This window comes from Talpa europaea (assembly GCF_964194135.1).
Source record: "Talpa europaea genome assembly, chromosome: 1".
In the NCBI taxonomy this organism is placed as follows: domain Eukaryota; kingdom Metazoa; phylum Chordata; class Mammalia; order Eulipotyphla; family Talpidae; genus Talpa; species Talpa europaea.
The window spans coordinates 10843109-10904056 of record NC_140073.1 but is presented as its reverse complement, the minus strand read 5'-3'; the positions used below and the strand labels follow the sequence as shown (position 1 = coordinate 10904056).

Here is a 60948-nt window from a genome sequence, read left to right as displayed (position 1 = left end):
CAATATACTATAAGAATCATTTCATATTTTCGTATTTCAAAAACATAAATCACTTTTCAACAGATATCTTTAAAATACTAGGCTACTGATAAAAAAAATCTGACTCTCTTACATATTCTTTCAATGATTTTTAACATGCCATCCCTTTCACATATTATTAGTATGAACATAAGTATGTTGTGGGAATTAAGCTAGATCTCTAAGGGTGATTCTGTCCACGATTCTGACATGAATTAGGAGGTGTCAGCACATGGGTATTGATGGCTGGTTACCTTTCTTCCAAACATATCAGAAAACATTTATAACTGTAAGTACAGGTGGTTGTCACTCCTATCTAGTTAAGATCAGCAGACCTGATTGTACAATCACTGTTAAGTGTCTGTTCTCCCAAATATAAGCATACCCTCCAGACCCCTTCCTTTCTACGCATCCTTCCTAACCTACTACTTTACATTTCCTTAGCTCTTTATGAAGTCCAGGTATATAGAACTCTTCATGGTTCATAGTTTAAACTTAAGCATTTTCCCAGGAATTCCTAATAACTCTGCAGCAATGAAACATGACTTTGATTTTTCATCCCCCTCAAGCCTTGTTCAATTCCATCAGAGTCAATTCAATGTCTACTGTTTCTAGATAGATTTTTCTGAATACTCAGTCCACCACACAATGTTCACAGAAATATTGCCTTTTGGTGTTTGGAACTGTCTAGTTTGTTTCATATTGCTTAAGTCTGTCGATTGTTAAAGCTGTAGCTTCTCTCTGAAGGAATATCAACTTGCTGAGAGTTAGAGTCCATGTTCATCTTTTCCTTTCAGGCTTGCCTTGAATGGGAAGTGTCTGATTTTTGGTGAAATTACATAAGCTTTTTAAGACTCAGTTTATCATAGATTGAGTAAAGAAAATACAACTTGCCCCCTCTTGATTTAAGGAATATTGTTTATAATTGATTGATTATGGCCTATTATGTACCAGGTTCTGTGCCATCTGAGAAAATTTCTGAAATAACTTAGACTGAAATTCATATTTGGTAAGATAATTATCTGGGTCTCCCATAGTAGCAACCACATCAAGATGATGAGTGGATAATTACTTCAGGAATTGTGAAGGATTTGAAGAATTAGATTGATAAATGCACAATTTAGTCAATTAGAAAGCATTTGGCCTCATAATATATTAAAATAATCATACTCCTTTCTTTTTTATAACATCACATTATATTTTAATTGTTTACACAATAACTCATGATTTGCCAAATTAATGAATAAGTGCATTTTAAGTGCTTGAAAGAAAAAATAGAAGTTCATTTTTAATGTGTAGAATTATCATTTAACTGTTTTGTAGAGTATTGTTTAAAGAGAGATGAAAATATAGAATGCATATTATCAATGTTAATTCAAAATAATACAGATACAGTGAGATTTTCATTTAGAATAGTCTTCTTAATGTCTAACTGTATTGTATTTGTTAGCAAAAATTATTTGGTGGCTACATACATCCCATCCCTGAATCTGCCCCCGAACCCTGGCCCAAATTCTTGGTCCATTGCCTTACCATAGAGACTATACTATCAGTGTAGTCTTATATGTTAAAATCTAGGTGACTTTCCCTAAAACACCTTCCTTGCTGGTCCCCAAAATAGGCAGATCTAAATCTCACAATGCTTTATCCTTCATAGTTTCACCTCTCCTGGAGTCATATACAGATCATCAAATTAGTTCCTGAATTTTGCTGATAACCCAGTTTTGACTGAATTCTAATAGAAAAGGGAATGCTTAAATACAGATATAAGAAATATAAACTACAAATATGACTGTTCAGAAAATTAACAGGAAGTAGGAACATAGTTATCTGACATATTCTGGACTTAATGAGTTTTCCTTTTCAGGAAAAGTTTTCCTTTCCTTTTCTCTGTATTCATTGCTGAAATAAATCACTGACTTTAAGTTTTCTTTCCCTTTAAATTTGCCCAGGTCAGGGAAAAAAGTTATCACTGTCATGTTTTGAATTCCTTTATACAGTCGACACAATTATCCTATATGATTTGTATAAAAAGTATGTAACTATAGGAGGTGCTCTATTTTACCAAGTAGATGAGGCAATAGTTTTAACAGTTTATTGTGTGTAAATTATGGTGGAAGTTTTCTGATAAACATCAGTCAAGACACAAATAATGTTAAAATTGTTATTCTAATTATAAATTCTGAAGTTACATTATTGATTCCATGACAGTGTTTAGTTGTAGGTAGTTTTAATAAAACTTAAGAGATGCCCAACTTACCAGTTGTTTACTTTAAACTCAAGATGCAGGCAATGATTCACAACTACCATCGACTTAGAATCATCACCCAACAAATTCAATGAATAGGCATTAATATGTCTCACTATCAAATAATCTGAAGAACTCTTACCTGCTCTCTAAGATAAGGTGTCTAGTGGTTTCTACAGAAAATTCAAGAGTCTTTTCCCAGCTTATTGTTAATATTCAAGAGAAGAAGAAACCAGTATCTTCAACATTTAAATTGGTAACTGTTTTTCATCTCTTTCTAAATAATGCATTTATCACAATCTCTAGGGATAATGAAAACAAAGATAGTCTACAGTGCTTGTCTGATTTCCAAAATGCTTTACTGGGAAATATTTATCTTGCAGAAATTTATTGCAGTATCGTTGTGAGTTTGGAAATCCCCACTGGGATAATTTGAGGTGAAGCTGAACTTTGTTTTTTAACTATTCAAATATCTTAAGATAATTACATCAGTCAATTCATATTTAGCCTGGGCATATCTTCAGTCTAAGACCAGGTCATCTTCCATTTGGGTTTGGAAAAAAACATGATCTGGAAAGAAAACTCACAGTTCCCACCCCTCACAAAGAATTAGAAAGAGAAGGAAACTGAGTTTCAGGCATAAGGCAAATATTGTTTTTACTCTGATTTCCATTGAGTTAAGGATGCTCTGCCTCTCCTATTATCTGGTACAAACTCTTTTAAAACTTTAAACAATTTTTCATCTTTCCTTCTCAATGTCCTTGGCTGTTGATTTTTCTGTCAACAAGTCATCCAAGCAATTGCCTTATACAAACTCATCCCTGGGATGGAAGATATTCTCTAGTCTTTTTTTTTTTAAGATTTATTTATTTATTAAATAAGCACTGGGTACAGTAAGAAGCATGGGAGGGTGAGAGAATTCACCAGAGCCAGAGTGGGGAACAGAACAGGCAGACTGACTGAAATACACTGCTGAAGGGAGCAGCGGGCACAGCAGGATAGGTCTGTGCGCCATGTGGGACCCTCGCCAGGGGCCTGGGATCGAACCTACGCTGCAAAGTTTGCGGGCAGCTTCCCAGCCCAGTGCTCAACTGCTGCACCACTGGGGAGGCCCGATAGTCTCTAGTCTTTTTAATGAGTATGTATGTATTTTATAATTTATTTCCCTGTAACCTTATATTCCCTGACAAAATTTTCTTCAAGCTTCATGGATCAATTTCTCAAATTTATTTTGAGAAGCCACCAAACATTTTCTAATCCATTTTCATCAGTTTACATTCCCTCAGAACTGCATAAGGTTTTAGATTCTAGAAATACTGCCCAACTTTTGTTACTTTATATTATTGCTGTATTTTTATTATTGCCATTCTTGTGAGCATGAAGAACAATGAACAATGTTATTTTTTAAAGATTTATTTGTTTATGTATATAATAATGGGTACAGGCCAGAGGTGTGGAGGGTAAGATGATTCACCAGAGACAGAGTGGGGAGCAGAATAGGAAGATCTACTGAAATACACTGCTGAGGAGAGTAGCGGGCACAAGACAGCAGCGGTCTGCTGCGCCATGTGAGTTAGTTCCCTGGCTGCCCAGTGATCGCTCTTGTGCCATGCTGCGTTGGCTGTGGATAACTTCATAGTGCTGTGACTTAACCCCTTGGGCACCAGGGAGGCCCTCCCCTGTGGTTTTGATCTGCATTTCCTTAATGAATAATGATGATAAACTTCAATTGATGTGGTTATTGAACATTTGTTTATATTCTTTGGAGAAAATATCTGTTCAACTCTTTATCCATTTTGTTAATATATGATGCATTATTTAAAATGAGGTAACATTGTTTTATACCAATGTATATAATTTACAAATATAGGATTACACCCTTCAGGTGTATGTTACCACATCAAACCCACCAAGGTAACCATAGTCCTCCACCATAGTCCATCATGGACCACCCCCATTTTGCTCTGTTCCCTGTATTCCCCCCCTGAAGGGATACATGCACTCCTATGTTCATTGTGGGAGATATTTATAATAGCCAGACTATGGAAACCACCTAAGTGCCCAAAGACAGATGAGTGGATTACGAAGGTATGGTATATACACACAATGGAATACTACTCAGATATCAAAAAAATAGATAAAATTAAACTCCTGACTTTTGTGACAATGAATAGAACTGGAGAAGATTGTATGCTAAGTGAAATAAGGAAGAAGGAGAAAGACAAATGCATGTGGAATATAGAGAAATAAAGGATCAGATAAAGGCAAACAAATAGCAAACTCTTTGTCCATTTTTAATTGAATTTTGAGCTATTGAATTATAGTCTTTATACAGTCTATGGATTGTCTTTTCACTTTTTTGTGTCCTTTGACAAACAGAAGTTTTTAATTTTGGTAGAGCCCAAATACCCATTACTACTTTTGCTGCCAATGTTCTAACTCTTTTTAGGTAAGAATACATTGCCAAAGCCTAAATTAAGACTAACCTATATAACTCCAAGACTTTTACTTTTAGTATGGATATACATTCTTACACATATATATGCAATAATATCTAAAGAATCCAATACACAACTTTCAATATGGATAGGACATATACATAGAAGCTATATAATGCAGTGGAGTCTTTAAACAACACACACAAAAAAACAAAACTATATATATAACTTATATATCATGCATATTTGATATTCACATGTACATAACATATACTAGCTACATGTTATATAACATATGCATTCTATATAAACCAAATATATAAAATTTCTAAGACCTATATTTAACATACAAATCTGATATATCATATATAAATAATATATATTGTATATGTGAACCACACGTATATATAGCCTATATGTAACATATTTTATATTGTATATATGTGTGTGTGTGTCCTTCATGTGACTTCCAAACATTTTAAAACAGATACACATGATAAATTGAAAATGTGACTCCTTGCTTCTTCCATGTTATAGTTTTCTTGTGTAAGGATTACCTTAGTAGCTATAAAAGTAATTTTTGGGAGTAAAAACTAATTCTAATGGTATCTGCTACTATAGTGATTATTCTGTGGGATGCAAGAGAGCTTGGTATGTTAATTCTGTCATTTTGATATGTGCATGGAAGAACAATAAGAAATAGAAAACTTTAATATTTTTTCATATGACTGCTATAATATGTATGTCTTCTTTAGAAAAGTCTCTATTTAGTTTGTTAGTTTCTATTTAGCATTTCTGCCCAATTTTGATTGGATTATTTGTTTTCGTTTTGCTTATTTGTATGAGTTCTTTGTAGATCATGGATATTTGCCTCTTTTGGGATGTATGAAGTACAAATATTTTCTTCAATCAGTAGGTGTCGTTTTGTTTTAATTATAACACTTTTGTTGTGCAGAAGTTTTAGTTTGATTTAGTACCATTTGTTTATTTTTGTTTTTGTTTTCCTTTCCATTGTAGCTGAGTCTGCAAAGACATGCCTGAAGCTAATATGGTGGAATGTTTTGCACAACAAAGCAAAAATGGACAATTATAAATCAGAGACATACTGCAGGGGAGGATGAGGGAGAGAAATGGGATCAGAGGGAGGAAGGGAGGGAGGAGCACAGGGAACTGAGGTGATGGTGCACAGATGCATTGGTGAAGGAAACTCTATGGGGACTACACCTGAGGGGGTGGGGGGAAGCAAATATTGTTTAAAAATGAACAATGATATAAAAAATTAAAAAAAATAATCACATAAACCTGACTAAATAAATAGATTAATTATTTTGTTTCTTTTTGAAAAAAATAGAGTGGAATATTTTGTCTATGTTCAAGTCTTACATTCAGGTCTTTAATTCACTTTGAGATAATTTTTGAGTATGGTGTGAGATAGTGGGATAGTTTCATTATTTTGCATGTTCCTGTCAAATTTCCCCACATCATGTATTGTAGACACTTTACTTTTTCTGTTGCATTCTCTTGGATCCTTTCTCATACATTAACTTACTGTATATGTATGAATTTATTTCTGGGATTCATTTAGATTCCATAGGTCTATGTATCAAGTTTTATTCCAATGCCATATTTTTCAATCACAATAGCTTTGTCATATAGTTTGAGTGTGAGAGTATGAAAGTTCTGTTGTTCTTTTTTGTCAGTTTTTTTTTTTTTTCTCACTATATAGGGTCTTTGGTTCATCACAAATTTAATCAATGATTGCTCTATCTCTTTGAAGAATACCATTGAAAGTTTGATAAGGAGTGCATAATTGTATCTATATATTGCTTTGGGTAAACACTATTTTGACAGTGCTAATTCTTCCAATCCATGGGCAGGGAATATTTTTCCCTTTCTTTCTTTCTTTCTTTCTTTCTTTCTTTCTTTCTTTCTTTCTTTCTTTCTTTCTTTCTTTCTTTCTTTCTTTCATTTTTAAAAATAATTTGGCATAATTTTCATTATATAAATCTTTTTCTTCCTTTGTTAAATTTATTCTAATCATTTGACTATGCCTGATGAAATTGGTTTTTATTTATTTCTCTTCCAATTTGTTCTTTGCATATAAAAATATAACATATTTTTAATTTTGATTTTGCTGTCTGCTACATCACTGCACTGATTTATTCTTTGTAATAGTTTTGAAGTGGAACCATTAGATTTTCTATGTATATTATCATGTATTCTGCAAATAGTGAGTCTTTCCTTTATAGTTTGTATTCCTTTTACAACTTTCTTTTTTTTTTTTTTAATAGAGGCATGCTTTATTTATTTGTTTGCTGGTTTGTTTGTTTGTTTTGTTTATACATGCACTGGGTACAGTCAGAAGTGCGGGAGGGAGGGTGAGAGAATTCACCAGAGCCAGAGCGGGGAGCAGAGCAGGCAGAAGGACCGAAGTACACTGCTGAGGGGAGCAGCGGGCGGCAGGAGAGGTCTGCGCGCCATGTGGGACCCTCCTCCGGTGGCCGGGGAGCAGCCGGGGATCAAACCGGCGCCGCAGAGGCCGCGCGCAGTTTCGCAACCCAGCGCTCAACCGCTGCGCCACCGGGGAGGCCCTACAACTTTCTTTTGAATAACAGCTCTAGCTAGAATTTTCCACATTATGTTGAATAGTAAAAAGTAGACATTGCTGTTATATACAGCATTTTAGAGGAAAAAACAGTTTTTCACCATTGAGAATAATGTTAGGTGAGAATTTGTCATATATGTCCTTTATTATGCTGAGATATGTTTCTCCTATGCCCCATTTTTATAGAATTTTTGTCATAAATGGTAGAGAAGACCCAACGGCTTATGTTAGAGAATTATGTTTGCCATAGTGGTTTTGTTATAGGACAGGGAGAGGGGCAGCCCAAACCCCGCAAACCTGCCTATTCTAAATGGGTTCTTCCATCCGCCGCATCAACACAAAACACATGAGACTAATGGGAAGGATCTTTAATAAAACTAGGAAACAATACAGGTAAGGCAAAGAGTCTAGTTTCTAAATGAAGCACCCAAAGTTACCCGTCCCCTCGTGGGTAAAAGTCCATCCATATGGGATCGGTCCAGAACAAGGCCCCAAAGCCTGCTACAAGTCTAAAGCATCTTCCAGTGGGGACCCACAGAAAAGGGTCACAAACAACTGGACAAGCCCAGAAGGAAAAGAGCAAAATCAACATCAAGATAAAAGCTGCCATTGTCACCTCCCCACAGGTCTCACCCACAACTGTGTCACCCAGTCCACGACCAAAAGACAAGCGCAGTTTCTTTACATGTCTCTAGGCTCCATGCGCCTCCTCCAGGTCTCCTGGCTCCATCCTGCTTCCTTCCTTAGTCTCTTCTTCAGCTTTTCCTCTTCCTGCTCAGCTCCACCCTCCCTTGGGAGGGGCAGGGAAACTCCCCCTTTCCTGGGCACCACCCTGTTACAGTTTGTATTATGTGATAACATTTATCTGAAAGGGTATGAATCTATACATATACAATGTTGTAAACTAATGTTACCTCAATAAAAAAATAGCATAATAAATATATGGAAAACTTTATTTAAGACTCCCCCCATTTTTATTAATAAAAATGACAGTCGAGGGCCTCCCCTGGTGGTGCAGCTGTTGAGTGCTGGGCTGCGAGGCTGCCTGTAGCCTCTGCAGCGCTGTTTAGTTCCCCGGCCGCCGGCGAGGGTCCCACAAAAAAAAAAAAATAAATAAAAATGACCATTGATTTCTCTTTATATTTTACCTTATAACTGTGAAAAGAGAATCTGAAAAGTGCTAGGGTATAATTGTGCTAAAAATGATTTCTCTAAAAGTGTTTACTTTTCTAGAAAGTAAAAAAGTAATGAAACTTACATGTGTCTTAATATCAAATTTAAAATAAATGATGAAAACCAAAAAATTGAATGTCTTACCTCGTGAGGGAACAAGCAAAAAAACTGTTATAGCAGTTTCCTTCTGCTTTTTTTTTTGTGTGTGTGTGTGTTAGAGTATTTGGGGGACATTTTCATTATTTGGTAGATTATGACTCCTATTTAACACCTTTTGTACCTCCACACCATTAATAGTAGCACTGTATAGATCCAGATTTTTTAAATAAATTTATACATGAATTTGAGTGTTTTTTGTGTGACTTCTAGCTTAAGATGCTTTCTTCCATAAGTATAGAGAAATGAAGTGTTTGTGTTTATTCACACATACCTGTATATGTATTATCAGTATAAACTGCTCTCTATATAAATTCTGTCCAGTTGGGAGGTTTTGATATGAAATGCGAGTGTGCATGTACCTTTCTTCTATCTTGTTCTTAGATGATCCTTGACTTTCTCATATACTTCTTTTAATTTGTAACTGTAGGGTACTATCCTCTTTCTCTTCTCTTTTCATTTAGAAAGTATTTTCCTTTAATTAATCACCACAAATTCCATTCAACTGTTAGGCTGCTGCTGCTGCTTTTATTTTTTTTTTTCCCCCCTGTAGTGCTGATTCCTATCAGGTTCTGATTCTCTTTTCTTCTTTTGTTATGTAAGTAAAACATTATTATTGATTTTACCTGTTTTAGACCATTAAGATAATCAGTTTCTTTTTTCTCTTTGCCAAACCATTTTTTTTCAAATATCTTCATTATATACCTATAGAATTATGGCAATTTTAAGTCTAGAGATTGATTTTATTTTTTGCTTTTGATAAATATTTTCTAGTTTAGTGGGATACTTGTCGTTCTTAAGGTATCTCCCTCATAGTAATGTAAAAAAGCATGGGTTATTTCTTTGCTTTCTTTGTTCTGAATTGTGATAGAAAAAAAATGGTTGCAAATTAAAGCTGTTGTTATTATTGCAAGACCTTTCTTAGGCTTTAGAGTAGAATGTTTTATATATTTTCATTTTATTAATATCAATAAGTGATATCATAGATTGCAAATATCTCTGAATGAAAGGGAGGTAGAATGAATGAGCTTCAAGTTATATTCAAACTAAGAACATATTGTTTTCTATTTGCTCCTCTGTTACTTTTTTGTTTTCATTATATAGACCAGAGGCTTTTATTTTTATTTTTCACACATATGAATGAATTCCTATCAAATTCATAGGGAACTGTTTCCAGCAGCTCACAAGGTAAGCTTCTCCAGTGGAGCGGGCTGGAGCTTCAGCTGAACCCAATTACCTTTCTTTCTCGCTTTTTTTCTGGTCATTTTCTTTCGCACGTTTCAGGACGCTGTCTCGGCTCTGACAGCGCATAATGTGCTCATTAAGGGCATTAACTCTCCTTGAAGAATCTTCCTCTTTACTTGTTTGTTTACAACGATGCCAGCTGCATGCTGGGTAACCCCTTTCTCTTAATTTTTTAAAGAAATATACGGAGGCTTCAGTCTCTTTTAAAATACGGTATCGCCCTGCCATCTAGTGGTCATGTTTTGGTGTCACTTATAATGAAAAGAGAAATATTCTGCTACATTTTGCAGAGGAATTTTGTACTATTGGAACGTATGAGAAAAAATAACATGACCAATTTCTACATAATTTGGTTGTGATGAGACAGAAAATAGCAATGTTGTAGAAAGTAAAACCAACATTTTTTTTCTTGTTCTTGTTTATGTTATGTTATGTTAAATGTAGAGTACATTTAAATCAAATAGAAACAAGCAAAGTATTTCCTCTGTGTAATAAGAAATAACTGCACCGGAACTTAATAAAACCGTATTAGATTTATATTACCCCTTCAGTATTTTATGAAGTATGTGTCAGTCTGGAGACCTATATCAGGGAAAGAAGAAGAAAATTTTCTGAAATCACATTTTGAGACTTATTTTAGATACAGAGCACTAGTCTTGGCATTACGCTGTATTTTAATTAATATTTTCTGTCTATATATATCTCTATCTACATCTATAAATAAATATCTACATATCTTTATATCATTACTGGTTTGGGGAGTATTTTGATTTAAATTTCCTATTTCTTATAGTATGAGTTCTTATACTCATATAATTATATATGCTTACATGAAAGATTTCCTCATTGTAGTTATAAATTTACAAAACTCTCATTGAACCAAATCCTTGTTGGCTAGGAAGTTTATAGAGTATACCAGTTTAATTACTATAATTAGCTAATCTTATTTGGCAGACAGTAAAGCCAGTCTGGTAAATATATATAAATTCTGGGTTTTGAGACAATAAAGATAAATTAAAAACAACAGAATATTCCTAGAACACCAAAAATGAATTGATCTTATAAGAACTCTATACCAAAATGAGGATTAGTCACAGAACAAGGGTATCTGCATTCTTCCTCAAGAACCACTCACTTCCTTTCACTTCAAATTTCTGTCTTTCAGTCCCTTCTTATGTCCTGGCCCTGAAACTGATTACTACAGGGACTCTCAGAGTGACTCCTCTGACCCTGTTTTGATTTTCCTGTGGCAATTATTGGAATAATTCTCTCTCCTGAAGACACAAAAAACAAAGGGGAGCCTTAGTGCACCTTATAGCCTTGAAATATTTGAGGATGTTGGCCGAACTCCCTTATGGTTTTCTTCTCTATTACAGAAATCTTCAGACCCTTGATTGGTTTATCCAATCAAACTATCCTCTAGTTTCTCATTGTTAATTATATGACATTGTAGGTACCTGCACAATTGTTAATAGCTATTAGGGGCCATTAGCATACCCACAATAAGACATTGTAGAAAAATACTCTCTTCCAAATGAATATGAGAGTGGGAGCTATCATTTTCTGTCTACATAATCTTTTAAAGCAGCCAAATTGAGTTGCAACTTAATATTAGAACTGAATCAATTATATTCAGAATACCTACACATTTTTACAGGCATAGCCTCTTGGTTATTGCATACTTGTCCATTGACATGGAACCTAGTATAAGTTTCAACAGCTCACACTGATCCCAGTCACATTTCCTTATTGATTTGATACCTCTGATTCTCCTTTATTTAATATGACTGCCTACATAAATGCTACTATTTAATGATAGAATCATGCACAAATTCTTAACTTGGCTCAAATTATCTTCAATGCTTAAAGAAACTTTTGTGTTTCTTTCCTTGTCCTGCAATCCCATCTTGAGATTACTGTCTAGAAAAAGATCAAAAATCTTACAATGATTTTACTAATCATTTTACTAATCATTAAAATCTTAGCTGTTATTTGTTTCAACTTCTGAGAAGTACCCCTAATGCACTCAATGTCAGAAACTTAACATAAGACACAAAACAAAAACTTTATGTAAACTGACGATGCAGAAGAATATACAACATCCTTGAAAACAAATATGTTTCTAACACTATATTGTAATACATGATAATTATTAGCATTTTTATACGCCACAATTTGGCATAAACTGATGTTCCTGTATTACTCTAAGGGAATGTCTGTCTAATATTGTTACAGGGCAGGGAGGGGGCAGCCCAGACCCCACAAACCTGCCTGCTTTAAATAGGTTCTGCCATCTGCCACATTAACACAAAACATATGAGACTTAAATGGGAAGGGACTTTAATACAATTAGGAAACAATACAGGAAAGGCAAAGAATATAGTTTCTAAATCAAGCACCCAAAGTTACCCATCCCCTCGTGGGTAAAAGTCCACCCAAGCAGCATTGGCCCAGAACAAGGCCCCAAAGCCTGTCACAAATCTAAAGCATCTTCCAGTGGGGACCCAAAGAAAAGGATCAGAAACAACCAGCCAAGTTTGGAAGGAAAACAGCACAATCAAAATCAAGACAAAAACCGCCATTGTCACCTCCCCACAGGCCTCTCACCCACATGTTTCACCTATTCCATGACCAAAAAGCAAGTGTACTTTCTTCACCTGTTTCTCAGCTCCATTTGCTTCACCAGGTCTCCTTCTGGCTCTCCATTTTGCTTCCTTCCTTCCTCAGTCTCCTCTGTAACTTCTTCTCCTCCCTGCTCAGCTCCACCCCCCCTTTTGCATGGAGCAGGAAACCTGGAACCTCCCCCTTTTCTGGGGACCACCCTGTTACAATATCTGGAAATAACTTTGGACTATGAGCAATCAAAAAAATGAATTTCTATTTCATGTGTTGACCAAGTATAAACCACAATCCAAATTTGGTGTGTTGTCTTTTTTTTTTTTAAGATTTATTTATTTATGCATGCAAGAGCTGGGTGCAGGCTAGAGGTGCAGGAAGGTGAGAGGATTCACCAGAGACAGAGTGGGGATCAGAACAGGCAGATCTACTGAAATACACTGCTGAGGGGTGCAGCGGGTGAGACAGGAGAGGTCTGCTGTGCCATGTGCATCAGTTCCCTGGCTGGGGACTAACACTGCAGTGGCTGCTGAGAACTTCATAGTGCTGAGACTTAACACCTTGTGCTACCAGGGAGGTCTTGGTGTGTTGTCTTTTTACAAATAAAATTTTATTGGAGCAGAGTCATGCATATTGGTTTATATACTGCTTATAGCTGCTCTCATGCTACAATTGCAGAATTAAATAGTTGGGATTCAGACTATCTGGCCATGAAGCCTGAATTATCTACTGTATCACTCTTCACAGAAAAGTTTACTGATACTTGTTCTATGAAATCACATCATAGAGGTAGACTATGTTCATATATTAAAATATGGCAGCTTCAAAAATAATAAATATTTTATCTTTTCAATAAACCTAGATGAAAGGGTTTGGCATGGTAAAGAAAAGGAAAGTCAGGCTAAGTTTCTTACAGGCAAGAAATTTATTGTGCTCATGGGTGAGGTTCACCAACCCCTGCGGGGGTCAGAGAAGTTGCACCCATTGGGGGATAAGGGCAACCTTTTATAGGCCAAGGTCTGGCCTTGAAGAGAGGTGAAGAATGCTGAGTCGAAGTTACTTTTCAAAGAACTTTTTCTCTCAGAACCGGTTGTTCTTTCAACACTGCTTATCAGGACCCATGCAAACCAAGCAGAGCCGGCTCCTGGGATGCAGGTGGCAGCAGTTTCAAGATCCCCCTCCTCTATCCCATCTCTGCCCTGGCCTCGGCCTTACACTAGATTATAAACTATAAATTGAGTACCTCATGGTTTTCAGTTTTAATGATAAATACAAGCATTGAATAGTACTGTGCTCTTTATTGGAAGTGAAATGCAAATTGTATTATTTTAAGAAAATAATTTTTCATAGCAAATGAAGTTCACAATACAATGTTAAAATAAAGAAAGAATACCATACAACATAACCATGATGGAATATTTATTGTATAAATTTTATGTACAGATGCACACTGATATATTTAAAGAGGGAAAACCAGAAGTACCACAAAGATTAAAAAAAAAAAATTCTGGATAGTGCTCAGTAGCTGATTTGCCCTTTTTTTTTCCTTATCTGTCTAACAGTTATTTAAATACAAAATATATTATCTGGCTCAACATTTTTAAATGAAGAATAATGGATTGCATTTGATGATGAATTCATTCACCAATTTTAGAAGAAATTATATGCCACTGAAAATCAGATGGGACATGGCTTCATCTAATTGCTATATTTGGGCCTCCAGGGCACACTTCCATGCTATTCTCTAGGGTAACATCCCTAGAGTCTTGGGGACATATATGCCTGACATTTTCTAGTTAAGGTTCAGCTATTGGGTTTCTCTTTCTCTTTGCCTTCTCTGCATACATTTTTTAAAACATTGAGAAAATAGTTATTTCCTTTTAATATGTATTAAAATACACTTCAAATTCATTTCACTATTTTTTCAGAACTGTTATTAAGAAAAAAAGTTGAATTCTCTGTGGGAACTTTCCAGGAGTTCATTAATCTTAGCAAGGAAGCGCCCATAAATAAGTACATCAAATTCTTCTGACCGCAGGTGAGTAGATTCTATTCTGTTATATTTAATTTAGATGGAAAAATATGTGTTCCAATAATCTTTATAGGAAGCAAAGGCATGTTTGCTTCTAACTGTTAGGGTACTTAGTCCAGCAAACTGGTAGTGTTTGATTCCTTATCTTTTACTGAACTTTCTCTCTCAGTCTCTCAGAAATATTTTCTTTTTTTTTTTTCATTTTTTTCTTGATCACAATATTCTTATCCCTCTATCTGTAGAATCTTGAATTTTAATAACAAACAAGGGACATGTGCAGTAATACATGATTTGTAATTCAATGTATTATTCCTCAGAATAAAAAGAAAGAAAGAAAAGAAAAAAAAAAAACTAAGGATGAGTTCTATATTGTATAAGTTTACAGTTTCTAGAATGCCTCTTATGGTGCTGAGTGCATAGTGGAGATGCAGTGAGAAGGCCATGCTGGATCCATTGGGAAGGAGGGAAAGGTGTGCAGCATGCCCCTGAATGTGGCTGACACTTCTGGGCCTCTAAGGGGGATCTGTGCACTTGAACAAAGCCTGATGGTATAAATACACAATACAACAGGTGAAGTGAAAAGCTACCTTTGTGGAAAAGTTGTACAGGTAGGAATAAGCTGAATAGCCATCCCAAAGTATAGTTATCCTTGAAGCAACCACTTCACTTTCAATCCTGAGCTGCACAGACATAGCTATAATTCCTTTGGGATCTATACCACTTTCAGTGTGTTGAGGGAGGTTTCCCCATATCAACAAGTAATTCTTAGACACCAATAAGTTTCCTTCGATTCAATTCATTTCTGACACCATTCACTGGGAGTAGCTTCAGATTCCACAGGCTGAAGGTCAGTTTGAACCTTCCTCCTACCCACTTCAGATGTCAGTCACAAGCTCAGGTTGGTACCAACCCTGGCTATGGATCAGAGGGTCCCAGGATCCTCTTGTTGTGTTTAATTAATTAATTTATTTATTTTTTGTGCTAGCTTGGCTCATAGACCTCAAGAAACATTTATACATATTTGATTACCAGCTTATCATAAATAATAACAATGTAATCTGGTGGAGCTGAGAGAGGAGAAGATTTGGACAAAGCACAGGGAGCAGATAGACATGTGAAGAAGAAGCTATGTTTGCTTCTCAGCCATGGATTTGCACCAGACACTTGGGGACATGGAAGGGGACATTTGAAAGATATGAAAGAGATGTGGTTAAGAGACAAATGGGGAGGCTGATAATGGCATCCTTTATTTTGACTTATATTTTGATTTTGCTCCTTCCCTTCTAGATTTGTCTGGCTCCTTCCCCTTTCATATGGTTCCCCTCCAGGAGACTTACAGTGTGGCCAGCTTTGGGGCCTCAGTAGTCTGGCTTTGGACCAACCCTGTTTGGTTGGTCATTTACACACAAGGGGATGGGTAACTCTAGGTGTTTCATTGGGAAACTTTGTCTTTCTCTTCTTTCTACTGCACACTAATTCTATTAAAGTTCTTTGCTATTGAAGGTCTTATGCAGCAAGAGTATATTTTATCTTTATGTGGAGGATGGCAGAACCTATTTAGAGCATTCAAGGTTTGGGAGTCCTGGGGTGCCCCTCAGTTTGCCCTCTAGCAAAATGATGTAACAACTCAAGAAGGGAAAATGGGAGAGATTATAGGCCAAGGTATGGGAAGGACTGAGTCTCTGTGTCTCTCCAGACGTGCTGCTCTCCCAGCACCCACATTTTTATCAACACTGAAGCTCTCTGAACCTCATGCTTCCTGGATGGTCTCACTCATAGCAGGAATCTAGAAAACTTAAATAAGGGACCAGGAAAATGAATATAAGAAAGTGAAAATCAAAATCAACAAAAAACTATGAACCAGAGACACTTTTTGGGGGGTGGGGGGCGGGAGGGGAAGGATTGGGGTCAGAATGGGGCATTTGCAATTGTATGGGGGAATATAAAAATAAAATTTATTAAAAAAAATAAAATGTTATTAAAAATTCAATATAAGTAATCTCAAATATATATAATCAAAATTAAACCTAGTGCTTATGTTTATGTTTATCAAATCGCTGATGATAAACAATTTATTTTTTAAAGCTTAAAAAAAAAATACTGACTTTTGGTCATCAATTTTCAGCCACTCTCCCCTCTCAGGAGGTCTGGGTGTGGAACTGACAGTTTCTGCTCTTTAATCTTTAGGTAGGTTCCCCTGGCAAGAAGACCCCTCCTTAGGGAGGATCCAAAAGTCAAGTAATTACCATAACAAATGACTTTTATTTTTTTTATCACTTAAGAAATACCAAGGGTTTTAAGAATTCTGCCAGAAACAGGATAAGACCAATTAAGTGTTTATTATTAATCATAGTATCAAGCTCATATATTTATTTGTCCAATAAAGGTCATTGAATATATTCTCTTACTGTCCCAGTATAACAAAAATAATCTGAGCATTTTATAATTAAGATTTTTGCTAGTACAAATTTCTTTAATGATATTGTTGCAGAAATAAATTCTAACCTTTTACCCAGGCAGGGGAAGAACAAGCGGTACTTCAGGAATGGTGAGGACAGGAGAAGCTTTATTACTCATGGGGGATCCAGAGCTGGGATGCAGTTGCAGAATAGTTTCTAAAACTATTATAAAAACCCAGGCTATATGGGGCATCCCTGGTAGCGCAGTGGGTTGAGTGCAGCACTGTGAAGCTGTCCTCAGCCTCTGCAGCGTGGGTTCGATTCCCGGCTGGCCTAGGAGATTCCCATGTGGCTTGGCAGACCTCTTCTGTGCCGCCCGCTGCTCCCCTCAGCAGTGCTTTCGGTATTTCTGCTCCCCACTCTGTCTCTGGTGAATCCTCTCACCCTCCCATGCCTCTGACCTGTACCCCAGCTATTGTATAAATAAAAAATAAATCTTAAAAAAAAAAAAATAAAACAGGCTATGGATTTTCAATTTGATTCATTTATTATAATATACCTCCCAAATCCAGATTTAATGAGATTCAACAAAAGTGAATCTTACAGATTAGATTGTAGCTTGATAGACTGTGGTTTTATATCCATGAGAATGTTCAAATTCCTCTTTGTTTACAAATTTTCTATATTTTTGAATTTTAATTTTTTTTCATTCCTCATTGGCCACCCCATCAGAAAAAGGGTTTCGGCAGTTATTCTAAGAGATGTTTTTGTGTTGTATAATTTTCATTGATAATTAGCATGTTTTTCTTTCCTTTTCAAACACAGATTGTATAACCATGAATCTTGTAAGACTCTCTCCAAAACATTTCCGCGGAAGACAGTGTTAAGCCACTGAGTTTTCTGAATTTTGTAAAAGATCCTGTGGTAGGTGTCTATTTGAGAGAACATAGTTACCAGTGGAATTTTTGATCAAGCTTCCTAAAGATCCTATTAGGCAGTTATATCGATGTATCAGTACAGAATTGTCTGATGACAAGTTTTTTCCCCCAAAGAAATTTACTATTATCTTTCTATTTACACATAGGAAGTAAGTAATCAATCTTCCCAGAATGACCACATATAACTGCCACATTTCACTGGTCTTCTAATTTTGTTCTATGCCTCCTTGGTTCTCATGCAATCATATTTTTTTCATGAGGTATTTAATGCTCTAAGTATCACATGTGTTTATACAGAGTAATATTTTTTAAATATTTATTTATTTATGCATACAAGAACTGGGGTACAGGCCTCAGGTGTGGAGGTAGCGGTGAGAGGATTCACCAGAGACAGAGTGGGGAACAGACAGGCAGATGGACTGAAGTACACTGCTGAGGGTTGCAGCAGGCGAGACTGGAGAGGTCTGCTGCGCCATGTGGGTAGCTCCCTGGCTGGGGATCAAACTCGTGCTACAGTGGCTGGGATTGCTTCATAGGTTGCATTTTAACACCTTGTGCCACCAGGGAGGCCCCAAAGTAATATTATTGATAAGAACAATGTTTTTCTTGTTTTCTAGATGAGGACACTAAAGTTCTGAAGAATAATTAACTGCCAACATCATAAAGTCACAATTGTTGGTGAGACTCTAAAGTAAAGCAGAATATTCAGGAGTGCATTTACTACTTTACTACTTTTGCCTTTACTACTTTACATTCAGTGGTTCTGAGTGCCTCTAAGCTCACACTCCCCATTCTTCTGTTCAGTTCTCATGTATTTTCCTTTATTTACTTTTGTACATCAAGAGTTATGGTATTGGATGAGGGAAATCAGAGCTCAGTGACCAGTTTCATTCTCCTGGGTTTCTCAGAATATCCACACTTGCAGGCACCCCTCTTCCTGGTCTTCTTGGCCATCTACACAGTCACTGTGGTAGGGAACTTAGGCATAATTCTGGTTGTTAGGATCAACCCCAAGCTCCAAACACCTATGTACTTCTTCCTCAGCCATCTTTCCTTTTTGGACATCTGTTATTCCAGTGTATTTACACCCAAACTGCTAGAAATCTTGGTTGTAGAAGATAGATCCATCTCCTTCAAGGGTTGCATGATACAATTTTTCTTTATCTGTGCATTTGTGATTACAGAAATGTTCATGCTGGCAGTGATGGCTTATGACCGATTTGTGGCCGTCTGTAACCCCCTGCTCTATACAATAGCTATGTCCCGTAGGCTCTGTGCCCTCTTGGTAGCTGGGACCTACACGTGGGGTGGATTGTGTTCCTTAACAATCACATACTCTCTTTTGGTGCAATCCTACTGTGGTCCAAACCTCATAAATCACTTTGGCTGTGAGTATTCAGCCATCCTTTCTCTCTCCTGTTCTGACCCCTCCTTCAGTCAGGTAACATGCCTTATCATATCTACATTCAATGAGACCAGTAGCCTCCTGATTATCCTCGCCTCCTATGTTTTCATCGTCATTACAATCATCAAGATGCCTTCCACGGGTGGACTCCGAAAAGCCTTCTCTACCTGTGCCTCCCATCTGACAGCCATCACCATTTTCCATGGGATCATCCTTCTTCTGTACTGTGTACCCAATTCTAAAAGCTCATGGCTCTTCATCAAAGTGGCCACTGTGTTTTTTACTGTCATGATCCCCATGCTCAACCCCCTTATATACAGCCTGAGAAACAAAGATGTGAAAGATACAGTCAGGGGTTTCATCAATTCCAAACTGCTAGCTAAGTCAAGATGATTCAAGTGAACAAGAACTGGAGTATAGGCCAGAAGTGTGGGGGCAGTGAGAGGATTCACCAGAGACAGAGCGGGGAACAGAACAGGCAGACTGACCAGAATACACTGCTGAGGGGAGCAGCGGGTGAGTCAGGAGAGGTCTGCTGTGCCATGTATGTAGCTCCCTGGCCTGGGATCCAACTCGTGCTATAGTGGCTGCAGATAGCTTCATAGGTTGTGTCTTAACACCTTGTACCACCAGGGAGGCCCAATTTTCATGTATCTTGCTGATATTGGTTCCCCTTCTTTTAAGTAAACATATGGTTATACTTTAAGTCATTTACATTTTGCACATTCTGTGTTTTATGATTTTCTGTGGATTAATAGAGAAATAATACATTCTGAATTACTTCATCTTAACTGACTTTGGAAAGAAATGCATATCAAAATCTCCCAGTTATACATTAAGGAAAAAGGAATATATATTTAAAAACTCATTATTAATCTTGAAGTATGTTGCAAAAACAAATGACAATTGCCTTTACTGCCTTTACAAATGAAAATTGTACCCATGTTCTCTAACTACACTTCTAAGACGGTTCTAGAAAATAATAACTCTGTGTTCCCCTTAAAGCTTTATTTCATTTCCAGTAAAATGAAAACCTTACAATTTGCATCATGAAAAATATTACTAGACTTTAGGGAGCCAGAGGCTGAAAATATTGGCTGGGATTTTATGCATTGCTTATTTTTTGAGTATTAATGTAATATATCTTAGTTCCATAAAAGGTATAGAAAATAATACTGTGTACAAAGGAACAGATACATTTATTTCTACCAAAACCTGTATCTATTACTCAAACAAGCACCAGATCCATAAGATGTCCTTCTTTCAAAGTAAAAGTGAGCTTTTAATTGACATTCAAATAGAACAGTTATTCTACTTAATTGCTCAGGATCCAATTAAATGAAAATAAAGTAATGCAAGCAATTACATTAAATGAATCCATATTAGAAAACTAGGCCAAAAAAAGTCATGCAACTTAAATCTAAGGAATTGTGGCATCAATGAAATTGAGTCAGGCTGGAAAGCAAGAAATCAAATGTTCTTTTACTGAGAGGAGAGCGAGAAAAAGTTCGTTTTCCCAGGTCGCACGTGCTCAGAGCCCGCCCTTGTAACGGTGAACGGAACCTGCCAGTGACCCGCCATCTTCGGGGTCTCCCGGAGGGATATTCCTCTTTCTCCGGGGACCTGCTGTCCCGGGACACCCCTGCTACCTCCCCGCCTCTGTGAGCTCTGCGTGGAGAAGCAGCAGCAAAAGTTGCCCGTCGGGGAGCCTGGAAGGTGAACGGGACGTTAGCCAGTGTTCGTCTGATGGGGTTATTTTCCTTCCTGCGCTGGGGGCGCATTCCCTCACCCCGATGGACACCGTCCGACCTTCTTCCTGAGCTTGCTTTTCATAGAAGACAATCCCTTTTTTTTTTTTTTTTTTTGATAGAAGAAGGTGTTTCTCTCCAATTCTTTCTCCATGCTATTGGCCATCTCCTTGTAGAGGGCGAGGCCATCAAGGCCTGTGCGGCCTCCTGTGCGGCTCCCGAGTCCTTCCAACGTGGGACTTTGCTCTCCACGCCTGGTAACGGCTCCTCCCCGGCCATGTTCTAAGCAGCCACCTGAACAGACTCCTGCTGTGACACCTTCACCAGCTGGGGTGCTGCAGAAACTTCTGAATCTCACTTCTGAGCTGAGAATTTTCAGACTCCAGAGATGCCTACCTCGTTTTGAGACTTTTTATTTGTCTGGTTGACCTCATTTGATTTTCCTCACCCAGATTTCTGGATAGTTCTTTCTTTTTCTCCTGCTTGTCTCTTAAAAGACACTTGTAAATTCTTACAAATGAGAAGCTTCAGCTCCTCCACAGACAGAGTGCCCAGGTTTTGTGCTCCTCCTGCTTCTCTCTTTTCCTCTCCTTCCAAGGAGCCGGACCTCGGTGGTGACAGCCTGATGGGCTTCGGGACGACAAGGGCCAGACACTGTCAGTGGCTCACTTTGTCTTTCAGCATCTGCTCCATCCCTGCGTGGGGGCACTCCCATAGATCTGCTTGTTCCTGCAGTTCCCTCACTGTCTTCTTTCCCCCTCCTTTCTTGACACAGCCACTCACACCTTGGCGAAGATGATCGTTTGCGTTCACACCAGCCATTGATTTCTTCTGAAGTTGTCGTCCTTGGTCCTGAGCTGTGTCCAGCGTGTTTTCGCAGCGGTCACTCGACATGGGTGGGCTTCTCCTGCACCTTCAAGGGGCTGCATCTGCACACAGGCCTGCAACCCCTGGTGAATGAAAACCAGGGGACTCGCTTTTCTGTCCTTTGTCAAGGACGTCTTCCATGTGCACAAGTGACAACCTGTTAAGATTTTGATTTAGTGCTACTGAGCGCATGGACTTGCAAGCTGGGTCACGGTGCTTCTATGCCAGGCCTCGCAGGCTCGTGTTCCTTGGTCCACTCTCCTCCTGGACTTGCTGGGCAGACTTCAACTGGGCCGGACAGCTTTTGGCCTGCCTTTCTCCTCTTCATTTCATCAAGCTGCTCTTCACTGCAAAAGCCACCAGCACTGCACAGAACAGTAACTCCCAGAGAAACCCTAGACTTGTCTCAAGGCTTCGACTCCGCCCACGGAGCTCTCCACAGCTGCTCCAGGATCTGCCAGGAGGACCCCAGGGTCAGGCATTAGGCCCTTCCTTGCTCCACAGGGCCCAGCAATTCTGCCTCAGGAACCAGTGTCCTGGAGAACTACTCCCGACTGCCGGGAAAACTGTAGAGCTCTTGGTCTCAAAAATAATGGAGTGCCAGGCCGCAGGGTAAACCATCATTTCGATGGGGGTGGGGAAGATTCTAGAATACAATACTCTGATCACTCTGCTCACTGCACACATGCAGGTGATATTACCTGTACAGCACAGGTACAGGTAGGGACAGGGAGAAGGCCGAGTGCAGCCTGAAGCTCTGGCCTCTCCTGGATCCACCTGGCCATGCCTCAAAGGCAGAGGTTCACCACTGCTCCTGCACGGTGGTCTCGGATGTTGGGGAGGGGAGGTGCAGAAGCTTACACTCACGGGGAGGCTCAGTCTCCTCATTGCAAGTTTCCTTCAGCCAGGGGAAGCCTGGGTCAGCTTACAAATGTCCCAGGGTGCTCTCTTTCCAGAGACTCCTTCTGTTCTGGTGTTTGGCCAATGCCAGTGGGCAGGGTGGTGCCCACTGACCAAGAGGGTCTCCCCAACTGACTAAGAGAAACTGGATTCTAAATGTGTGTACTAGGGGACATCAGTCACAAGCAGCAAGGGAGCCAGGAGCTGATTTAAGGACTAAGGGAAGCAAATGTGATGGCAGTGGGTGTTGACAAAGGTATCCTGAGGGTCAGGCTCTGCGGTCCCCTGAATATGAGGTTGGTAGCATCTGAACTGTCTCTGCCTCTTTAACCAGTTCTCCAGAAAGGATCCCCCGGCTGTGAATGCATTTCTTCACAGCATTCAGTCCTCCATTTACTCCTGAAAGTCCTGAGAGGGCCTAAGAAGGAGGAGAGGAGGAGGGGGCATTGTTCCAGGACTAACTCCTGGGTCTGTGTTCCCATAGAAAATTCAGTGGACCAGTGGCAAGTTCTCAAATTTTTAAGTCTGCTGGGTGAATTCTTTACTTGAATTGGTTACATATGTCTATGTTACAAATTTAAAAAATGCAAAATGTTAGCTTAGGAAATACATAGTTCTTTCCCATTTACACCCCACCAGTGCTCAGTTCTAAATCAGTTTATCATTTTCTGGTGTATCCTTCCAGAATAATCATTTTCATGCATAAGGAAAATGCATACATGAAACCTTAAAAATGATAACTACCTTGGCATCACTTAGTGACTTGCTATTTTTTACTCACCTGCATAGGACAGATCAGCTTACTGATAAATGCTTCTGCTTTCTTTTTTAAAATTTGCTAATTTTGGTGGCTACATTTTTGTTCTTCCGCATGTGCACATGTTACACTCACTCTCCACCAAATCACCCTTGCAATATCCCATCAGTCTCCTTTCCCTACTCATCCTCCCTCCCTCCCCTTTATTTTATCTGGGGAGGAGAAAATGAACTTTGGCCGAGTTCAGTTATTCTTACTGCATTTTACCTATTTGTTATTTATATTCTATAGATGAGTGAAACCAACCAATGTCTTTCACTCATTTTACTTGAAGTTTATCGATTTTGTTCCAAATGCCACTATTTCAGTTTTATCATAACTGTGTAATATTCCATTGAGTATATATTCTACACTTTCTCTATCCATTTATTTTTTTTTAAGATTTATTTTTTTTTATACAAGAGCTGGGGTACAGGCCAGAGGTGTGGGAGGGTGAACGGATTCACCAGAGACAGAGCGGGGAGCAGAACAGGCAGACAGACCGAAAACACTGTAGAGGGAAGCAGCAGGCAAGACAAGAGAGGTCTGCCGTGCCATATGAGTATCTCCCTGGCCAGCCAAGAATCGAACCCACGCTGCTGTGGACATCTTCACAGAGCTGAGCTTAACCTGCTGCGCCACTGGGGAGGCTCTACCCATTTATTTGTTGAAGGGCACTTTCATTGTTTCCATGATTTGTTAATTGTGGACAGTGCTGATATGAATATAGACTTTTTTTTTTGTATTAGAGTTTTTATATTCTTTGGATAAATACCTAATAGAGGTGTTATCAGATCCTACCGAATTTCCATTTTTATTTTCTTAAAAATTTCCCTAACATTTCCCACAGGGCCAGCACCAAGTTGCATTTCCACCAACAATCACCACACCCTTGGTGGGATTTGTTGATTTCATTCTTTTTTATATGGGCCATGGGTTTTATATGTTCATGGATTTTTGTTTTCTTTTTCAGAGTGTATACATATGGCATTTTATCAATATTCTTTCAAATTATTTGTCTCTTCTTTGAAAATTTGTTTTATGTTATGAATATAGTCATTTTGTCAGTCATATATCTTGAGACTGTTTTTGCATTTTGGCTTTACATTTTACCCATTTAATGTACTTTGATAAAGCACAGATTAAACTTTAACTTAGTCAAATGTATGAATTTTGTAAATTTTAAGATAATAATTACCTACTTTTGAGGCCAGAAAGAGATTTGTCTATGCTATATTCAACAACAAAATAATGTTTTTTGATGGAAGTAGAAGATGCTAAATAACATGATCTAATCATTAATCTACCTCAGTTTCTTAAAATTATTTATTGTATTCTATTTAATATTTGTTATTGCCACATATTCTCAATTATTATAGCTTTGAAATAAATCCTGATGTTCATTAAACAACTTCTGTTATCTCTTCCTTCACCTTGTGTGGATGTGTTTATTCTTACCTTATTACGTGTTGCTACAAAATTCAGGATTTATTTTGTTCATTTACTGAAGATTTTGAAACCTGTTTCCTGGGCTCTAGAAATTAGATGTAAGAAATTAATTTATAATCTACTCTTTCTCTCTTCATTTCTATATATTGATAGATGGATGATGGTGGATAAGTAATCACAAGCATTTTAATGATAGACTTATATAAAGAATCGGTAAACAATATATTAATATTCTTGAATGGAGTTAGATATTTTTTTTTCTTTTTCACTATATTCTCAGTATTGGCTTTATAATAAATACACCTTTGTTATAAGAAATATATAATATACCTTTGTTATAAGAAATACCTTGCTATAAGAAATATACTATATGCTTGAAAGACATGAAAATAACAAAAACTAATAACCAAAACAATATGATACTGGAACAAAAACAGTCACTCAGCCAAATGGAATAAAATAGAGAGCCCAGAAATAAAACCACCTTATGTGAACAGTTAGCCTATGACAAAGGAGTCAAAAATATACCCTTGGAGAAAGGGAAATTTCTTCAATAATGGTGCTGGGAAAACTGGACAACCATATGAAAAAGAATGAAACTAGACCACTCTCACACCATACACAAAAATTAACTTAAAATTGGTTAAAGATTTGGATATACGAACCCAAACATTAAAATAATAAAGGAAAACATAGCAGATATACTACAGGAGACCTCCTGCAAATATGTATTTGTGAATACCACTCTAATGGCAATGGGAACAAAAGCAAAAAAGGGTGCATAAAACTAAAAACTTTTGTACCTCAAAAGTAACCACCACTAAAACAAAAAAGCAAGCTGTAGACTGGGAGAAGATATTTGCATACCACACATCTGACAAGAAGCTGATTTCCATAATATAAAAAGTACATATACACTTAACAGGAACAAAAAAACAGACAACTCAGATAATGGGCAAAAAATATTAGAGATACTTTTCTAGATGAGACATTTAGATGGCTATAGCACATGAAAGATTGCTCAGCAACACTTAATATAAGGGAAATGCAAACCAAAACTACAATGAGATACTGTCTTAGCCTTGTAAGAATCATCCATATCAAGAAGAATGGAAACAATAAATGTCAGTGAGGATGGAGAGAAAAAGGAACACCTATCCACTGTTGGGGGGATTGCAATTGGCTGCAGCCTTTGTGGAAACTAATACTGAGATTTCTTTAAAAAATGAAAATGGAGAACCCATATGATCTAGTAATACCTCTATTAGGTGTTTACCCGAATGTGTAAACTCTAAAACAAAACTAAAGAAAAAAACTCATGTACTCTTATGTTCATAACAGCACTTTTTTACAATAGCTAAATCATGAAAGCAACCTACATGCCCAGTGACAGATGACTAGGTCAAGAAATTGTGGAATATATACTCAGTGGACTACAACTCAGTTGTGAAAAGAGGAAATAGAACTGGCATGTTCCTAATGCTACTCCAGGTTTTCCAGTACACAAGAATTACACCAGAAATAGGTGATTACATTTAATTGTTTATTTCATGACCTCAAGAGAATGAAGCAATTGTTTGTCTCAAGGGTGCATGTACTTAAGGCTGTGACTATTGATACAAGAATTTATATATTAGTCCCCACCAGGAGAGGACTTACATTTGTCATCAGCAGGTTTGTTTTAAGATTCTAAAGATTCATGTTAATTTCAATGTATGTGATCTAGAATATCACGTGGGAGGGGAAAGTTGCCCTTTAGATTTAGACACTTCTTGAGAACATTAAGTAGTTGCAAAAGTTACTTATCTGAACAAACAAGGAAGAGGGAGTATATTTACTCAATAGAGCCTTATGAGGTGACTGGCTTTAGGCCATGGAGGACAGTTAACTGCCTGTGAGGAAGAAAGTTCTGTCAATTAGCAGTGTGATCATTAATAAAGGAACTGTGTTAGTCTCTAGACCTAGAATATAGTTCAGAATATGGTGTACAGGAATGGATAGTAGGCTGGGAATCCCAGGCTCAGGGCTATAGTTAGAGATGTGTAGATTAGTCCTTATTTGCATGTCGTTGAGAAAGTCAAATTTCTCCAGCTTCTGTCTTCTTATCTCTAGTATGAAAAAATAGACTAGAAAATGTTTGCCATTTAAATCAAATTTTAGTATTCCTCAACAATGAGGGAAGATAAATAATTAGGACTTCCTGAGTTAAGGAGCTTACCCTGAAAAAATTAAGATTTCTTTGGAGAACAGACTTACTGGGTCAGAAAGAAGCACAAAGATTATTTTAGGCATACATTTAAATTGTTAGGGTGAAATCATAGTGTGAACAAATGATGCAAAAATTGATTTTTTCAGTTTTTGTAATTATATTCCTGATTATAGGGCTGAAAATTAGTCACTGCACTATTCTAGGCTTATCACTTATAAACTTATAATGTCCAAGGGGTGATGAGGGTGGGTTGGGAGGATTTAATTTAGAACAACTATAAGCCTTTGATCTCATGTTCTTATTTGTAAATATTAAAAATTGCAATTGAAAACCAGGAAGAAATTAATGATTGTATTGTTTTTACTTAATTTTTTCCCTTTTTTTATTATTGTGGCGACTTTAGTATACAATGTTTTCTGTTGCAACTATAGGATTTCCCCTTTCAGGTATTGTTACCATGTACACAACCACCTCCAAAGTATTTATAATCCATCACCATAGTCCACTCTGCTTTCTCCCTATTTTGTTCTTGCAGCTTCCCCACCCACTCCCGCTCTGGTAGCCTCAGTTCTATAGTCATATATTTAGGGTTTGCTGTTAGTTTGGTTTGCTGTTAGTTTGGTGTGACAATGAACATTACAAGTACATATATCCCTTCAAATTAGTGGTTTTGCATTATTTGGGTAAATACCTAGGAGTAAAATTGCTGGGAATATTTTAAATGGCTTTCATTTTTAAAAATTCTAGCTATTTAACATAACTTGCATAAAAATACATAGATCGGTTCAAGAGAGACATTTGGTTTCCTCTCTCAGTCTTGGTAAAGGGTACTTAAACAAGAATCTTGTATCCTCACCCACCTTAATATTTTTGATTTCAGATTGATTCAAATTCTGGCACACAGAAACCATGTTATTGTCAGAGAGAAATAAAAGTGCCACCTTCATTCTCATGGGCTTCTCAGAGTACCCAAAACTGCAAGTTCCTCTCTTCTTGATTTTTCTGGTCATCTACACTGTCACTGTTGTAGGGAATATTGGGATGATTGTAATAATCAGAATTAACCCCAAATTGCACACCCCCATGTACTTTTTCCTCAGTCACCTGTCATTTGTGGATTTCTGCTATTCCACCATCACTGCTCCTGAGATGCTGGTGAACCTAATCATAGAAGACAGAACAATTTCATTAACAGGATGTTTAGTACAATTCTTCCTTTTCTGTATCTTTGTGGTAACTGAGTCCTTTTTATTGGCTGTGATGGCCTATGACCGTTTTGTGGCCATCTGCAAACCTCTGCTCTACACAGTTGCTATGTCCCACAAACTTTGTGTCTTGCTAGTGATGGGGTCGTATGCATGGGGGATAGCATGTTCCTTGACACTTACATGTTCTGCTATCAACTTATCATTTAGGGGTATCAACATAATCGATCACTTCTTCTGTGAGTTCGTCTCACTGATCTCCTTGTCCTACTCTGATGCTTATGTCAACCAGATGTTGTTTTTTGTTTTGGCCACATTTAATGAGGTCAGTACGGTGATCATCATTCTCATGTCTTATGCATTTATTGTTGTCACCATCCTCAAGATGCATTCCATCAGCGGGTGCCGAAAAGCCTTCTCCACCTGTGCCTCACACCTGATGGCCATCACTATCTTCCATGGGACCATCCTCTACCTCTACTGTGTGCCTAACTCCAAGAACTCCAGGTTCACAGTCAAAGTGGCTTCTGTGTTTTACTCAGTGGTGATCTCCATGTTGAATCCTCTGATCTACAGCCTGAGAAATAAGGATGTCAAGGAGACGGTTAGCAAGATATTGGTCACTAAAATCTTTTCTTGTTGAACATATCATTTTAGTAGAGTTTCCTGTTGACATGTACATGAAGTATGTCCATAAAAATTGACTTAAAAGAAAAATCAATGTTGTACAATACCAGAACATAGATTTTGTTTCAAAGAAACTAAACTCGGATTTATCTCTAACTAGACAAAAATTAGCACTCTTTCCCATCTTTAATTTTTCATCTGTAAAATTGAGATACTATAAACTAGCTTCTAATATGATTGTGAAGATTTAAAGATAATAAAGATATCATGTGAGATACCATGTATAATATTAATAAAAATTTTTTCTCTTATACACATCTAGAGTAGACGAGGCTGTCAATAAACACATGAATTTCTCTTGTAAAAGTACAAAAACAGATAAAAATAAAATATAGTCTTCCTCCTTTAAGATCTGCAAAATCTAATGTCGACAAGTAGTCAAGTAAAGAAAGTGCCTATTGTAAAATATAGTAAGTATTTCAAAGGGCATGATAGAAAGTTCAAATCCATTTAGGGACTTTACAGAGATGTTTTAATAAAATAGGTATTGTTTCAACTTTATCTTTGATAACAAAATGGCATAGCATTTTGAGAAGGCATCTCAATAAATAGTTTTATTCAGCAAACAGAATCATACCAGAATCAAGGAGGTCAGAATGCAGTACTAAGTTAAAGGTCCAACAACTTTTTAATTAAGCAAATATTGTATGATGTATGTGGTGTGTGTGTATGCATGCACATGTGTGCTAAATTGTGTACATAGGTTACTTGGCATGAATGTAAAGTTGCTAAAATATGGTCTATTTCCTGAGTGTGCTTTCAAAGGAACAATAATGTAATGGCATGATAAGTTATGATAGGCTCCACCAGAGTCTTCTCAGAAAATCCTGTAGGCATGAAGTAAACATGAGGCATGACTGCCCAATTTGCATTTCATACTATTATTCTGTCTATAAAAACATTAAAAATCATAAATCTCTTATGACTTGCTTTTTTCTAGTATCCTTTTCACTCAACTTTCATCTTTAAAAAATTGCTTAGAGTTGCTTGAGTGTTGAAAATGAATAGCCTATATAACGTTATTCAAAATAAAATGAAAATCAGGCTATCTCTTGCACCAAAAACTATCTAATCCTGCACATTGAAAATATCAAAACTCTCTAATATTAATAACTCATTTTTCTGATCATTATTAAAAGATTTCATTCATATGCATTATATAAGCTTGGACTAAATAATCATTTTGTATGGAAAAGTAAAATATGGAGCTCTACCGCCCGCCTGTGATCATGCAGGTGCCTTTCTTTCTCACCTGTGCTTCTAAAACGTGGAAAAAAAATAGTAAGGTAAAATATATAACAAAGGGTGTTTTAGATACTGGATGCTTAAATATGGAAATGCTTTCCTCTTCTATTAAGTTCTATTTTTTCTGGGTATTCAGAAATTATTTACCATACAACTAACACACAATTTTGAATTTTCATTAATATTAAGAAAATATTTATATTACCTCAGGAAATCAAAGTCCACATATGGAAGGGATCTGACTAAGGTTGTAAATGCAATTGTGGGCAGAATTCAAGTCATTGTTTAAGACTCCAGACATGTCTCCTAAACCTTGGCATACAATCCTCCTAAACCTTGGCATACAATCTTATATATTTTTTCACTTTCAAATTGTGACATTTCAGATACTTTTTTAAAAAATTGCTTACATTTTTATTTTTTGGTGAATTCAATATTCTCATGCTTGTTGGACATCTGTGGAACTTTATTTTTATGATAATAATGAGAGTATACTTGTCTTATTTTTTTTTCAAATTGTATTATTTTTATTGTGGTGATGTTGGCATAAAATATCACATAAAATTCAAAGGCATAGGTTCTTTCCTATCAGATGTATGTTGCCACACCACAATCCCCACCAGGCACTGTAAGTCCTCCACTATAGTCCATCTTATCCCCTCCCCACTTTTCACAAAAAGTGGCACCTGTGTTTTACACCTGGTGAACCCCATGTTGAATCTTCTGATCTACTCTCTGAGAAATGAGGATGTCGAGGAGACGGTCAGCAAGAAAACAGAAACAGTTGTTCTCACATTGAATGACTGTACTGGTAAGTATTTACTTAAATTCTTGTTTCATGCAGTTCTTTTCAATAAAAAGGAATATATAAGAATATGTCAGGGAGAAACAAGAAGTTATAACACACATTTGAATAGTCTTGATAAAGAAAAATTTCAGGCTTCATAAAAATCATTATTTCAACTTTTTTATGTTTTAGGTTTTGGAAATTTGCTAGTGTTCTAGTTGAAGTTACTCATGTAATATGTGAACAGTTAACAGGAATCCTTGTTCTTGAAAAATAAAAGGAATTGTGAGATTGAAAGTGAGACCCAGAAATACTTCTTCACTTTAGGAAGTCATCCAATGGATTGATTTTAAGAAATCATATACAGGCTTTAGAGAATTACAATAGACAATAACTAATCACATATGTCCATGGAATAGTTGAAATGTTAATATCTAAGGGCACAAACCACAGAAAATACCTTGATCTCTGGAGGGCAACATTATAAATTTAGAAAAGGTGCAGCCCTGGAAGAGGTCCTAACCCCACAGTCCTAATCAATGACCTGTGGCAGTGAGTAGCAGTAAGACATCCCAACACCATTCACATAGTCATAAGGGTAGCACATGGCCTCATTCTCCCAGTGATTCTGTGTGTGGCTGTGGGCAAGTTACATCTGTATGTGCTTCAGTTACTTCATTTGAAAGTGCATAACCATCAATTTCATGTCTTTTCATGAAGATCAAACATGTTAATAATTGTATTCAGGACCACATGTAGATCATAGGAAGTGGTTAGGAAATATGAACATTTATTATTTTTCTCAGTAAAGGAGGTTCATCATTTCACCCCTTTGTATGATCTCAGACCCTAGTTCTCCAGTAAGAGTGTTTGAACATAAAGCAGGCAAAATTTACATGACCCATTCAAATATTTTAGAATGATAATATAACCCCTGATTCATAGAGCAATGCTGGGAGCAGCATACAATGCTCTCCAATTCATGGTCTCTGGAAGGAATTGTGCTGAATTATAATAACATGCACCAAGTTGGGTTAGTTTTTCCCTATAGAAGTCATTAATGACGGGGATCCCAAGATGGTGATGTTTTCTTGGTACTTTACTAATTGATGCTCCACAGAGATCAATTACTGCTTTGGGAAGCTTCAGGAATATGGGCCCTGCGGATACACACTGACAAAAACAGAAAGTTTCTAACATTTTCCATCACAGCATCTTTAGAGGTAGGGGAAGCAATGATTGTCCCAAAACTTGGTTGCACTCTGGATTTTTGGAATGGATATGATTGATACTTTCAGATATCTGGAAGCTTATTCATTAATTTTCTTATAAAGGTAATTTCTAATAGTTATATAGGAGCAGGAGGAAATTGATTGGAGGGCAATTGAACTAAACATTTAAAAAAATCTATGTAGTCATCTATTAACTGGATAGTGCTTTAAGACATGTCATGTTTTGAACATTCTTTAATGAAAATATTTGCCCTTCGTGTATTGAGAAATAATCTCAGTGGGAAACAGGAAAAATTTAATCCTCCTAATCAAATATCTAGTAGCAGCTATTAGTATAAGAGTGAAAAGAGGGCCTCCCCTGGTGGCGCAGCAGTTGAGCACCGCACTGTGAAGCTGTCCGCAGCCTCTGCAGTGTGGGTTCGATTCCCGGCCACTGAGGGAGAGTCCCACATGGTGTCTCTCCTGTCTTGCCTGCTGCTCCCCTCAGCAGTGTTTTCGATCTGTCTACCTGTTCTGCTCCCCGCTATCTCTGGTGAACCCTTTTACCCTCCTACGCCTCTGGTCTGTACCCCAGCTCTTGTATAAAAATAAATCTTTAAGAAAAATAAAAAAGAGTGCAAAGAATGTAGACATGCAGCAAAATGCTTGATTTCTCTTTCCTTCCTTCTCCCCCCATACTTCCACTCACTCCATCCATGAACCATGAACCTGGTGAAGACTTCGTGGAGATTCTGCTGAAGGTCACACTGATGCTGACAGAGGCAGTTGGAAGTCTTCAGGAGAGTACATGGAGGAACACAGACCTGTGAACCAGAGCTGAAGCAGATAAAATAATTATTTTGGAATTGTGGAAAAAAAATTTTAACTGTCTCAAACAGGTACTACTAACATTTTGGGCCAAATAATATTCTGGTGTTTGCCTGTGATGGTATGTGTGGGCATGAGACGCTGTCTTGTGGCTTTTTTATCCTGAGTCTTTACCCAACTGATATCAGTCATACCCCTCTCTTTTTGGTTAACTACCAGAACAACATTCTGTGACAATCAAAAATGCCTTCAGACATTGCCAAATGTTCCAAAGGAGTCAGAATAACTGCTGGTTAAAAAATTCTGCTGTATAAGTAATTGGTAGTCTGCTTTTTCATCTTTAGATTTGGAAACAGGAGCATTTTTAAAATTATGTTCTACTTCAAACTCAGAAAAGACAAATAATTTATTTTTACTATACATTGAAAAGGAATGCCATTATTAGAGTAGTTATTTTCTAGTCATTTTCCAGTTGTTTTCTTTTGACTCAAAGAATGTTTTCAAGTTGGGTTTTCTTTTTTTTTTTTTAAGAGCTGGGGTACAGCCCAGATATGCGGGTGGCTGGTGGGGGGGAGGTGAGAGGATTCACCAGAGACAGAGTGGGGAGCAGAACAGGCAGACTGGCTGAAATACACTGCCGAGGGGAGCAGCGGGCGAGACAGGAGAGATTTGCTGCGCCATGTGGGTTGCTCCCTGGCCAGCTGGGGTTGAACTCATGCTGCAGAGGCTGCAGATTGCTTCCTAGTGTGGTGCTTAAACCCTTGAGCCACCAGGGAGGCCCTCAAGCTGGGTTTTCTTAGTGCATGTCTTCTTCACCTCTTTATGTCATTTGAAGAATGACTCCACTATGTTTTAGCCTAGATTCACATTTCTCTGAGAATAACCACACAGTGCCTTTGCAGTCAGGTATACTAAGGGTCAAGAGGGAGAGAATAAATAAGAGTTTTCTCACTCCCATCATTATTTTCTCAATGTCAAAAACTTCAAAAAAATCCATCCTTATTTAAAAAGACAGTCATCTTCCTGACCCCACCCAGTAATATTTCTGTTTTGTGAAAATTTTGGCATGTTTCTACATAGCATTTAAAAAGACTGGAATCATTATTGTTTCATGGATGTTATGAGAGTACAATGAAATTTACACAGATATCATTCTATCTGTGCAATCTGGCTAACTATTTTTTAATTAGTTATTTTATCATAGCAATGTTTCGGATAAGTTCTTAAAAATAAATTTAATAGCTGCATGGTGTGCCATAATATACTTATACCTTATCTTTGATCATTTTCCTCATCTGACACTGTATTTCTAAGTTTTACTCACACGAATAATTGTGCAGTGCATCAGCAAGCATTTTTGTTAATAGTTTCATGTACACATCTTTGATTAATTTTTCAAATATATTAAAAGCAGTGAATTTATTTGTCAAATATATCATTATAAGTCTTACTGTCACAGTTACAGGAAGTTTGAATCCTTATGCTAGCTGCTTGAATAATGAATGGTTGACATTCAAGAACGTAATTAACAAAATCACTATGCTAATCTTACTTTCAAAATGATAATATAGATTATAAAAGACATTCTTTCCATTTAAACTTTATTGGCAAAAATGAACACTGGTGTGTTAAACATCTTAAATAAGCATATTTCTTATCTCTTCAGCGGAAAACAGAGAAAAGTGCTAATTTATTTATTTATTTGTCGGCAAATATTTATTTTGAAGAATCACCCTTGTACCAAGAACAGTATAAACATGGAAACTGCAACAATAATTATGTTACCACCCATGAAAAAAAAGATACAATTAATTATAATATAGCATGACCTACAGGAACAGAGACAAATTAAGTACTAAGTATTAAAAAAAAAATTCCTAGGATCCCAATTCTTTCTAGTATTGACTTGAGTCCACCAAAAGAAGGGGTTTGGATTTCATAAAACAAATCTCTAATTAAATCATTTATGATTTACTTATAATGATTCAGCACCAAACCCTAAATTGTGTGGGACTAGTGTTAGGGGTCATGAAGTTTCTTTTTTTTTTTTTTTTTTTTTTAATAAATTTTATTGTTATATTCCCCATACAATTGCAGCCCCCCATTCTGACCCCAATCCCTCCCCTCCCGCCCCCGCCCCCCTAAAAGTGTCTCTGGTTCATAGTTTTTTGTTGATTTTGATTTTCACTTTCTTATAGTTATTCATTTTCCTGGTCCCTTATTTAAGTTTTCTAGATTCCTGCTATGAGTGAGACCATCCGGTATTTTTCTTTTTCTTTTTGGCTTATTTCGCTGAGCATGATCCCTTCCAGCGCCATCCATGTTGCAGCAAATTGCATGTGTTTATCTTTTTTGAATGCTGAGTAATATTCCATGGTATATATGTACCACATCTTCTTGATCCAGTCATCTATTTTTGGGCATTTGGGTTGTTTCCAAAGCTTAGCTATTGTAAACAGTGCTGCTATAAACATAGGGATGCAGGTGTTCTTTGGAATTGATGTTTCTGTGTCCTTTGGGTAAATACCTAGGAGTGGAATTGCTGGGTCATATGGAAGCTCTATGTTTAGTAGGTCCAGAAATCTCCACACAGCTTTCCACAGTGGTTGGACCAGTTTGCACTCCCACCAACAGTGCAGAAGAGTTCCTTTTTCTCCACACCCTCGCCAGCATTTGTTGTTGCTAGTTTTTTTAATATGTGCCATTCTCACTGGTGTAAGATGGTATCTCATGGTAGTTTTGATTTGCATTTCCCTGATGACAAGTGATGTTGAACATTTTTTCATATGCCTGTTGGCCATTTGCATTTCCTCTTCAGAGAAGTTTCTTTTAAGCTCTTCTGCCCATTTTTTGACTGGATTATTTTCTTTGTTGTTGTTGAGACTCATCAGCTCTTTGCAGATTTTTGTGATCAGTCCTTTATCATTAGTGTTGGGTGCAAAAATGTTCTCCCAGTTGGTGGGGTTTCTCTTTGTTTTTGTTATTGTCTCTTTTGCTGTGCAAATTAAAGAGCTAAACACAAGTGCAGAGATGACCACCATTGTGATCATCCTCACCTCCTATATGTTTATTCTCATCACCATCCTGAGGATGCGCTCCGCAGAGGGAAGGCACAAAGCCTTTTCCACTTGTGCCTCCCACCTTGCAGCCATTATTGTCTTCCATGGAACAATCCTTTTCATCTACTGTCGGCCCAGTTCTGGCAACACTACCAATACTGACAAAGTGGCCACGGTGTTCTACACTGTAATGATTCCTATGCTCAATCCCCTGATCTATAGTCTGAGGAACAAGGATGTGAAAGAAGCTATCAAAAAACTGGTGAGCTCCAAAATATTTTCCTAGAGATTATTTTCTTAGCTGGGTTTAGCATCCCAAAGTGGAGTTGAGTGGAGGTGCAGTGTTAGAGTGGTGAGGATAGCCAGGAAGTAGGTTGATGAGAGTAATTCTTTTTGATTCACTTACCTTGGTTCTTTGCAATTCAAGGTAGGATTGTGTGTATTTCAAAATTTGCTGGCAATTTCTTTGCTTTCATTTAGTCTATAATGTCTGAAATGCATATGTGGAATGGACTGAGAAACACATTCAATTTGTTGTTAAACCTTCATAAGCTTAATGAGAACTGTTGAGAAACACACTTTCAGTAACTATTATGGAAACTGATCCACTTCAAATGGAATTTTTATTGTTTTACAATGAATAACACACCTTTGTCAAGCTGTTTATATTAAAATTTATATTTCCAAATAAGTATATACCTTTTTTAATATTTTTGTTCTTATTTCATTTTGTGCTTATTTCATGTTTTCTTAATTGTTTGTGTGGTGGTTGTAGTGTCTGATGTTTTTGGACTTTCAGATAATATGGCACAGAATTGTTTTTCTCTCTCATATGGTATTTTATTATTTATACTGTATATGTCAGTGTCTCACACACATGCATTTGGAATGGACTTTACAATGAGTAATGGCGTTTGTGAGTGAGGTTACTTCTCACTTTTTCTTTTACCTTTTGTTCTCATACACATTTTCCAAAGTGAATAAAATGCTGAATTCTAGCCCACTTGTAGAAGAAAAGTATTTATTTTTCAGTAGTGTGTGTGAGTGTGTGTGCACTTCTTTATCTTTGGCGCCTCTGTGGTACAGATATAATTCTATTTGATATGCTGGTCTTTGACCAATTTGTGGCCATCTGCATACTCTGCTGTACAGTTACCAAGATCAGAAACTCTGTGCTGTGCTTCTGGTGTGGTCACATGCATGGGGGGTAGCATGTTCTTTGATGTTCCTATGTTCCACTTTCTGGATCCACACAATCAATCACTTTTGTGATTTCTTCCCTGATCTCCTCTCTTCTTCTGATTATTTTCTCAACCAGTTGTTCCTTTTCCCTGTTGCACATTTAATTGAGTTGAGCTCACTGTTCATCATTTTTAAGTCACATGTGTGCATTGCTATTACCACCCTGAAGATTCATTCAGCTGGTGGACTCCACAAAGCCTTCTCCACCTATGTCTCATACTGACCACTGCTACCACCTTCCATGGAACCATCTTCTTTGCACCCAATTCTGGAAAGGCACAGAAGGAATCATCTGTGTTTTACACAGTGGTGATGCCAATGTTGAATGGTCTCATCCCCACAGTCTAAGAAATAAGGATGTCAAGAGACAACAAGATAACAAAAACACTTTTTCTCATTGAATGTGCTGTTAAGTACTTTGGTTGCTGCCAGGCACCTTTCTACTTTTGAATTGAACTGTTTACTGAATTTATTTACTTTATAGAAGCAATAATTGTTTACAATGCTGTATATGATTTAGAGGTATGTGAGCACATCCTTCAGGAGTGTGTTACTGTACTACAACAATAAATAAGGCACCTTAATCAATAACCATAATCCATTGTTACCACCACAACTTTAACCTCCTACCCTTCCCTCTGATAGTCTCGCATTTACAATAAGATTCCCAGGGTTTGTTATTTGTTAAGCTTTTTCTGACCCTTTTTTGTATCTCTATATTCCACATATAAGTGACACCATCTGGTATGTGTTTTCTCCTTTCGACTTATTTCACATAGCATCATCTCCCCCAGTTCCACCCATGTTGTTGCAAATGGCAAGCTGATTACTATTACAATGTCTATATATAGTCTTTTTTTAAAGATTTATTTATTTATGCATACACTGGGGTGTAGGCCAGAGGTGGGGGAGGTGAGGGGATTCACAAGAGACAGAGTGGGGAACAGAACAGGCAGATTGAAATACACTGCTGAGGGGAGTAGCGGGTGAGAAAGGAGAGGTCTGCTGTTCCATGTGGGTAGCTCCCTGGCCAGGGATTGAACTCATGCTGCAGTGGCTGCGAATAGCTTCATAGGTTGCTTCTTAACCCTGTGCACCACCAGGGAGACCCTAGATATAGTCTTCAATAACTCCTCTGTCTTTGGGAGCTAAGGTTCTTCCCTTCAATTGGCTATTGTAAGTAATAAGGCAATAAATATGAGCACACATATATTTATTTGTGTTAGTGTTTGGGTAGACACCTAGAAGTGGACTTGCTAATCATGTGATAGACCATTTTTAATATTTTGAGAAACCTCCAAACTATTTTCATAGGGGTTGAGTCAGTGCACTTTTCCACCAACAGTGTGTGAGGGTTTCTTTGTCTCCACATCCTCACCATCACCTGTTGTTTCTGGTTTTTAATATGGACCATTCTGCCAGGTGTGAGATGAAATCACAACCTTATTGTGGCTTTGATTTGCATTTCTCTAGCAATAAGTGATGATGAGCATCTTCCTTTTTGCTGACTTGTGAGTTTTTTGTAGATCTTTGATAACAGTCCCTTGTCAAATGTTTTTGTGCAATTATTTTTCTCATTACTAGGGTGTCTTTTGGTTTTAGTTATAGTTTCTTTCACTGTGCAGAAGTGTTTTAGTTTGATATAGCTGCAGTTGTTTATATTCTACTTTGCTTTTCTCGGTGCTGGAGATGAATCTACAACTATATCACTGAACTATATCACTGCCATGGAACATTTTGTGTATGTTTTCCTTCTATGTAATTTTATGATATAAGGTTATGTATCCAAGTCAATGAATATTTTAATAATTTACTAATATAATGACATTTATGCTTTTTGTATTTAAGGTTCATCTGGTAATCTTTTGTGGATTTTTTTGCCTTTTTTATTTTATATATCATTTTTGCACTACATATGCATGATAACCAAGATGAAAATTCAGCTGGTAATCTTATTGTCAAATGCTATTGTTATGCAGTAATTGGAGAATGATATTATTAGTTCTGACAAACTTATTAAAAAGCCCTTAGTTGATTAATAAAATGACAATTAAAACATGTTATTATATCACTTAATAGAATATTCTTTAAGCCAGCATCATCAGTCTTCTGTTGTAAGTACAGGAGGTATTAAACTGGATAGATATTTGCCCACCAGAGAGGACAAGAAAATAGATATTATGCAAACTTTAAATGTTCTAAAACACAGTGGATGGCTAAGGTTATTAGGTAATCAAGACACAAGTACAAAGTTACCAGATGTGGATTCCATTGCATGTACTGTGGAAGAAAATAAATTAAAAAGAAAATATTCAATGTTAGAAATATTTTACATTGAGTGGAATTTCTCAGCCTCGACACTATTAATCATTTGCACTGGTTATTTATTTATTTATTTATTTTGCTGTGGGACACTATCCTGTGCTTGCATGTTGTTTAGCATTATCTATGGACTGTACAACTAGATGTGAGCAGCAGTCTTTTGCACTTATGATAACCAGGATGGTCTCATGTATATGTGGAATGTAGAGAATCATTACAAAGGCTCAGTCAACACCAAACCAATAATAACCATTCAACATCTGATTGTAAAATAGAGGCATACAGAGGGGATGACAATGGGATGGTAGTGGGGGAAGGAAGGGTCCCAATAGAACATGGTGGAGGATGTTGAGGGCACCAGTGATGGGCAGAGTTGAAAGTAGACATTTGTAGAATTTTGAACCTATATCCCCTGGCGCAGATACAATTATTTAAATCTACTTTAATCTCAATAAACATAAGGTAGGAAAAAAGAATCACCCCTTTCTGATGTACCACCCTGGTGAAGAAGCAATTTCCTCATCAACACTCTGTGCCATTACTTATTTCTGGCTAAATGAAACTGCTCTGTCCCCACATTTCATCTTCTTCTTTAAGTTGGGTTTCTCTGATTGCTGTCTTTCTCTTGTTTGATGTCTTTTCATCAACTCTACTGCCATAAAATAGTAGCTCATTTGTAGTTTTGGATTTATTGTCATTTTATCTTCACCCACAAAGACTTCTTCTTCCTTAGTTTAAACAGCCTAGGAGAATCTGCAACAATAGGGCATCAAATTGATGACTTTTGAGAAAGCAATTGCAGAAAGAAACTCAAGTCATAACATGCATTGTGAGCTGTGTGTTCTTCAGCTCCCCCTCCACCAATTTCATTTGGTCATCTTGCTCTGCAGAAAATCAACCCCTATTTATACATTCCTTTAAAAAATTGAGTTATTCTCTAAATAACAAAGCAAAGGAACAGACAAAAACAAACCCTTGAAATCTGACTGGAAGATCCGAGGCTACCACAAGGGAAGATGGGAGGTAGGAGCAAAAGAGGAAGAGATGGCAGTGGACTGTAGTGGAAAATTACTGGTGCATTCATTGGTGGTCGGTGTGAGAACATGCATTGTAGAGATGTGAACCTACATCCCTAAAATATGTAAAGGTTATGAAACCAACATTCCCTCAAATAAATATAACTTTAAGAAAAAAAAAAAGTGTTTATTATGAAAATTAAATGAGAGAGTGCTTGTACAATGTTTAGATTAGATTCTAACACATAACAAGCATTCAATAAGTGCAAACTGTTTTATGGTTCTCTGAACACTGAGTTTATTTTCTTCCCAGTATTTGAAAGAATTCTGGTGTGGCTCTAGTCACTGCCCTGCAGAAATTTAGGTACCTTTGTAATGAGGTCAGTCATAGAAAATGTTCATTTTATTTCTGAAAGCCACTATGAGGTATGGCTCACAGAGGTGACACCAGAGTGCAATGTCATCATGTGCTCAATGTAACATAAAAGTAGGCATGTTGGAATTTAAACAACTGCTTTACAAATTTAGGGTATTAAAAAATAGGCTGGTATTCCATAGAGATTAATTATTGTCTGTGCTTTATATCTCATGTAGTATTCATTTAATTCAATGTCTTTTTATACCATAGAGAGTAAATATGAATTTGAGACATGAGGGGCCCAGTTCCCAAGGGTTTACATCACAGTATAAGTCTCTGAGAGTGTACTGTGCACACCTAACAGCTCCAGCGCCAGAGAGAAGATGTCTGTCACCCAGGTTTGTTAGCTAGAACTGGGCCTAGGTTACTTTAAAATAAAAGTGAATAATTTTAGCCAGCAAACATTTATTAAGGATATGCCTAATTCATCTGTTTTCAAATTAGAGAATGTTTTCACAGAATTCATATTCCCTTGCATTTCCTTTTTAAAATGTTTTTGTATTTTAGTATTTAGAAAGAGTTGTTGGAATTAGAACAATTTTCTCTAACATCAAACTTTGATGTGTATGTTAGAAGAGAGTTAATAAAATGCTCTGTCCACACACACACACACACACACACATACACACCTCTCCTTTTCTATCTTTCCACATTCATTACTGTCAAAATCTAGAGTGTATAACTGTGTATGAACTCTGTAATTGTTGTTCTAAATCCGAGAATTGAATTAAAATGCTTCTCAGCAGTTTATGGAGAATCAAAACATGTGAACTATTGCTGCTCAATATGTGAGGCTACATGTTTGGATTTGTCATGGGTTTGCCATAAACTGGTTTCTTATTATCATCTAGAACATTAGGAAGAACATCCTCTGAGTTGATTTTCCTGTTTTAACTCTGAAGTAAACAAATCTCTATTTTCTTTGATCAGGTAATGAAAAATTCATGATTTCAGGAAAACAATATTTCCATTTTTTACAAAAAATTACTTCAAGATATGGAAAAAATAATGGTTTATGTTTCCAGTACAGAATGACTTTATTCAATTCTCATTACACATGGCATATGGTGTCATGTGTATATTCTTCCTGCTGTCTAGGAAGGAGAGCAGAGTAAAATTCCCTCAACTTCAATTTACCTTTTCTTTAAGAACAAGTCTGAACGGGTGATCCTACTTCTAATGAATGGACAAAGTAACCATTTCCCTAAGCAACAATTTGGGGGAACCCAAGAAAGCTTCAACCTACCTCTTTTTTTAACATGGATAAAATATTTATTTTTCTAGAATTGTAGCCAAATCCAAGTAATAATCCATACCAGTATCATACATTCACATGTCTAAATATACGCCTTCATTTAACTCACTCAAACTATCATATGTATCATATATAAGCATATTAATAGGTATCATTTTTAAAACAAATTAAGCATCTCCACAATGTAATTTCAAACAGCATGCTATCTTTCTATTCTATATATCATGCATGACAGTTTAGAACAATTGCTCTATTTTTGACTATTTTTCTCATTGTCAATATTATAAATAATGCTGCAATATAGTTTCATACACTGGCTTCACAATTTCATCAATGTAGTTATAGATGTTATGAAAGTTTAGTAAGCATAAAATCCTTCATAAAAGTGTCATATAGCTTTTACTGTTGTAAAGGTTAAGAGTTTGTATCTATGTTGCTTAACTGCTTTCCAGAAAAAGTGCACATGAGTTACATATTTCTGCATCATTATTAACATTAATCACTAACATTATAATTACATTATTTTGTTAATTTGATGTGTGAAAGTTATGATGGTTTTCAGTATGTATTTTAATTTTCTTCTCATTGTGCATATTTTCAAGTTGAAAGTTGATATAAACCATTAATCTCAAAGAAATTAGTTGCATTTTCCAAGAAAGGTGTGGTACAGGACCTCATCTGCTGAGAATTTATGCTGTTGAGATTGACTAAAATGTCAGTGTGTGTTATTAAGATCACAGTTGCTGTTACTCTATCTGGACAGAAATTACTGCCTTTTTAAGGCATGGGAGTTGCTCTCTACATGACATTAATGTATATCATTTTATCTGCTTCAAAGTCCTCAAATCATCTGTGTTTAATTTATCCCCTGATTTTTTCTGTGGTGGGTAAAATTTGGGACTTAAACTATCTTTGATCAGTAGGATCCACTCACATGTTGAACATTTTAATTATTTCACAATTGCATTTCAAATGCACTGTTTTTGATAAAATTTTTAATATATTTCTGAGGTTAACATAAATGTGTTGTTTTTACTCTTCTCAGGAGGAATATAAAACATATCATTTGGTTTACCAAACCTGAGTTATGATGGAAATGGAGGAAGAGAACTGTACCGTTGTGACAGAATTCATTCTTCTTGGATTGTCAGATGCTCCTGAGTTAAGGGTTTTTCTTTCCCTGCTATTCCTTTTTATCTATGGATGTACAGTTTTTGGAAACCTTGGAATGATTGCACTAATTCGAGTCAGTTCTCGACTTCACACCCCCATGTACTTTTTCCTTAGTCACTTGTCTTTTGTGGATTTTTGCTATTCCACAATAATTGTACCAAAGATGCTGACTAATATCTTAAGCAAGGAAAAAACCATCTCCTTCCCAGGATGCATGGTGCAATTCTATTTGTTTTGTACATTTGCAATCACTGAGGTCTTCCTGCTGTCAGTGATGGCTTATGACCGCTTCTTGGCCATCTGTAGCCCACTGCTCTACATGGTCTCCATGTCCCAGAAAGTCTGCATGGTTCTAGCTTCTGGCTGCTACCTCTATGGAAATATGTGCTCTCTGATTCACTTGTGTTTAGCTCTTCAGATCCCATCATACAAGTCAAATATAATTAACCACTTCTTTTGTGATCTACCACCTATCTTTACTCTTGCCTGCCATGACATCTCTCTAAATGAACTCATGGTGTTCACTGTGGCCACGTTCAATGAAATCATCAGCATCGTGATCATCCTCACCTCCTACTTGTTTATTCTCATCACCATCCTGAGGATGCGCTCTGCAGAGGGAAGGCGCAAAGCCTTTTCCACTTGTGCCTCCCACCTCGCAGCCATCGTTGTCTTCCAGGGAACAATCCTATTCATCTACTGCCGGCCCAGTTCTGACAACAATCCAGATATCGACAAAGTGGCCACAGTGTTCTACACCGTAGTGATTCCCATGCTCAATCCCCTGATCTACAGTCTGAGAAACAAGGATGTGAAAGAAGCTCTCAAAAAACTGGTGAGCTCCAAAAAGTTTTCCTAGACATTATTTACTTAGCCAGACTTAGCATCCCAAATTGGAGACTGGTGGAGGTGCTGTGTTAGAGTTGTGAGCCTAATAGAAAGCCTATAGAAAGCCCACTAGCAAGCCTAATAGAAAATAACCCAGTAAGTAGATAGATGAGAGTAATTCTTTTCAATACACTAACATTTGTTCCTTTGCAATTCAAGGGTAGTATTGAGTGCATTCAAAATTTGCTGGCCACTTCTTTGCTTTCATTTAGTCTATAATGTCTGAAATGCATATGTGGAAAGGACTGAGAAACACATTCAATGTGTTGTTAAACCTTCATAAGCTTAATGAGAACTGTTGAGAAGTGTTGAGAACACTTTCAGTACCCTATTATGGAAACCGATCCACTTTAAAAAGGATTTCTTATTGTTTTCCAGTGAATGACTACCTTTATCAAGCTGTTTATATCCAAAATTAAACTTCCTTATAGGTATGCAACTTTTAAAATTATTTTGTTATTTTTTTTTAAATTTATTGTTTTTTTTTTCATATTTTCTACATATTTGTGTGGTGGTGGCAGTGTCCAGTGTTTTTGGAACTTCAGATAATATGGCACAAAATTGCTTTTCTCTCTCATATGGTATTTTATTACTTATACTGGTTATGTCGCTGTCTCACACACACAAATTTGGAATGGACTTTACAATGAATAATGGCATTTGTGAGTGAGGCTGATTCCCTCACTTTTCCTTTTATCCTTGTTCTCATACTAATTTTCCAAAGTGGATAAAATGCTGAATTCTAGCCCAGTAGTAGAAAACAAGCATTTTATTTTCAGCACTGTGTGTGTGTCTGTGTGGTGTGTGCACTTCTTTATCTTTGGCATCTCTGTGGTTACACACTTAATTCTATTTGGTATGCTGGTCTTTGACCACTTCGTGGCCATTTGCATCCCTCTGCTCTACAGTTACCAAGATCAGAAACTCTGTGCTGTGCTAGTGGTAGAGTCACATGTGTGGGAAGTAGCATGTTCTTTCATGTTCCCATGTTCCACAATTAAGTCATCTTTCTGGAGTCCACATAATAGATTATGTGATTTCTACCGCTGATCTCCATATTGCTCTGATTATTGTCTCGGCCAGAGACAATAATCCTTATCACTATTGCCGCTTCAATTGAGTTGAGCACATTGCTCATCATTCTCAAGTCACATGTGTTCTTCAGTGTTACCACCCTGAAGATTCATTCAGCTGGTGGACACCACAAAGCCTTCTTCACCTATGTCTCATACCGACCACTGCTACCATCTTCTATGGAACCATCTTCTTTGCACCCAATTCCAGAAAGGCACAGAATGAATCATCTGTGTTTTACACATGGTGATGCCAATGTTGAATGCTGTCATCTACAGTCTGAGAAATAAGGATGTCAAGAGATAAGAAGACAACAAAAACACTTTTCCCTCATTGAATGTGCTGTTAAGTCCTTACTTTGCTTTCTGCCAAACACCTTTCTGCTTTTGAAATGAACTGTTTACTGAGTTTATTTTATAGAAGCAACACTTGTTTACAATCCTATATATTATTTAGAGGTACGTGATCACTGTAGGGTAAGTAAAGTATCAGATTTTTCTGCCCCTCCCGCCATTAGATTAAATGCATGCCTGATGGCAGGCACCTGGAGTGGGCATATGTAGGTGTGTATACCTGGGCTAAGTCTGGGCTTATAAGGGCAGTGTCATGGGGATGCCAGCAGAGTGATAGGAGCAAAGAAAGCAAAGGCCACGAGGGAACATCAAAGAGCCCAGAGACAGTGAAGACTTGCTGAGGGCTGGGAGGCTTGCCAGGCTCCCTGCCTCCCAGACTCCTGCCTGCCATGTGCATGGCAAATCCCAATAAAAACCTGAAAAAGCCACAGAGGGCTCCAGGACTCTCTATTACCCCATCTGTTCTGGTCATAGAGATCCTGCCCTGTGTCATCCTGTCCCTACAATCACATCCTTCAAGTGTGTGTTACTGCACTATACCTATAGAAAGGAACCTTAATTATTAACCATCATCCATTGTTACCCCCTCCACAATTTTATCCTTCTCCCCACTCCCCTTCTTATAGTCACATTTACAATAAGATTCCCAGGGTTTGTTATTTGCTTAGCTTTTTCTGACCCTTTTTGTATCTCTATATTCCACATTTAAGTGACACCATCTGGTATGTGTTTTTCTCCTTTTGACTTATTTCACATAGCATCATCTCCCCCAGCTCCATCCATGTTGTTGCAAATGGCAAGCTGAGTACTATTACAATTTCTATATATAGTCTTTTCTTTTATTCTTTTATTTTTTTTTAAAAGATTTTATTTATTTATTTATTTATACAAGCACTGGGTACAGTCAGAAGTGCGGGAGGGTGAGAGAATTCGCCAGAGTCAGAGTGGAGAGCAGAACAGGCAGACTGACGAAATACACTGCTGAGGGGAGCAGCGGGTGGCAGGAGAGGTCTGAGCGCCATGTGGGACCCTTGCCCAGCAGCCGGGGATCGAACTGGCGCTGCAGAGGCTGCAGGCAGCTTCACAACCCAGCACTCAACCACTGCGCCACCGGGGAGGCCCTATATATAGTCTTTTTTTAAAGATTTATTTATTTATGCATACAAGAACTAGGGTGTAGGCCAGAGGTGGGGGGAGGGGGGAGGCTTCACCGGAGACAGAGCAGGGAACCAAACAGGAAGATTGACTGAAATACACTGCTGAGGGGAGCAGTGAGTTAGACAGAAGAGGTCTGCTGCACCATGTGGGTAACTCCCTGGCCAGGTATGGAACTCATGCTGCAGTGGCTGCAAATAGCTTCATAGGTTGCTTCTTAACCCTTTGCACCACCAAGGAGGCCCTATATATAGTCTTTTTTTAAACTCTCAATAAATATTTATTCTTTAATGCATAGAAAAATATATCCAAATAAACCTGTGTATAGTCTTAATTCACTCCTCTGTCTTTGGGAGCTTAGGTTCTTCCCTTAGCTTGGTTATTGTAAGTAATAAGGCAATAAATATGAGCACACATACATTTATTTGTGTTAGTCTTTGGGTAGACACCTAGGAGTGGAATTGCTAGATCATATGGTAGACCATTTTTTATATTTTGAGAAACCTCAAACTATTTTCATAGGGGTTGAGTCAGTGCACTTTTCCACCAATGGTGTATGAGTGTTTCTTTGTCTCTACATCCTCACCTCCACCTGTTGTTTCTGGGTTTTGTTATGGACCATTCTCCGAGGTGTGAGATGAAATCACAACCTTATTGTGGTTTTGATTTGCATTTCTCTAGCAATAAGTGATGATGAGCATCTTTCTTTTTGCTGACTTGTGAGTTCTTCGTCAATTTTGATAACAGTCCCTTGACAAATGTATGGCGTACAAATATTTTTCTCATTATTAGGGTGTCTTTTGGTTTTGATTATTGTTTCATTCCCTGTGCGGAAGTGTTTTAGTTTGATATAGCCCCAATTGTTTATAATCTATTTTGTTTTTCTTGCTGTTAGACATGAATCTACAAAGGTATCACTGAAGTCTCTGTGATGGAACATTTTGCCTATATTTTCGTTCTATGAAATTTTATGATTTAAGGTCTTATATCCAAGTCAATGAATATTGTAATAATTTACTATATTATTACATGCTTGTTATTTGTAGTTAAGGTTCATCTGGTAATCTTATTGTCAAATGAAATTGTTATGCAGTCATTGGAGAATGATATTATTAGTTCTGAGAAACATAAAAAAAAGGCCTTAGTATGATTAATAAAATGACAATTAAAAAGTGTTACAATATCATTTAGTAGAATAATCTTTAGCCAGCATTATCAGTCCTCTGTTGTAAGTACAGAAGGTATTATGGAAAGATATTTGCCACTATAGAGTACAAAAAAAACAAGATATTTTGCAAACTTTAAATTTTTTTTAAAGCTTTATTTATTTATTTATTTATACAGGCACTGGGTACAGTCAGAAGCGCGGGAGAGTGGGAGAACTCACCAGAGCCAGAGCGGGGAGCAGTACAGGCAGAATGATGAAGTACACTACTGAGGGGAGCAGCATGGGACCCTTGCCGGGGGCTGGGGATTGAACTGGCGCTACAGAGGCTGCAGGCAGCCTCGTAGCCCAGTGCTCAACTGAATACCACCACCAGGGAGGCACAAACTTTAAACTTTTTAAAACCCACTGATGTCTAAGGTCATTAAGCAACCAACACACAAGTACAAAGTTACAAGACATGGAATTCCATTTCATGAACTGTGGAAGAAAATAAATTTAAAAAATATTCAATGTAAGAAATATTATACTTTAAATGGAACTTCCCAATATCAACACTATTGATATTTTGCACTGGATATTTTTTGCTGTGGGACACTATCCTGTGCTTACATGTTGTTTAGCATTATCTATGGACTGTACAACTAGATGTCAGCAGCAGTCTTTTGCACTTATGATAACCAGGATGGTCTCATGTATATGTGGAATATAGAGAATCATTACAAGGGCTCAGTCAACACCAAACCAATAATAACCATTCAACATCTGACTGCAAAACGGAGGCATGCAGAGGGGGATATAATGGGATGGTAGTTGGGGAAGGAAGGGACCCAATAGAACATGGTGGAGGATGTTGAGGGCACCAGTGATGGGCAGAGTTGAAAGCAGACATTTGTAGAAATTTGTACCTATATCCCCTAAGGCAGATACAATGATTTAAACCTACTTTAATCTTAATAAACATAAGGTAGGAAAAAAGAAACACCCCTTTCTGATGTACCACCCTGGTGAAGAAGCTATTTCCTCATCATCACTCTGTACCATCATTTATTTCTGGCTAAATGAAACTGCTCTGTCCCCACATTTCATCTTCTTCTTTAAGTTGGGTTTCTCTGATTGCTGTCTTTCTCTTATTTGATATCTTTTCATCATCTCTACTGCCATAAAATGGTAACTCATTTGTAGTTTTGGGTTAATTGTCATTTTAATTCACCCACAAAGACTTCTTCTTCCTTAGTTTAAACAGCTTAGGAGAAGCTGCAACAATTGGGCATCAAATTGATGGATTTTGAGAAAGTAATGCAGAAAGAAACTCAAGTCATAACATGCATTGTGAGCTATGTGTTCTTCAGCTCCCCCTCCACCAATTTTATTTGATCATCTTGCTCTGCACAAAATCACTCCTGTTCCTTACATTCCGTTAAAAAATAGCTATTCTCTTAGCTGTTTATTATGAAAAGTATATGAGATATTGCTTGTATAATGTTGAGATTAGATTCTAACACGTAACAAGTACCAATAAGTGCAAACTGTTTTATGGTTTTCTGAGCACTGAGTTTATTTTTTCCCCAGTATTTGAAAGAATTCTGCTGTGGCTCTAGTCACTGCCCTGCAGAAATTTAGGTACCTTTGTATTGAGGTCAGTCATAGAAAATGTTCATTTTATTTCTGAAAGCCACTATGAGGTATGGCTCACAGAGGTGACACCAGAGTGCAATGTCATCATGTGCTCAATATAACATAAAAGTAGCCATGTTGGAATTTAAACAACTGCTTTACAAATTTAGGGTATTAAAAAATAGGCTGGTATTCCATAGAGATTAATTATTGTCTGTGCTTTATATCTCATGTAGTATTCTTTTAATTCCAATGTCTTTTTATACCATAGAGAATAAATATGAATTTGAGACATGAGGGGCCCAGTTCCCAAGGGTTTACATCACAGTATAAGTCTCTGAGAGTGTACTGTGCACACCTAACATCTCCAGCGCCAGAGAGATGTCTGTCGCTCAGGTTTGTTAGCTAGAACTGGGCCTAGGTTACTTTAAAATAAAAGTGAATATTTTTCCCTACTTACTGATTATTTTAAAGATATACCTAATTCATCTGTTTTCTAATGAGAGACTGTTTTCACAGAATTCATATTCCCCTGCAATTCCTGTTTAAAATGCTTTTGTCTTTTAGTATTTGGAAAGAGTTGATGAAATTAGAACAATTTTCTCTAGAATATCAATTGCGTGCGTGCACACATACATGCGCGCACCCCCCTTTTCTAACTTTTCCACACTGATTACTGTCAAAATCTAGAGTGTATGACTGTGTATGAGCTCTATAATTGTTGCTCTAATTCTGAGAATTGAATTAAAATGCTTCTCAGTAACTCAGGGAAAACTGGAACATGTGAACTATTTCTGCTTAGTAAGTGAGGCTAATTTTTTGGAATTGTCGTGCTTTTACCATAAACTGGCTTCTTATTATCATCCTAGAACATTAGGAGAACCTCCTCAGAGTGAGCTGATTTTCTTGTTTTAACTCTAAATTAGACAAATCTCTATTTTTTTTTTTTTTGATCAGGTAATGAAAACGTCATGACTTCAGGAAAAAAATATTCATTTTTTTAAAAATTACTTCAGGATATGGAAAAATATTGGTTATATGTTTCCAGTCCAGAATGACTTTACTCAGTTTTCATTACACATTGCATATGATATCATGGGTATATTCTTACTGCTGGCTAGAAAGGAGGACAGAGAATAAAATCCCTCAACATCTATTTACCTGTTCTTTAAGGAGAAGTCTGAATGGCTGATTCCACTTCTATGGAATGCACAAAGTAACCACTTCCCCAAGCAACAATTTGAGAGAACTCTGGAAAGCTCCAACCTCCTCTTTTTTAAAATGGATAAAGGATTCATTTTTCTGTAGTTGTAGCCAAATCAAAGTGACAACACATACCACTACCATGCATTCACATGTCTAAGTACACATCTTCATTTAACTTGCTCTGTCGATCTATCTATCTATCTATCTATCTATCTATCTATCTATCTATCTATCTAATCTATGATATTTATCATATGTATCCTATGTATAAGCACATTAATAGGTATCATTTTTGAACAAATTAAGCATCTCCAAAATGTAATCCCAAACAGCATGATATCTTTCTATTCTACATAACATACATGATAGATTAAGAATTACTCTATTTTTGACTACTTCTCACATCATTAATATTATAAACAATGTTGTAATATAGTCTCATACAGTGGCTTCATGATTTCATCAGTGTAATTTAAATAATGGTTATAAGAGTTTATTAAGCATAAAATCTTTCATGAAAGTATCATATAGCTTTTACTGTTGTAAAGGTTAAGAGTTTAGATCTATGTTGCTTAATTGCTTTCCAGAAAAAGTACATAGGAGTTATATCTTTCTGTACCATTATTGACATTAATCACTAATACTATAATTACATTACATTGTTAATTTGATGTGTGAAAATCATGATGGTTTTCAGTAAGTATTTTAAATTTCTTTTCATTGTGCATATTTTCAAATTGAAAGTTGAAATAAACCATTAATCTCAAAGAAATTAGTTACATTTTGCAAGAAAGGCGTAGTATAGGACCTCATCTGTTGAGAATTTATGCAGTTGATATTTACTAAAATATTAGTGTGTATTATTAGGGTCACATTGCTGTTACCCTGTATGGATAGAACTTACTGCCTTTTTAAGGGTATGGGAGTTGCTTTCTACATGACATTTATGTATATCATTTTATCTACTTCAAAGTCCTTCAAATCATCTGTGTTTTAATTTATCCACTGAATTTTTTGTGGTGGATAAAATTTGGGAATCGAATAGTTTTCCACAGGTACTTAAACTATCTTTGATCACTTGGATCCACTGACATGTTGAACATTTTAATTGTTTCACAATGGTATTTTAAATATATCATATTTGATAAGAATTTTATATATTTTACATCAATGAGTTGTTTTTTCTCTTCTCAGAAGGAATATAAAACATACCATTTGGTTTACCAAACCTGACTTCTAATGGTAATGGAGGAGGAGAACTGTACCTCTGTGACAGAGTTCATTCTTCTTGGATTATCAGATGTCCCTGAGTTGAGAGTTTTTCTTTCCCTACTGTTCATTTTCATCTATGGATGCACAGTTTTGGGCAACCTGGCAATGATTGCACTAATTCGAGTGAGCTCTCGACTTCACACCCCCATGTACTTTTTCCTTAGTCACTTGTCTTTTGTGGATTTTTGCTATTCCACAGTAATTGTGCCAAAAATGCTGGCTAATATCTTAAGCAAGGAAAAAGCCATCTCCTTCCCAGGATGCATGCTGCAATTCTATTTGTTTTGTACATGTGTAATCACTGAGGTCTTCCTGCTGTCAGTGATGGCTTATGACCGCTTCTTGGCCATCTGTAGCCCACTGCTATACATGGTCTCCATGTCCCAGAAAGTCTGTGTGGCTTTAGCTTCTGGCTGCTACCTCTTTGGAAATGTGTGTTCTTTGATTCACTTGTGTTTAGCTCTTAAGATCCCATCATATAAGTCAAATATAATTAACCACTTCTTTTGTGATCTACCACCCATCTTTACTCTTGCTTGCTATGATATCTCTCTAAATGAACTCATGGTGTTCATTGTGGCCACATTCAATGAGATCATCAGCATCATGATCATTCTCACCTCCTACTTGTTTATTCTCATCACCATCCTGAGGATGCGCTCCGCAGAAGGAAGGCGCAAAGCTTTTTCTACTTGTGCCTCCCACCTTACAGCCATTGTTGTCTTCCAGGGAACAATCCTTTTCATCTACTGTCGGCCCAGTTCTGACAACAATCCAGATACTGACAAAGTGGCCACAGTGTTCTACACCGTAGTGATTCCTATGCTCAATCCCCTGATTTATAGTCTGAGGAACAAGGATGTGAAGGAAGCTCTCAAGAAAGTGCTGGGATCTAAGTTACCTTTACGATAACTCTTTTCTTAGCTACTTTCAGAGTTTCATCAGAGATTTTTATGAGGACTTTGTTTTAGGTAGATATCAATGGAAAGTAAAATAGAGAAGGATTTTACCATCTGGGGACTATACATGTTTTCCATTTGCTTATCTTATTAAACCATATCTTACCCCTTTTATTGGACAGTTGAAATGCATCAGCTACTTTTACTGTTCTTCTCTTTGAGTAGGTTTTGGGAGTGGTACTAATAAACTTAATTTTCTTGGCGTAAGATACCATCAACACATTTCTAGCAATGCAATAATTTGCATCATCCTTAATGCATGCACCCCTTCTTCATTAAACAGACTCCATTTTTTTAACATGGAATGTAAAGGAAAGGTCTTATAGTCTTTACTTTTTTATGAAAATATGGAGTGAATTTCATATGTGTTTATGTATAATTCTTGGTATTATTTTAGTCAGCTTTGGTTCCTTTTTATTGATTTTTTTATATTGCAAATTTATAATTTTAAGTAGAGATAATAATGCTCTACTTTTTAAATAAAATTTTCACAAAAATTAAATGGTTTATCTTAGGTTTTTAGCACTATATATATATATATATATATAACTTTTGAACAAATTATCTGCTTTTATTGCTATTTTCTAACTTTATTATATGTTGACTCTTGATTGAACACATAAATCATGTATTTGGTACAATATCTTTTTAAAATATCCATCTCCTTGTTAACAATTTCATCACTTTGCCTGATATTATTTTAAACATTCACCATATAGTCTAGATCTTCTAGTTTCCCATGACTTCTGAAGTAAATTATTGCAAATTTAATGATCTAAAACAATATACCTTCATTGTCCTAGAGTGATGGATGTCAGACATTTTAAATCAATATCATGGGTTCAAAACCAAGGTGTCAGCAGAACCACACTCCCTCAGTATGTTCCAGGGGATAATTCTTTCCTATTGCTTCCACCTTCTAATGGATGTTGGCTTTCTTTGGCTCGAGGTCATAGCACTTCTATCTTCAGGGCTGGTATCTTTCAACATCCCTTCTCTCCATCTTTATTACATCTCTCTCTCTCTCTCCCCCTCCCCTCTCTCTCTGTGTGTGTGTGTGTGTGTGTGTGTGTGTGTGTGTGTGTGTGAGAGAGAGAGAGAGAGAGAGAGAGAGAGAGAGAGAGAGAGAGAGAGAGAAATGGTCTCTCACCTCTGTTTTAGAAGGATACTTTTGTGGACCTTTCCAGTCTACCCAGATAATGCAAGAAAATGTGCTCATCTCAAGAGCATTAAGCTAACCATGTCTGCAAGCAATCTTCCTGCAATAAACTACTATTTACAGATCCCAGAGTATTGGAACCTGGTCTATACTAAGTTCCATTTTCAAGCTTAACACACCCATTTTTTAAAGATAGAATTATTATTTATCTTTCTTATGTTCCTACATGTTAACATTTCATTTGTTTTCCTCCTTAAGATTTCATGTCCTATTTGTTATTGTATATGTTTTTAAGAGTCATGTGAATGGCTCTTAGGTTACTGCTGCCTTAGCGAAGTAAGACAGGCACTCAAGATTAAATACTTGGCTGGGTTCAAATTCAAAATCTGAGGAGGTTTTTTATTATTATTTTTAAAGATTTATTTATTTATTTATTTTTAAATCTTTACTTTTTTTTTTAAATATTTATTTATTTATTTATACAAGCACTGGGTACAGTCAGAGCTCGGGAGGGTGAGAGAATTCACCAGAGCCAGAGCGGGGAGCAGAGCAGGCAGAAGGACCGAAGTACACTGCTGAGGGGAGCAGCGGGCGGCAGGAGAGGTCTGCACGCCATGTGGGACCCTCCTCCGGTGGCCGGGGAGCAGCCGGGGATCGAACCGGCGCTGCGGAGGCTTCGGGCAGATTTGCAACCCAGCGCTCAACCACTGCACCACCAGGGAGGCCCAAGATTGATTTATTTATACAAGAACCAGGGTACAGGCCAGATGCGGGGGTGGGGGAGAGAGAGGATTCACCAGAGGCAGAGCGGGGAACAGAACAGGCAGACTGACTGAAATACACTGCTGAGGGGAGTAGTGGGTGAGACAGCAGAGGTCTGCTTCACCATGTGGGATTCTCGCCAGCCGTCTGGGATGGAACCCATGCTGCAGAGGCTATGGACAGCTTCACAGTGCAGCGCTCAACTGCCGCGCCACCAGGGAGGCCCTCTGATGAGTGTTTTTTGAGGAAGATGTTTAAACTTTCTTAAACTCAGGTGTCTCAAATATAACTGGGATTAAACTGCAGCCTCAGACATTTATTGCTGGACTTAAGAAAAAACTGGAAGGATCTGGCCCATGTTGTGAACTCTTAGTAATGTTTTTTAAAAAGAAATCCTTGAAGGCAATAACAATTTGGAAATATTCTAGTAACCCTGGAAAAGACAGGTATTCATTGTTTCTTTAAATAAATAGCAATGATGAAAAGAATGGAGTTATATTGTGTTCATAATGAAAATGTAGTGCTGTATTGGTTGTCCAATGTTTTCAATGGTGCAAGATTTCCCACATTACCGATGAAACTGTGGCTTTTTAAGATAAGGGAAACACCTTTTGCCTTTGGTCCTCCAAACAGAACAGGGTCTCTCAACATTAACACTAGTGCTGTTTTGAAATGTACTGTGGGACCTGTCCTGGGAATGACAGAATGTTAAGCAGAATCCCCGGTTTCTATGAATGGTGCCTTCATCTTCCTCCCCTAGCCCCTCCACATTTGCAACAAGTGAAAAAAATATCTCCAGACATTAACACTGTTTAAATCAAGTTTAGGTAGTGAATACCATCATCTAGTACATGGACAGTATTCTACCATTTTGAGGGTCAACATAATCTTTCTTTCAGACATTCTCAAGATGAAGAAAAACAGAGTAAAAACTGTCTTTGCAAGAAGGTGTAGTGCATATAAATCAGTGGCGATCTGGGTCTCTGGCCAATGTGATTTTCATAGGAAGAGTGAATGGCAGCCTGAGGGTGATGAGAACCAAGTGCTTCCTCCTATACTGAACAGGCATATTATCTGAACTGCATGTGTTCATCACAACAGATAGAAACTGATTCTGTTGCAGCTAAGTAATCCTGGGTTAAGGCTGCAAGGATAGCTTAAAATGATGAGGCATTGGGCCTCCCTGGTAGCACAAGGGGTTAAGCACAGCACTGTGAAGTTATCAGCAGCCTCTGCAGCACAAGTTCAATCCCTGGCCAAGGAGCTGCCCACATGGCACAGCAGACCTCTCCTGTCTTGCCCGCTGCTCCCCTCAGCAGTGTAGGTCAGTAGATCTGCCTGTTCTGTTCCCTGCTCTGTCTCTGGTGAATCTTCACACCCCACTCCCCACACCTCTGGCCTGTACCCCAGTTCTTGTATGCATAAATAAATCTTTAACAAAATAAAATAAAAAAAATATAAAATGATGAGGCATTGGCACTGGAGGCTTGGTGGGGGTTGCTGCTGCACATATGGGAGTGTAAAAATGTAGCCCCAAATTATATGGATATATAAATGACTGACAAATTCATAAAACTAAATAAAATTTTTAAAAATTAAATGAGGTACTCTGGGATTAATTATATAAATTCATTTCTCGGCCAAGTCCCACACTACTGGGACTTAAAACAGTAGTGTGGTTTCAGGCATCTGGGCTGGTTTCAGCAGACTGGGAATGCTGTGGCAAGCATGGCTAGCTGTTAAGAAACTTCTCTCTTATAATGTTTGAAGTACAAAATATTCAATACTCATTTTAGCATGTATAAAACTAAAGAAGAGGACATAAATGAAAAATCGTATGAAACCCAACATTTTATCCTGTGGTACCACAGAAACATCTCTCTCTAAATAAGAATGAAGACCAGGCCAGGAAAAACACGTCCTGGGTGGGTGGACAGAGAGCTAACACACAGCCTAAGGTTCCTGTCTCCCTGTTGGATTGACACTGACAGGTGGGCAAGGATAGGAAAAGCTGTATCTGTTTCCTGACATGGTACTGTGAAGAAGCCCTGTTTATTCAGAACCAGGGTTAAGTCTATGGTAGGGAATTATTGGCTAAAGTTAGCAGTTTTGAAAGAAATGCTATCTCACTTCAAAACCTAGTTCTGATTTTAAACACTCTCAATTATTTTCTTAAAATGAATATGATAGAAAACCTTGATTATTCTGACCAGGTATAAAGACTATTAAATCAGTGCATTTAAAGGTAAAGGTAAAAAACATAGTGAGAAATATCTTGGTTTTTCTTTAAACATATATGTGAAAGATGCCCAGAGAATCTAATTTTATAAAACATGCATAAGTTCAATTTTTAAAAATATAAGTGAATTGAATACATCTTAAATAAGGTATACTGAATTGGAAAGAAGTTTGAATAGTGATCGAAAGAGTCTGTGATATATTCTATGAAAACAAAGTACTTAATAGTATTAAAGAAAATAACTGAGGTAACAGAATTTCTTAACTCTGTTCACTCAATAAAACAAGACAAATAATCTAAAAACTCTGTTTCTAATGTTTTCCTTCATTCTTATAATGTTTGAAGTACAAAATATTCAATACTCTTTTTTGCATGTATAAAGTTAAGGAATAAGACATAAATGAAAAATCTTGTGAAACCCATCATTTAGTCCTGTGGAACCACAGAAATATCCTGCCATACTTCACCTTTAACAACAACCTAAATTAAAATAAATACCCCTGAGAACATGAAATCCTGTTATCATTTTCATAACTGTGTTAGTTGCTAGTTGATTGGTGGGGAAAACAGCAAAGTTATTGGAATAGCTTATAGGATGGCTTCATTAGAAAATCCTAGTCCCCAAGCACTCAGCCATCACCATTATCAGAATTTAATTGAAAAAATGGTTCTAGTTTATTTTACAGAAAGACACAGAGCAAATATAAATCATTGCAACAGGAAAACTAATAAAAAAAAATTGTTTTTTTTTTTCCATTGACCAAGTGTAAATAACTCTTCCATTATAACATAAGCTGTATCAATTGGGCATTTATTTCAGTGGTGGTGTTTTAGTTTTAGCTAATGTGGTGCCATGAATACACCATGGGGCATGGGATCCTTTTTTGAAGTGGCCTTTGGGGAATGTCCAGGCATTTACTTTCAACTTCCATTGCACTTTGAGGACAATTGCCAATAGCATATATCTGTTCATTGAAGTAGGTGACAAGGAAAATCCACATGCTGATGTAAGACAATTTGGGGTAATTAAAATAGAGATTTGCTTAGGGGGGAAGTGTGCTGATGTGGCCAAAGAAGAGGAAGAGAGGTCTTTGGATCCAAATATCCCTCTCCCTCATACATTTTTCAGCCTAAACCAAAAGACAAAAAGTGAAGATTATTTCATCTAAGATGAACATACTGGGATATAATTAAATAAGATTTTTTTTTCTCTTGGTAATACACAAACTTATTTTTGCATCTGTTTTCTAAGCTATACTCATTGATTTATTTAACACATGTATTTAACATTTATTTAACACATTTATTTAACACATTTATTTAACATACTGTACTGAATATTGTGAATAGCAAAACAAAGAATTGTTAGAGTGGCACAAACTTTACATTTATGGAACTGTAACTGTAGAACAGAATATTTCTTATTTATTCTTATCTACATTACCGCTTACATATTCCTAAGTACAAATTTCAATAATTACTGCAATCCAGGATCAACTTAGATACAATCATAATGGAAAATATCAAGAAGTATTATAGGTAAGACAGCAAAACTATGCCACAATACCTGAACTGAACTCAGAATTTTAAAATACTTTTGGGTGAAAAAAGAGTTTCACCCTGAATGTGATTCAGTACCAATTGCTTTCTTCAGGGCACCCTTCACATCCTTATTTCTTAAGCTGTAGATGAGTGGGTTTAACATAGGGATGATAACTGTGTAGAAGACTGAGGCCATTTTGTCTGTGTCCATGGAATAACTTGAGCTGGGTCGAAAATACATGAACAGCAGCGTGCCATGAAATATAGCTACAGCCATCAGGTGCGAGGCACACGTAGAGAAGGCTTTGCGTCTCCCCTCGGCTGACTTCATTCTCAGGATGGTAACGATGATGTAGCTATAGGAGAGGAGAACGGTGATGATGCTGGACCCCACAACACAGCCAATGAAGGTGAACATCACTATCTCATTAATCGATGTATCTGAGGTGGAGAGGGCTAGAATCGGTGGGATGTCACAGAAAAAATGATTGATAATATTGGAAGTACAGAATGACAATCGAAATGCCAAACAGGTGTGGATTGCTGAATCCACCAAGCCCACTGTGTAGGAAATGACAACTAACTGGGTGCAGAGTTTCCTGGACATGACAACTGTGTACAGGAGTGGGTTGCAAATGGCTACATATCGGTCATAAGCCATGACAGCCAGCATGAGGCACTCCAAATCTGCAAAAGCACCAAAGATATACATCTGAATGGGACATAAATTATATGGGATCCTCTTTTGTTCAGATAAGAAATCAGCCAGCATCTTGGGAGAGACAGAGGAGGAGTAGCAGATATCACAGAAAGACAGATTGCTTAGGAAATAATACATGGGCGTGTGGAGTCTGGAGTCCACCTTGATCAGCAGGATCATTCCTAGGTTGGCGATCACAGTGATGCCATAAACCAGCAGAAAGAACACAAAGAGCCCCTGTTGCACATCCTGTCTTCTAGAAAGTCCTATGAAGATGAACTCAGTAAACACAGTGCAGTTCTTAGCAGCCATCTGTCAAATCTTGAAATTCCTGGTTTGAACAAAGGAAATAGAATTGAAAGGTTTTCCCACCCTCATAGTTAAATTGCTGGACCTTCTAATTCATAGAAATTATAGGAAGAGATAAATAGTGCTTTGACTGTATGAGGTAATGTGAAAAAAGGAAATGCATATAATTCCATTGTAAATAGATACAATGACTATAAGAATACCACCGACATTGATCTAAAACTTCACTGGTTGTAACACACTTTCATCCAAACTGTCAAGCTATTTCCACACCAAGCTATGTATGTTTTATATATTTTTGTTACTTCTATCACATAGCGAAGAAATTGATGCCCTCAGAATTTGAGGCAAAATATGTTACTATTAGTTCATCCAGATGACCCCATCTTCTGACCAGATTGTATTAATTTTGTAGAAATTAATTATGTCTTGTACACAGAATCAGGATTAAGTTAAAGGTGTAGAAAATGAATATATGCCTTTGTAATCATCCATCATTATCCAAAACTGTGGGCAGGCAGAGCTGTGGTAGTTTCCTGGATGTAATAACCCTTCATATCCTCATATCTACCCAGACTCAATAAGCAAGATATAGAGATAGTCTGTGATCCAGGGGCCACAACAGCAGGGAGGGGCTGGTTGCTATGAATGGAGTGGAAGGGTCTCTATGAGTGATACTCTGCACTGGAGAGACTGGTAAATGCCAGGGCTAACCAAGTGCCCCCTCTGAAAGCAGGTGGTGTTGAGAGGAAATGGAGAAGAACATTTGAGACTTAATCTCAGGGTTATTGATAACACAGGTGACAGAAGCAAAAGAAGGAAATGTGGTTTACTGCCTGGGTCCTTCTGTCCTAATTC

General features: G+C 37.2%; 5 protein-coding genes across 5 annotated transcripts; 4 read left to right on the top strand and 1 right to left on the bottom strand.

Moving 5' to 3' along the window:
- Positions 1 to 18715: 18715 nt before the first annotated feature.
- LOC311169917 (olfactory receptor 1165-like) lies at positions 18716 to 19666 on the top strand (the record flags this gene model as incomplete). The annotated part of the gene is made up of 1 exon (XM_084232183.1): positions 18716 to 19666. The coding sequence occupies one exon, from the start codon at positions 18716 to 18718 to the stop codon at positions 19664 to 19666; it is 951 nt and encodes a 316-aa protein (XP_084088309.1).
- An 8485-nt stretch (positions 19667 to 28151) lies between these two features.
- LOC311169823 (olfactory receptor 5D18-like) lies at positions 28152 to 36550 on the top strand (the record flags this gene model as incomplete). Its single annotated transcript, XM_084232081.1, has 3 exons — positions 28152 to 29085; positions 30972 to 31190; positions 36216 to 36550. 3 exons carry the CDS (start codon positions 28152 to 28154, stop codon positions 36548 to 36550), a joined length of 1488 nt encoding a protein of 495 aa, XP_084088207.1.
- Positions 36551 to 43613: 7063 nt separating this feature from the next.
- On the top strand, positions 43614 to 44549 carry LOC311171263 (olfactory receptor 5L1-like; the record flags this gene model as incomplete). The annotated part of the gene is made up of 1 exon (XM_084233953.1): positions 43614 to 44549. One exon carries the CDS (start codon positions 43614 to 43616, stop codon positions 44547 to 44549), a length of 936 nt encoding a protein of 311 aa, XP_084090079.1.
- Positions 44550 to 52349: 7800 nt separating this feature from the next.
- Positions 52350 to 53332, top strand: LOC311169757 (olfactory receptor 5L1-like; the record flags this gene model as incomplete). Its single annotated transcript, XM_084231963.1, has 1 exon — positions 52350 to 53332. Exon 1 carries the CDS (start codon positions 52388 to 52390, stop codon positions 53330 to 53332), a length of 945 nt encoding a protein of 314 aa, XP_084088089.1. The 5' UTR covers positions 52350 to 52387.
- Positions 53333 to 59154: 5822 nt separating this feature from the next.
- Positions 59155 to 60222, bottom strand: LOC311171073 (olfactory receptor 5W2-like; the record flags this gene model as incomplete). Its single annotated transcript, XM_084233633.1, has 1 exon — positions 59155 to 60222. Exon 1 carries the CDS (start codon positions 60091 to 60093, stop codon positions 59155 to 59157), a length of 939 nt encoding a protein of 312 aa, XP_084089759.1. The 5' UTR covers positions 60094 to 60222.
- Between the last annotated feature and the right edge of the window lie 726 nt (positions 60223 to 60948).